The sequence below is a fragment of the Eutrigla gurnardus genome (assembly GCF_963514095.1).
Source record: "Eutrigla gurnardus genome assembly, chromosome: 9".
In the NCBI taxonomy this organism is placed as follows: Eukaryota; Metazoa; Chordata; class Actinopteri; order Perciformes; family Triglidae; genus Eutrigla; species Eutrigla gurnardus.
The window spans coordinates 22,769,531-22,830,861 of record NC_139923.1 but is presented as its reverse complement, the minus strand read 5'-3'; the positions used below and the strand labels follow the sequence as shown (position 1 = coordinate 22,830,861).

Below are 61,331 nucleotides of genomic sequence, written 5' to 3'. Positions count from 1 at the left end.
TCTTACATGCTTCAGCTGTGACACAGGCCTCCTGTGTATTGGGACATACTAGTAGCCTAAATATTTTTTTCTGACATACTAAATGTATGTCTATGTATATATCACATGACAGTAAGAGTCTACAGGACACTAGCATCTATGTGGCGTTTTTGGGCACAATAGTAGCTTACTTAGCTAAATATGCTAATGTTGACATGCTAACATGTGTTTTCCCTGTTCACCATCTTTGTTTAGTGTCCTAGATGCTAACGGTTGCTACTGCACAGCTGAGGCAGATGGGTATTAGTTTAGCAGGTATGATCACTAATATTTTTACTATTCAGAGTGGAGTCTCATAGCAATCAATCTAATAATCGAAATGTCACTCAAAACCACACGTCAGCAGTCGTCATTTGGGAACTTAATTATAAAAGCTATTGAGATTTTTCAGACAGCCATTACCATCCCTAGAGCGACGTCACTAGCATGCCAGACGAATACGAAGCATGCTGAATAATACCATCAGACCCCCAAACATAATCCCCATTACACAGCTAATTATGAAATGTAGGAAATGGAATAAGTGGAACTCATTGCAGAACAATGGAGACAAAACACAGAGAACAATGTACTCCCAATCAGGACTAGCCGCTTAACTTCCTGTAGCCTTTCTCGCCTCCGGATTGGGAACAAACCACTGATTGGAGCAAAAAATTTAAGAGGTTTCAACAATGAAAAATAGATATTTTGATGGTTTTGGGTAAATGCAAAGACAAGATTAAGCTTGGAGAGCATACCAGAAATAATTAAACCTTTTACACACATATTCAGCCGTACAAATCATCTTTTCTGAGGACTGACTTCACACTAATTCCACCAAAGATATAACAGTTTTATACTCTAAGGACACGAGTCATTTCCTGTTTTAGCTGTTGCCATAACAACACATGTTTAGAGTTCTTCTGAAGCAATAACAGCAAAGAAACAAGAAGGTTTGCAGCAATAAGCCCATTTAAGGCTGTATTTGGTTCAGCTGTTGTGATAATTCCATTTCCTGTGATATGAAGGCTGTAAATATGTCTAAATTAAGTTACTCATTGTCCAATCTACTTAGCAACAACTGAAAATAAAACAGAGACATCTATAGACAGATAGGATGGTGAAAAACAGACACAGAGTGACAGGGAGATTGTGAAGGCGAATGATTATCCACACTGCTTTCATTTCGGTTCCTCCTCTGAACAATGTCTGTCCCAGTTTCTCCTTCTGGAGGAACAACATTGAGACGAGCTGCAAAGACGATCCTCTCCTTTTAATGAATAGTTGGGTGAATGTGTAACATTTGCTGTGATTGATAAATCGCTTTTCAGACAGCTGAGCATACACAGTCCCATGTAGGGTGGACTGCATAAAAAAAGAAAAGAAAAAGTAACACGGTCAACACTTGAGCACAGAGGAATGCACAGAACTCTCCATCACTGTCAGTCTATTGAGGTAAAAATAAACTGGCGTTTGAGGGCCTGTGTGGACATGAGCACGGCCGGGTGATTAAGTGGAATCTGTCTCATTTGTGAAGCGACTTTTGGAAGAAATTGGAAAACCAAATGACGCCTATTTGCAACCAAACAGTGTGTTATGCTCTTTGCTGTGTTACCTTAAAGCGTACCCAGGAGATGAACAGCTGTATACTGGGCATGACTGTAACCCAGATGAAACACCAGACAGCTGAGTCAGCCAATAAAAAAAAAAAAAACATGATAGTTATTCAGTAAGGCACACGCAGACGCGCTCACCAGACGCTCTTGTGGTTGGGGATCCTTGTGGCAAAGGCTGACTAATGGCAACTCCTCAGCATTCCTGTCGGTTAACGTGCCTTTTCCCCTCCAACCAGCGCAAGTCCCTGGATCGCGACTAGAAGACATTTCAAGATGTCCATATATGTACAGAACAGCCAAGTGAAATCCATCATTCACTGTCTAAACATCCAGCGAATATGATCGTTTGCACAAATGTGGTGTGATAATGAGAACGACATGGCGTGCAGTTTACGTTTGTGCAAAACATCAGCTGGTGACAAAGACGGCATTTAGTTTGAACATGTGATCTCTCGGTATTTATTAGACAGATGTTTCTGACAACTTTCTGTTACTAATTCTCGTTAACTGGAACTAGGGAGAGGCATTCAGAAGTCTGTTCACGCTGCCGCCTGTGCCGGGAGCCTCTGGGGGCTCAGAGTTGTCAGGAGTGTGACCTGGTTGTGTATCTTTTGGCCAGGCCATGAGCTCTGCCTCACCCCGCCGTGTCTCAGGCTGAATGAGCCGTCCCAGCGTCACAGGGGCATGACTGGACCGCTTCAAAAGGCCGGGCTTTGTGCAACAACAACAGAGCGAGGGCCTCGCTTGTGTTTGGGTGCTGGGACAGCAGAGCGGGGCGTGTTTGGACAGTGGGTGTCACACAGTACTGTATAGCCATCTGGAATGTCTTGTGTCATCCCCCCCCCCCCCCCCCACCCCCACCCTTATGGGGTCGGGCTCTCAGACAGCACATCGGTGATAAAACCATGCCATCTCACAGGTGTAATATTTGCAGTTGCCGGTTCATTTGCATGCACTTCCTTTGAAGCCAAACAGGATGCTTGAAGCTGAAGAGTGTAAAAAGCTTTTCTGAGAAATGACATAAGGTCTAAATGTAGCATTGGTCAGACAGAAGAAGGAAGTGGATGTACGAGGTGGTCATTTTACAGCTGGCTTTGCGAGGCAAAGTCTGCATCCCAATTATAGGGCCACTGAATAGAGAAGTGCTGGTAGTAAGGGCAAATGGGGAGACCAGAGGAAATCCTGTCAACAATGGTTGTACAAACTTGAGCGTGAGATAATGTGGATGAGAGCAAGCCATTCACAAACCCTGGTGATCATCACAAAGCCTGTTCACACAGGGAAATGTGTGTCTGTACGTGTGCGAGACCAAAAAAAAAAAAAAGAGAGACAGGGAGGGCTCCTGAGAGGCAAAACAGATTAAAATGGGTCATTATTACATGATGCAACCATGTAGTTGCTTTTATAAGAGGGGAAATTATTCATCATTGATGCTTCCAGAGACAGAAGTTCATTAAAAATCCATTGGATTTCATTTGAAAGCCGTTGGACTGTTACCACGTAAATGGCTCCAAGCTTTAATACTGCTGAGGAGGACTGGAATGGGATGGAGGCTTAGGGAAAGGGTGGGGTGCAGACTGGGCGACTGCACCACACGCCGCCACCCTGAGTTGGCGCTTGCAGCCACTCGTCGGGATGTGTAGTCGAACCCCTTCACGCGCGGAAACCAACACATTCACCAGACGCCGTGTCTGAAGGACATCCAAATATCAGCACAACAGAAGTGCACGTTCGCCCACTTTGGTCTCCATGGCAACTGCCTCCATCTCTCCGCACCACGCTGTGTGTCCATGAATCTGACCTACACGCCGGCGCGAGCCCCCCCCCAGCGCCATCTCCGAGACCCCGCGCCCAATTTAATCAAAACCTCGGCGGGAAGAAGTCTGATTCCTTTGCGTTTGGCCGCTCTCTTATCCAGCTGTTACACATAACAAGACTGCTGGGGGGAGAGATTGGCAAGTGGCAGTCAGAGGAGCAAATGTCAGACTGTGACAGGAAAGCCGAGGAAATGTCAGAATCTGTTTTGCTGCTGATATTTGGAAGAGCATTGTTCGACCGCTCTGCTAAACATTCCCAGCAGTCGTCGAGCCGATAGCAAAATGCGATAGAGCACGAGGTTTGATAAAGGAACATTATTTAACCATGTAAACTGTATTAGAATATTGCATCAGCAGCAATAATAGTCTATTTCATCACAAATATTAGGCCTGAAGGATACTGCATATCAATGACACAAAGAGGCTTTGTCCCAGCACAAACGTTTGATGACGCTCGGCAGTGTGGGAGCACAAGACCACTACCGTTTAATCAACATATCTACAGAAGAATAACACGTGGTTATCACTAGCTCTGGTCAAAGTATCACTGTTTTCACTGTTAGTTTGTTGCCGGGACAACAGCTATGCCATCTCAAAGAGGTGTTAAAGCCACACACCTTATCATATGCACACATTGGTTTTCACTTCCTGACATTTTATTTATTGCCTCGTGCACGCCTTTTGTGCTTTCATGGCAGATGATTTTTTTTGCACTGGTTTTCGTTTCCTGCAGCAGCCTTTTCAATTTCTGCATTACACCAGGTCTCAGGTTGATCCCTGAAGTTACTGCATCTCTTCCCAGCAGCTGGGGGGAGTTGTGCACCAAGAAAAAATACTCGTACTATACAGCGGTGGGATTATGAGCACGGCTCGGGCTCACAGAGTAAGACACATTTCTATTGAATGAGGAGGAGACTGGAAGAAAGGGTTTAGTCTGGCTGCGGCTGACAGAACATGTCGGATGATGCATCTTGGAAAACTGAAAGATTTGGAATTATTCAAAGAGCAAATATCACAAAAAAAACCAACAAAAAAATCTGTACGACTGACAAAAACCGCAATGAAACAAAAAACAGGACATCACTGACTCTTCTCCATATTGTTTTTTGGTGATTATGGCTCAAGATAGTGAAAATATATATCTAATTTCACAGAAACAACAAAACAAAATGCCCTCGGACTACAGACGTTGAAAAGGTATGCGACGTTGCTGTAAAAGCAATATTAGGGAGTTATTTATTGCTACTTTATTGCTTATTTTCACTAAAACCTGGCCACAATAACATTAAATATTAATTCAGTTCCTGTACCCCTTTTCTCTGATTGCTCTCAGCATAAAAAAACAAACTGACCTTTCTGTCGTTTATATTCTGATTTACAAGTGTGGAAAACCCATCGTGTAAATCAGAAGCTCATAATATAGAGCCAGGAAATCAAAAGTCTCTTAAGCGCAAGGTCTTTGCCATGACTATCTGCTCCTGTATTCTCATTGCGGCCTTGTGTGGGTGTGTAACATTTAAACTGGAGACATGAGAAAGTCTGAGGTCACAACTCTCCCCATATCCGCAGCTTCTTCCTTCATCTAAAGAAGAAATAACATCAAACCCTGCTTACGGATATCGGCTGTGCACGGCTGGTGCTGATAAATATGTAAACAGCTGTTCAGCTCACGCTTACAGCAAAGATAAACATCTGCCAGCAGAGACTGACCTGTATACTAAGGCCTGCAAATTATCTTAATTGGCTTCTATGAAACAATAGCGCAATCTCTTTATATTAAACACACACACACACAGCAGGGTTTCCCTGGTAGCTGTGTGCATGAGGCTGGTGAGAAAACATGTTTTAATGAGGCTCACTGACAATTCAAGGTTGAACAATTTGTTTTATTGGCATTTGAGGAAACCAAATGCTGAATGATTGTTTTTTATTTTGTATACACATGGACTTGGCAGATTAGTTTTACGGAGACATTAGTTTTAAATAAGTTAAAATGTATTAACATGAACACATAATTCAATTCTAGAATTATATTTGAACTGTGTAACGACAGGAAACTGTTTGTGTGGGTTTATCTTTAACCGGGGGATGAAGATATTTTTCTTTCTTTCTTTTTTGTTTTTTAAACCGTCCCACATGCACATGTATTAATAGTGACACAAAGAAAATACACTGGGACTGAGAAATAGAACTTAAAGTGGAATAACCACTCTATTTACACTATACGTATAGCTCAGGAATATATATATATATATATATATATATATATATATATAATATTTTGGCACCACTACTAAAGTCCTCTAGCAGAAGCCCAGATTAATTACTCCATAATGCTACTGATTATTGATCAGAAGCAAGCCACAAACACAGGAATCAACTTTTTAAGCGCTCTGTGCTCGTGAAAGCACGAGACTGGCGTTGTCACGCAGGTGTTCTTGCTTCGTCCTTCCAATCGCGTCATACGGCCATCTCACTTTGTCTGTCAGGCTAGAGCCATGCGTTGCGGTTTTTCTAGGTTGCCGCGGAATTTATCTAGAAAACGTGAGGCTAATTCGTCGTCCACTAATCGGCCGTCGCTGGACAGCGTTACGGTCATCAGCTGCTGGGTACGCAGGCTCTGGTCATCCTCGCACAGTCGCAGCTCGGACCTGGAGGTCCCGATGGCGAGGATGCACGCCTGAGGGGGGTTGATCACGGCGCTGAAGCCACTGATTCCGAACATCCCCAGGTTAGATATACTGTCAGGGATGGGGAAAAGGAGGGAGGAAGGGATGACAGGAGAAGACCGTAAACATATTGCATCGTTAGTCAAGCACAGCAGGGGAGAAAATGCATAAAAATCAACTAAGCAGGCATAATGAAGCCTATAAAACCAGCTCAGTGATGCAAAAAAAAACCCATTAACTCTTACAGTGAGTGAATTAGAAAATGAGGGTGAATTAAATATGTACATATAATGAACAAATTATTTTACCTAATAGAACAAGGATCAGTACAACACAACCAGGCTCCAAGTCTCTCCCTATCTATTGTGTCTGGTGAGCAAGACTGACCCGAGGTCTGTTTGCCTGAATGAGAACTGTAGCTCAGGGGGATGGAACAACGTATACCGGAAGACTGTACACATAGATCCTCCAGGGAACAAAGAGGACCGCGTCTCCGCAGGAATTCATTGCTCCTGCCTGACACAGAAGCCCCATTTATGTCTAAATGAAGCCATTAATTCTAATGAGTTGAAAAGCCTCCCTTCCACTTCTCTGCAATTGATGGCACAGTAACTGATGACACTTGTCCCCCAAGACCACATTCAGCTCAGGCCCGCACGAGATTTAGAATATGCATTATATATCAACTATCTGTGCAACCGGAAATAAGTCATAATGGTGGGAATTTATGATGGCTATCTTACCGCTGAGCTACAAGGGAAATTGTGCGATTTAATTAGGTGTTAGAGATTAAAGGGCCTCTGTTCCCCACAAAAGTAAGTTTATTGAATTGCGGACACTGACCGAGTTACACTAAAGACTGAAGTGGAAGGAATTGGAAAATGACATTAAGCTTTATTTGCCTCTTCTTTACACAAGAGACGATGTGTGTCTTAGGTTTACCTGAATGAGCCTCCCTGGTACTCCTCAGGTAGAAGTTTCCCATCTCGAGCTTTCTGGGCCAGTGCCTGTTGAAACATAACATACCACTCAAACTCTCAAGCTTAGTGTCAGAGAAGAAAAGATATGCAGGATACATACAGTGATCCTCTTGTTTTCTTATCCACTGGGCCGAGACCCACAGAATATAATATCTGAGCCGTCGGGATTCGGTATGGACCAAAGAGGTGGACCGACCAAGCAACAAACCATCCGACAACGCCGTCCCTGGAGCCATGCCATGTTTAGACCCACCTCTTTACCCTGACCTCCTCCCTTCACGGACTCTTTATACTATGTCACTTCTCCTGGCTCACGATTATGTGAATTACATACAAATTGTTTACGTGGCTTGTATACTTGTATTACTTTTCATAGGTACAGCTATAAATAAACAGTGATTCACTGACTAAACTTTCACTATGAAACATTCCTGTGATTCTCTCAACATTAACACTTGTAACACGGATCACGTATGAGTTATAAATCTGTTTAAATCATACATCATACAGCAGTGCTAGCTTTTCAATGAGGCTAGCATCGTTGAACTTCCTTTCCCAAGCACTCAGTTGAGACAGCTGGATGGCCAACACCGTCTTTACTTTTCGATGTGAACTTAATTCAAATGGAAATTAACTGAAAGGTTAATGCGGGGACACAACCAACACAGAAAGAGGAGAATGACTCACAGGATCGTGAGACATAGTGGGATATGGTGGGCAAATTTGAGATTAAGATTGCAAACACAGGCTGGTTTTCCACTCCATCACATCAATAGCCAGCAGCGACATCTCAATGCTTCATTCGAAACCACATGTTTATTTTAATTTGAGACCAATAAAGACTGTCAAATGTATATTTAACTCAAGACGGCAGCATAACTAAACTGAATAGTGGTGGGTGGCGAAGCTCATTTTGAAGGCTTAAGTGGATTGAAATGTCTGTGCATGTGTGCACGGGCAATGTGACATTTCTCTATTTATCAAACTTCATCCAAATGCATAATATAGGATCCTTACAATCAAAGCACCCTTTAAACCAGATACAGTAGTTTTACTTCCATCAAAGAAACGACATAAAACACTGGAAAGATATAAGAAACTAAAAGTGGAAGAACTAATGCACTAAAGAAGTGTTGATGGAAGAACAAATGCAAGTGCAAATTGGGCAACGTGTGTTGAGTTCTAATGAAACCCTATAAAACCACATGATGAGGCAACATCATTTCCATCAGCACTGCAGCACCATAGTCACATGTAGCTTTGCCAACACTTATAGTGCAGACATTAGTGCACTAAGGTGTTTGCACCTCACAGGCTAAAGCAATCGCATCTATTCCAAGATCTGAGTAGAAGTATGTATTAAAACCTAATAACACTCATTCCATCTCTAAACAACTGTCAGTACCCCACAAAATACCACAAACATTTTCATCCACTCAAACTTGAAATTGCTACTGTCACTACTACAAATATACTAATACTACTGCTGCTCATGTCATGGCAACTGCTATTATTGTGCCATTAGGTAGGGAAGCAGTCTTCCAGTTTGACCGCAATGTTTTGTAGAAACAGTCATGACATGTTTGCCAGGAGCTGTTGAATGAGACGTCATATCTTCACTGATTTTTTTTTTTTTTTACCTTAGCATTAGCTGAGATCTCTTGGACTCCTTTGCTTGCAGCGTCCTTGATGATGGGTGTAATGAGACCTTTGTCAGTCGCTACTGCGATTGAAATGTGGACCGAATCAAGTGAACGGGGTCCATCGCCAGACCAGGTCACGTTCACTTCTGGCATCTCCTAGGGTAGAAAGTCAGAGGTCAGGCCAGGTTTCAACAGATATTAACAGAAAAAAAAAACTAAAATAAATAAATATAATAACTGGACAAATAGATAAGGCCTTCCTGCTTTGGATACAGTGTGCTTCTAAAAAGAGTGTGTCAAAGTACCTGAACACATAATTTTGCTATACGACTGGTAGCATGCGTGTGAATCAATTAGGATGACCGTAAAGGAAGAAAACATATCACAGTAAATACGAGAACATCATTAATCAATTTGGTGATGGATGCAGACACTTGCTATCAGGCCGGCAAATCTAAAAAACGTTTTACTGCATATTTAAAGAGACTGTAGATACCACGATATATCAGGATAATCTTGATCTTGATAAATCTGCCCTCGTGGAGCATCAATAATTAAATATATATTGAGTTATTGGTGTATGAATGCGGAAAAGTTTCATTTGCTTTCAAAACGTACGGAACACATGCACACCAGTGATTTAAAAAGTATAACATTGGCCTTAGATATCGCTTCCTGATGCAATAAGGTGAAAGTACAGATGTTTTCGGGCAATTTTATGATGTAACACAACTGTCTCAGTTTAGTGCAGAAGCCATTGCAAATTGGTATTTTGACCACGTGGGACATAGTGTCCGGACTATGAGAGCGACGTGACGCTTTGGCATTTTACAGTAACATTACCTGGAAAATGTACACAACCGTGTTCCACATTCCTCCAATTTACTCAAACACATGCACCAAACAGCCAGGATTCTCAGCTCATCTTAATATAGCAACGTGTCATACATATCTTCCTACAGTGTGCACGGAACAACGTCCAGCAGCATCTGGCACATTATTAATAATGCCTCAGGCCAACACAAATTCACAAAAGCAGATACAAAACCACATGATAGGTGATAAAAATGAACAGATAGGCTGTTCTTAGTGGACTCTGCTGTGATATTCCTGACTGAAATAATGAAATTACTAGAGGGCCACCTCTATTTTTCTCCATTTCCGCTGCACTTTCCTCGAATCAAACAGTATCTTTCTTTACAGCATTCATCTTAGGGAGATGGTTGGTCTGAAGGTTTTCTCAGAATTTCCATCAACTGATAGAAATGAGAACACAATGAACACAGTCCCTGAGTAAACCTTTAGTCTCGTCTTATAATGGCGAGGCTACCAGTGGATTCACCATCTGAATAAGCCGGTAACAAAGACAACAGTAAGCCTTTACTGCACAAGTAATAGATTATTTAGAGACCAAAACCTTAGAAATCAATTATAGCATGAAGTACAGATCACTGTGTGCGTGCAGGCCATGTTAAGCACCGAAAGACATAAAAGATCAGATACTTGTAGGCAAGCATATGCGTTAAGTAACCATATACACTATAAATATAAAAATGATCATCAGGTGATGAATTAGTAAAGATAACAGGTTAACAATACTTACTTTCAGTGTAACAGCAGCTGCTTTAATAATGAAATCATTAACTGACACTTTGATCTGTTCTGCAAAGACAAAAGAAGAAACGACGTGTGAGTCTGATTCAAGCGACAAATGGACAGTCATGTGTTCTGTGCAGCACCTGTGTGACACTGTCCTCTTGCAAAAAGCCAGACGAAGATGTATTATTAAAAATCTCCTTTTTTCTCCCTTATCGTGTTGACCTGCTCAGTTACCAGCATTTGCTCCACTCCCCTCTTCCATGTGCGACACCAGCGGGCCAGGCAGACTTGGCCTGGCATCGCTGCAAACGTGTACTAGTGTCCATTAGTGGAGGACCAGACGGTTATGAATGCTGTGACCGGGATGATTAACGAGCTAACCGTGAAATCGCGCTGCTCCTGAACAATGAGAGGCCGCAAAAACAACCGGGGAGAGAATCCCTCAGTACACACACAACCTCGCTAATAGGTCTGGAATGGCCTGCCTGTTTCCTCCATCACAGAGACGGGACCACGAGAGATTTACCGTTTGTTTGACAGCTAGGCAAAGTTAAGCTAAATAAAGCCAATTACATGACAGAGTGTTGAAGTAAAGTTTAAAAATAGGAAACTGATGAGGTACTCATGCTTTATCAACAAAAATATGTTCCAAAGTAAGCATAAGAATCCATGGAAAAGCAGCCAGTAATGATAAATATTTTCTTGGCTGCAAAATACTGAGCGACAACGTTGCCTTTCTCTGGTTGTGGTGAAAACTTCCCTGCACATTAAACACAAACATCCTGGTGGCTGTTGCACAAGAATCTGTGGTTAGCTCAATGACGGTTGCGAGGGAAGCCTGTGAGGCTGAGAAAGTAAAAGAGCAGCTTGTCAAAAGACTAATACATTAATTTATTCTCAAGCTACTCAAGCTCTCAATCCATCCACGCACACATATCTTTTTCTACAGACCGTTGACGCTTTTCAAGAGTATTTTAATATTGTATTTTAATCCTTTTCTTTAACTTGAATACAGGCTAAATAATTAATTGGAACCCCTTGATGAAATGATAACACTGGATTACTTAACTCCTGTTTGCACACAGGAACAACCGAGCTTCCATTTCTACCAAAAAGTTGTTACTGAACATGTTGCTGCTGTAATTTGCTTCGTGATGTGATATCTCACAAATGTGAGAAATTATAGATCTGATCAATGTGCTTTACTATGTGCATGACTAACTGTGGGTGTCTTATTGGTCTTAAATTGAAAGGTTCCTATGAACAAAGACTTCGATCCGATAAAATACTATTCAGCCCTCTGGATGAGTCCGATTCAGCCATTTATGCCCTGTTTATACCGTTTTCGTAACCCATACAACATGTGACCTCAAACAAACCCACACTGTGCCGGGTTATTCTTAGACACGGGGTGGGGAAGAGAGATATTGGCTTGAACCAGAGATACATGACCACGTGTACCAGAGCTTCTCTCAATGTAATAGACTGTCTCACTTTGTCAAGTGAGTAGTCATGTGAAAACCGTGAAATCCACATCGTCATGGAAATGTTTCCCTCCATATGTTAGTCAGAAAATTCACTGAAATGCATGACACTAACATGTCAATAACAGTGGTGTGTTTTTTTTTTTTTTTTTACCTTTGGCCAAGTCTTTGCGGAGGTGCATGACGGCGGCCATGTCGCAGTCAACCGAAGCGTATGCGTGAGGGATGGTGGTCTTCGATTGCGTCAGTCTTTGAGCAATAACACGGCGAATGTTTGAGGCTGGGAGCTCTGTGAAAGTGCCCTAAGGAGGGCAGGTGGAGGTAAACAATTGAACGAGGAGAAAAGGGCATTTTGGGGAGAGACAATAGGGGACAAGAGTGATAGTCAGACATATCACAGCCATCAATCACTCAACAAGAATGCATGGTTAACAATGTAAAGATGCTACTGACACTCTTTTTAACAATGAGTTAATGATTTGTTAGGGGCTTCTAAATGAGTTTAAAAAAAATGTGTGCATTTGGTTATTGATAGACCCATCTGTGACATCAATAGGTCATATTTTACAGCAAACACCCCTACAGACTAAAACTGAATGTGGTGCAAAAGAATGAAAAGAAGAATGGAATTCAGAAATTAGGATAAAATCTGTTTGTTTGATGCTGACAGGGAGAAAGAGAGCTCACCGGTGCTCCTGGTTTCCCTGGTATAGAGAGAGGAGGTATGTTGGGTCGGCTGCCTGGGGGCGGAGGGGCAGCTGCAGGGGTTGGGACAGGACTCGGGGCAACTGGTGCAGCCATGGCTGGGGTTGTTTTGGGGACAGGAGATGTCTTCAAGAGATTCAATGCATCTCTGTTAAAGTAGAAAAAAATATATACATATATTATACATATATATGTATAAATGCCCTAAATGTAAATGTATATATATGTTTATTGTTTCCCACCCAATGTACCCCTGTTTAACAGAATAGATATGCTATTTAAGTCTCTGGCAATCATTTGATTCCATCCTGTTTTCTTCATTTCTGCAATTTATTCATGGCGTCCTAAATTCTACAGTGAAAAACATTATCAAAACAATTTCTTTCTGTATGAAAAGTGCCAATTTATTTTACTCTGCTTTGACCACCATTATAAATGAAATAACAGTTTTCTGAAAGAAAATAAACAAACACTGGCATAGCTTATGACTACAATAATACATTATTCACCCATATGTCCCCATTTGCCAAGTGTTTTATCTGGTTTGTGTGTCAGACCTGTAGAGAGGGGTAACTTTCGGTTATCCTCCAGCGGATGGGTGTCATGAGAATAATTAGCTAGTCACAAACAAACCACATCAGGGTGAGGCTCGGCAGTATCAGGTGTCAGGTGCTGCAAGGGACAGGGTTTCTCAAAACCTTGGCTTGCATTGCCACTGGCATGTTGAGCCATGAACATTCTCACTTTTTTCAACAACCTTCCTCAGGCACTACAATAAAAGACCCATAGCAAAGATCAATTCATTTTAGTACCGACTCCCAGTGTTATGCTGCATAGTTAAAAGACACACTACATCTCAGATGAGGGTGAATTCCCCATTTACAGATTATTTCACCTAACTTTTCTATCGTATTTCCCCCTCACCCACTAATTTTGGTGTTAGTTGTAAAAGAGGTGAGAGGGGCAGGTATCAGGTGTGCAAGCTTGAAGCTCTCTGGTTCCAGTTCACTGCACTGGGATTCATCTACCCACATGCATCCAGTCTTTTGTCTGGATCAGCTGCCTCTGACCTCGACATGCAGACCGGGAACAGTCTGGGCCCCACAGCTATTTTCTCCATGTCTCTCTCACTGATAGGAGCATTTGTTTGTGGAGGGACTGAGGCAACTTGGAAATCCCCTGGCTAACGTGAGACTACATTGACTGTTATAATGATTACAACCCCACCACATAAAAAAGAAAAAGAAAAAGAAAGCAGAACATAACAGTTTCTGTGTGATTTATACTGTGAATGCTTGTAAAAAGAGGACAGAACAAGCAGGATTGGACATTAAGTGCAAAAAAGGGATATGCCATATATATGCTACCACATTCTTCAGTGAGAATGTATTAGGCATATCAGAAATACATTTAAGGAAGACAAGTCAACAGCAGCCTGTAGTGGACGCTTGCCGATGACACCATAGATACCGTTTGTGCAGCTGGTTGGCATGTGCTTTTCACACCGACCATTCTGACAGCCAAGGCAAAGGAGCCTCTGAAAGACTAGGAGAGGGTGAGTAGAATATTAAAAAGGAATGAGGCAGCAGCGTGTACACACACACACACACACGCACATACACACAAATAAACTTTGTCTTCTACTGCCACCTAAGACAGGCTTAGATGCCAGAAATGGTGGTGGGGCCATGGGAGCTGATCCTTTTTCATTCACTTTAAAAAATATATACACAACATGTAAAAAAATCTTATATAGAAATTCGGGAAATGTAAACAACCCACTATGGTTTAAATTGAATCCAGTGTCAAAGACGACTGCGCTGCAGATGCTGAGACACGTACACAGCAAGCAAACTTACAACACATTTGCATCGCAAAAGAAAACGAACGGTTCTGCAATCCAAGTGTTGTAAAACAGAGATATGCTTTTGAAACAATGCAAACATTTAGCAACAACACATTTAGCCATTACTGTTTTCGCCAACATTGCTATTTATGACAACGATGAAAAAAAGGTGAGAAAAAGAAGCAAAGCAATGAAAATGTGTTTCTTTGTACACAATCTGTATTTAAACCTTGTGTAACATGATATGATCTCATCCCTTAGTTGCGTGACCTCTTGTTATTCATGCCCACTACAGAAGAGCCCGACTAGAGCAGCGGGTGGAATGGGAGGGGTACCTTTCAGTCTTATCTGATGTATATCAAAGCACAAAGGAAGAGAAACCAGGTCTATTCTGCCCTCTCTTGAAGGAGTTAAGCCTGTATAAAACTATTCACACCAAGGAGATTTGGTTTCCAACAAGAAGAGAAGCGTTCATTCTCACAACATACAAGCAATAGCCCATAGGTTCAGCTATTCCGGTACATCAAATTAATCATTTAATATCTAAATATCATAAACACATTGGCTATTGCCCAATGTAGTCTTTCTTCTCCTATATTTACAAGGTGTGCATTCAAACAAAATGGCTTCATATTTGTCATTTTTTTTACTGTGTGGTTTATGAAGCTTCATATCTCTTTTACAGTCCAAGACCCACATCCCACAAAACATATGGTCTGCGTCACCAGTGGGCCATGGAAACTGAGTTGCTATAGCGACCGAAGTTGCTTAATGAGATTCCCCAGCAGGGTGTTGGGTGGGTAACGAGAGTATTCAATCAGGTCCCTACTGACAGCACATAACCATTATGGCTGCGTGTGCATTCGCAGCTTTCTAGTGTAAATTCATAACAGGATTAAATACCTGGAATCTTCAGTCACATTTTTTCACTTATCTAGTCTCTCACACATGTTCATTGTCATTCACACTGCCTACACTGTGGCTATAACCTGCCTTGCTTGACTGACATCTCTTTTCCTCAGGGATACTGGAGTGTTACGGTGGCCACAAGGGGACCCTTCCAATCTGGGCCCTCAGGCCTATTACTACGCTTAAAGAGCACCTACTGCTCACACATCACTTCCCGTGTAAACAAATACAGCAAACCCATTCACCCATACTCACTCCTTGGTGATAAGTCCTCTTGGTCCAGTGGGTGTGGCCAACATTGGGTCTATGCCATGGGTGTCCAGGATATGTCTTGCTGCTGGACTCAGACGTAACCTGGACGAGAAAGAGAGAGCACGACACCATTTTACAATAAAGATTTAAAAGTTGTACTGTTGCTTTATAGGCTGCAAATTAATCCAGAAGGTTTTGATTATAGCACAGTGTCAAATTCTGCTCTTAGTTCTTAAGTTTAAAGAGAGAAGAGTAGGTAATAAACCAAGTCCTTATTCAGCAGAAGTTTATTAAAGCATTTCAGTCTAGCTATATAATATAATTGACTGTGTGTTCATAAAAGATCTTAAAAAGGACCTGGCTTAGCTCAGATACCATGCGGTTGACATGACTGCCTTAATGGAGCCCATTCTTGTACCATGTTAGCTGCACAACACATCCGCCTTCCATCTTTCACCCGTCAAGCTGATGCAGCCAAGGTGCAAATCTGACAATGTGGACGAGCTCAGCTTAAAGTGTTTGCATAACAAATAAGGCCTCTTTGTTCCGTGGAAGCTTGTTTGCTTTCCACAAGAATATTTATTGTGTAAACAGGAGTAGGTAGGATCTCCCACATTTTGGAACGTGAACACTCTTATTCAGCGCGTTAGATGGTGGTAAATACTGTGAGACCTGAAATCAGCAAGGCGGTGTAACAAACAAGAGGGGATGAGCTTTAGTTCATCCCTCATGTACCGTTATCCTCCTTATCTAAGTATTTTCATGAATCTGTAGTTCCATCATACACCACTGTGACACACAGCTTGTGGCATCATGGCGGTAAACCCGATAATATGATAATATCTACACAACAACCAACACAAAAGATACCACAGAACTGAGTGTTGCCTTCAGCTTTTGTCACTTATTCCAAATAGCATGACCTGATGCTAACACATATATAGTCAACAACATTAGCTAATTTACATATCAGATGTTTTTAACAAAAAGCTTGACAAAATCAAGCTTATTTAAGGGTAAAATGACGCAGCAGACAAATCCAAATCACGGAAAGATGGCTCAAGCGTAAGTTTAAATGTATCACATTAGGCCATAGAAGAAGAAGATAACTAAACGAAGGAAAGCGACACTCACAGTGCTGACACGGCTGGTGTTGGTGGAGTAGCTGCAGACGGAGAAGCAGGGGGCACAACTGGGGCAGCGGCTGTTTCTGCGGCAGGTGGAGCTGCAGATGGAGCTGCAGCATCTGGAAGGGGCATCTCAACCTGCTTCCAGTCCTGCCCTTCCTCCACCATGAGGGCAATAAGAGTGCCCAGGCGCACATTGCGACTTCCCTCCTCCATCTGTAAAGAGGGTGAGAGAAGTACTACATTAGCAACACCGGTGCCGTCACCTCATAAGTAGAGTTTACTAGAATAAAGGGGGTCTCAGGTGTTGTATGATTTTGAAGCAAAGAACACAAAAAATAGATTCAATAGAAGGAATAGAATAGATTCTGAAGTTAAATCAGTGATAAATAGTGGTCATTGAACAGATACACATTTTTGCAGGCATCCTCAAAACTCACACTGCCTTCTAATTTGCATTATTTCCCATCGGTCCATTTTCTCCCGTTATCCTGACAAACCCATATGTGCTGGATTAGGTTCTGGGTGTACAATGGATGCGTTTTCATTCTGTCAACTATTGATTCACTACCTTTGTGCAGAGTAATCCACTGGAAGCCTTATGCTACTCTCCCCGAGCTGTGCAACGTGTTGCACCTCAGTCAGTATTGATCACTATAACTGAAAGGCCAGGTACAACACATTGGTTTGGGCTGTTGCACGTCATCTCTTTTCAAAAAAGTTTCCACTTAGTTGGCTGCCACTTGAATGTGTAGCTCAATATCAGGAGAGAAGAAGAATAGGAGGAAGAAGAGAGAAAGGTGAAATGGCTAGACATGGCAGAAGTGTATGACATACAACACCACCGCTGCCCAGCCAAGAGGTAATAACCTGCAATTTTAACAATTGCCGAACAGAAAATGAAGGTATAATTTCACAATAAAATGGAAAGCTCCATTAGTAAATCCATCGTTATCAACATATTCCACTCCATAACCTTCCCTCTAGCAGGCTTGCCAGATCAAAATCAGCACTCCAATTATCATATCCACCTAACTGGAAAGAACAGCAGCATATATGAACACCTGCGCTCACTAGTAGAAAGAGCTTCACATCCAAGCTTACTCTGTTCTTCTTGAGTTCAATGTAAACCTGAAGGTTGAGCCAGTAAGTATTACTGCTGTTCAAAGCACTGTTGTATAGGGGTACTAAGATTTAACATTTACCTAATTGATTTTAATTTTGCCCCATTGGACTTTACTGTTAAGTTGAGTGACGGTAATGAACAAAAAAGTGTACGAGGCATGGGACGATGTGAAAAAGGAATGTCACGATTATCCTGGCCAAAATAATTGCGATTCACAATTCACAATCCTGATAATCATCAAAATATGCTTAAAACTCTTAAATATGGCACTAAAATGAGTGAAAAACATACTTAGATAAGTGAATCACAAATCACAAGGTCTCCCTGCATGAATAAATAATAAATACATAAACAAATGGCAACATCGTGTGAGTCACTTTTACATTACATGATACTTCCTGTATTTTTAATGAGGCTCTATTTTTCACTTCTCTACAATGATAGCGAACTAGACGGCTTTTTCACGTCACTCATGGTGATATTAACGATTGTCCCAATAATGAAAATTCCCCACGATTAACTTATTGCGAGTGTTTTTATCCCAATCCACTCTAAAATCCTAAATAAACCTAAAACTGTACTAACCTAAATGGTACAATATATTGGCTAACACAATATGACTATTGGCCTTTTAAAAATATGAATTAATGGAAAAAGTATGACTCTTAGGTCTCATATTTGATAAACAAGGAACTGCTATGACAACTGAAGGATACAAGTGTAAGTCATAGGGAAATCTGACTCCTGTATTTCCACAGAGTTCCCTTTCTTCAGTCCCCAGTGGTATTTTTCCCCCAAATGATACATGTGAAACTAGAGAGAGGAAATACTTCTGTGGAATCCCGTCACAAGCAACTCTGATACGCTGCTGTGACAGCCATCATCATCTCTGTGTAACTGAAAAGCATTTTTTCATTGCACAATGAAGTACACACACACCCGGCATGTGTCGACATTTAACAGCCACAAATCAGCAAAAGGCAGACTGTCAGACCGCAGAACATGTCCAGTGTAGAGGATACTCATGGGAGAAAGTATCATAAATCAGGTGTATTCATAATTTCAACACAATTTGATAAAAAATATACATTATACCTCCATCCTTAGCTCCACCTCCCAGGTTGAGAATTTATTAAGTGGAAATATTTATCCTATACTAGATCATGAACTTAGAGCGTCTGATTAGATGCATACCTCTCAGAAAAAAATTCAACTGCAATTTGTAAGGCATGTCAGTTTAAAGACTATTCAGCATTAAAGTTAAATTTACTGACAGGATGTAGAGTTGAGCAATATCACAAAAAGCTTCCCAAGAAGTGCAGTAATATTGCCTAAAATAATGTACCAACGTACAGTGTACACACACACACACACACACACACACACACACACACACACACACACACACACACACACACACACACACACACACACACACACACACACACACACACACACACACACACACACACACACACACACACACACACACACACACACACACACACACACACACACACACACACACACACACACTTCGGTGGATTCTCACAGTTCAATCACATGCACTATAAACAGTATGCCTGCTGGGTAGTTGCATTAACAGATGCTTAGTGCTGTGGTGGTGTGGGGCTCAACACTGCCATCAAATGGAACACACTGAAAACAGTGGGAAGCATTATGATGCTCTCACCTCAGCTTTTGGAATCTGTCAAGCTTTTTCACCATGTGGTAAAGCTGGTTTTATGCTAAAAAATTTCACTGTCAAATCACACAAAACAATTAACCCTCACAATCATCCTTTCTCTGATGCTTAGTGAAAATGGGTCCATGAATGTGAAAGTGTTTAGCCTTCCCTATGGCAACATTCACACTGTGAGGCTCTAACAGATCTCAAACAGGGCTCATAACGGACCTCTCCAGAGGCCATCAGCTAGGCTAATATTATTACAAAGTCTAGACCATTAATGAGGTTTAACCCACTTATAACAGCTCGGTTACAATAAGCTTGGCCTGGAGAATTATCAGCATTTCTTTTCATTTTAATTACGATTGTTCTCTGATGTAGCTGTGTAATTTGTAATGTAGAGCCCGTAAAATGTGATTAGTCCAGGTTTGTTAGCATCAAATCATGGTCAAATAGTATACAGTGGAAGGTAATATTATTTTTCATATTTTCTATTGCTCTGGTTTCTCTTAATGTGCCACCTCAGTCTCACTTCCCCCTATACTGCTGGCCTTTCTTGAAGGAAAATATGTGACTGTGAACTAATTCAATTTTTGCCAGCAGCCTACAGGCTATTTACTCTCATTTTGAGTAAATTAGATCGGACAAAGGCACTTTTCACCCATTTATTTTTGTTCTAACAATGCTGCACAGTTAGAAAGTGATTTATACTAATACGTGATTTAGAGGACACATAGCTGCTGCTGTTGGTGTTTAAATTGAACCCTTGCATGACAGTGTGTGGAGGTGAAGGGAGGAGGGGGAAGAGCGTGATGAATGGAAAACAGAAAGGTTAGCACTGCAGAACATGTTGGATACCTTCATCAATTTATCCTTCTATTTAAACGTCTGTCAGTCCTTTCTGCCATGTTTTTCATTAAATCAATCAGAAAATCATCCACATTCACCTAACTTTTGACACATTTCTAGATCAGTAAAGCTCAGTAGTATGCATCTTTATATACATCTGAAAAGCTACAAGCATCTATTGTACATGTCCGCAAACATGTGTACGCCCTTTCTCACAGGCTATGATTGATTGTACCCACGGCTGACTCTCAGATTGAAGCCCTTGGGTCAGGGTAGAGCAGTGCAGTAAGAGTATGATGAGATACAGTAATCTGTGTTCATGGTGCTGGTGCTGGTGCCCCCCCCCCCAACATCCACATCCCAATATGAGCAGAATCTATCCCCTGTTCCCTCACCTCCAAGCACCATGGTTGGAAATTGGTACAGGGCCATAGCAGTACTTGACCCCCATAAATAACCCCTGTGGAGCACTGGGCGCCGACTGCAGCCCCTCAAGTAATTTGGCCACAGGCAGGTAATTATGGTAGCCTCTAAATTAGAAACTGACTGGGTGCTTGCTGAGTCTCAATTATGCTATTAAGAACTGATATTCTCTGACCTAAACAAAGTGGATGCAACATTGCCCATGCCATGTAAAAGGTACACAAACCTCTGTAAGACTGCCACTGGCTGTTGTTTTTCTTATTAACTATACATAGTCTCTATCATATGGAGGGAGCGAGCGAGAAAGAGCAGGGGGCTTATCTAATGCAGATCATCTTTCTCTGCCAGCTTCAGCTCTAAAGCCCCTACCCCCAATTCTTGGGTGGTTGCTATGGAAACTACCTCATCCCCACAGTGGCAAAGACAAGGATGGAGTAAGGGAATGTGAACGAACGGAAGCAAGTGAAGAGAAAAGGCAAGGGGAAAGGAAAGAAAGCGAGACAATCCTATAGTTTATCGTTGACACTCATCCTTCCTGTAATTAATTGACTAATTTAGCCATTTCTATTTCTGTGCCTGTGCATGTTAGAAAAGATTGTGTTTTGTTTCACGAGGAATCCATCAGCTCATTTATGATGTGCATTTGCTGGCTGTGTATTTGTTTTTATGTTGAGGCTACACAAACAGACATCAGCTAATTAAGCTGTGCTCCACTCGGGTGTCACCATAATGTGAAGGTGTCCAATAATTGGCATGGCTAGTGAACATGTTATGTTATTGGATAAGGCACTCTCTGTGACATGGAGGTTTGTGCTCTTGTGCAATCACGGGAACAAACAGCAACTGTCATCCGTCAGTTTTTCAAATAGGGAAGCTAAAAAGTGAACAGAAATATTGCTTAAACCACGAGGAAGTCCCCCCCCCCACTTCACGATCTCAGATCAGTTTAAAACATCTTAATCATTCTGTTCAGGGGGGACAAAGATGTACTGGAATACTGATGAAAGAAAACGGTCTTTGGCAGTCTTTTAACAATCCCACCAACAAAAAGCACAATGGGGGGAGGGCGATATTTGTAACAGAAGACACCTTTTCAAAGCTTTGCCGTCACTGTATGTATAGAGAGCCCAGATTTAACAAACAGCCAATTAGCATAGGCAATGAGGGAAACCCTGAAACATTCACAAATAAGTAATAGCAGGATTCTATTCTATGTTTAACGTATTTCCAACACATAGCCATAACTTCTACACATTACTGACTTCACATAGATCGACGATAATAACAGAAAACTCAAGAACTCTTGTGGAAAAAAAATAGACATTTTAAAATCCTGGTTCTAACAGACATTTAAATACTTCCTCAACACATTTTCATATGTATGTACATGTGAATTTCTGTGTGTTTTTGCTCACTCACCAATATCTTTGCCATGATGCCATCATCGTTAGATTCCAAGGTAACAACAGCCTTGTCAGTCTCAATCTCACAAAGGGCATCACCGGCTGCCACCGCCTCACCTACAAGAGTAAATGAACACATCCAGGGAATTCCTTTAGAATAAAAACATTTACATGGCATCATAAGCACCTAATTCCTAAAACAATCTCTTCATTCTGATGGGATTTTCTAACCTCAGTTAAAGTGCAATTGACTCATTTTAGCAAAGATTGGTAATACATGAATCATGATCATTAGCAGCATGTTAAGCATTAGCAAAATGCTCTTTGCTTTGTACAAACATGAACAAATTAGTTGACATAAAATGAAAGAATTCCATTGATGAGACAAAGAGGTTATGGGAAAAAAAATATCTGCTCCGGCCTTGGCCTACATATCAAATGAAGGGCCTAATCAATGTTTCATGGGAAAGAATATGAGATACGGAAACACAGCGTGTCTGAGAGAAGGGGAGATCTTTGCCTAGCCTTAGAATCCCAGTAGATTCCCACTGGTCCACCCCACAGGAGAGTTTGAATAAATTAGCATCTGCTTAGCAATGAAAGAGGACGGCAATTAGGAGTCACTGGTTCAATTCTTCTATGCTCATATATCCATTTTGTGCTACACCTGTTTTGTGCAACAACTCAGATGGGACTTCCAATGGGCTAATAGACAGACAAATCGACATTATTGTGTCCTTGGACAAAGGGAGAGTTGAATATAACCCCACTGATGCAAGTGCTACAGCTCAGTGGTACAAGAAGCGCTTGTTAGAAATCAATAATTTAATGTTGATGGCGAAAAATGTTTCGGTTATAATGTAGCCCCCAGAAATGTCTTGCCATTGGCACTTGCAGTCAATCTATGTCATAGAATCAAGAGTAGGCATGGAATGATTGAACTGTCTTTGTGACATATGTGTTAAGGAGGAGGAAGAGGTAAGGTTTATGACATGAAGGTTAAGGGTTATCCAGATCTGACATGTGGTCACATGTTTATCTACTGGAAGAAGAAAAACTATAAGAGGGTGCATCATGGGCATGCAAGCAAAGAAAAGGACAATGAAGGACAGAACTATGACAAAGGAAAAATGGTATCTTATGAAACCTTGAATTAATTGAGTTTCAAGGCTGTGTGGAAAGGAAACAGGAGGAACTACTCAAGGTAAGGGTTGGATGGGGATGGGTGAGGGGAAGGTTGAAAGAGCAGAGGGAGTATTGACGTTGGAAGCCCATGAGAGCAAGCGGTAGTGGAGTCAAAATTGGATTTGTATGAGACTTTAACAACGAATGACCGCAGGGGTTAGGTGTGATGTGCAACATTAAAGATTAAACAGGCGACCCTAAAGCCTTTTCACCTCTACCAGAACAAAAGAGATATTTAGACTACAACGATGTGTAAGCCAGGGCTTTATTAACATACATAACCTGCATATATAAATCTACTTAAATAAAATGCTCAAATTGCTTTGTTTTGAAGAAAATTTTAAATGAAAAAGAGCATATTTTACCATTTCAGTAAGATGGTATTATTTTATGTTATATGTTCTGTATTTTTCAACCGAGACCATTCTTTCTCATGTATTTCTGTCGACGTGAATAGTGGGGACAACAGATGACGATTTTTAAAATTGGTCCAGCCATTAAATGGGCTGCAATGTAATCATCATCACAATTCTGCACTGTAATTTACATCCTCAAAGAAAGTATGTTTTCAGCCCAAAACACGCTCAGATTTTCACTATATTTTATAATATAATATTACATTATGGAAAGGACCTTACAAAGAAATAAAATTTGCCTGCTTGTTATTATGTCATGCGACTTGTCAGACTACACCAGTGGCCAGAGTTTTAGAGTTTACTGTTTTGGACAGTATGAGTACAAAAAGCGTAGCCTAGTGTTATCTAAAATTCATGGATGAATATTAAGACGATTTCAACAATGTGGTGAATGTCACGTGAGATATCAGAATGAGATTTGTTTTCAAGGAAGACAGACAATAACAAACAGGCCAGAGAGACATTTCCATAATGTTTTTAGACACTTAACTAACAAACAATCACTTACAATCTGAGCCTGTCAGTGGCAAAAACAAGCACTTTTAGTCGACATATATTGACGGTGTGGAATTGTTTGATAAAATTACCTTGCAGCCCGTTTAGTGGCTCAACACTGGAGCAATAATAATAATTAAAAAAAAACATACTCCAACTAGTTACTTAGACACAAAATCATTGAAAAATAGGGTCCAGGTTGAAAAACACTGAAGTTATCCTTTAAATTGTAATTCAGAGGGCTTTAAAAGATGTGGTCTACACCATAAAACACCTCTTTGAACAAGTTTTGATTTTAGAACAATTAATCACATTACCCTCATGTAAAACTAGTGCTCTTCTAAACACACTTAAATCCCTATGATGAATTTAGGGGTAGGAAAGTAGCATCCAGGATGTACTTGTCACTGAGAATGTCCCTCTTTCTCTACGCACACGTATCTCACCCCAAGTCACAGATGCACATGGCAACACAGCAGAGCGGCCAATCAGAATTCAGTATGCTGCCTCCTGATAAATGAGAGTGTGGCTGAGGCGCCTGGCCGAGTTGCTAAGCAGTGATGAATAGTGACTGCTGTGTTACCTTGAGCCAATTAGCCACCCAAAGTCCCTCAGGTGCTCCCAGAGCTCAGTCCTTTGCCTTCCAGGACAATGTAATGTCAATCAGTGAGTGATTATTGCTACAGTAGGTCCATCATTGTGGGGAAAAAAAAGAAATGCTGAGCTTTATGATCTGATGAGCAGATGCAGAGGGTGTCACTGTGGAAATGACATACATTTGGACTAACTTGCTAAAACAGTTGATTTAGCAGGTTAGAAGAAGTCAAGCAAAGAAGAGGTAATGACAGCTGGGAAATTAAGTCTTGTGTTTCTCGTGTTTCTTTTACCTTCCTTTTTCAGCCATTTAACGATGCTTCCCTCCTCCATGGTGGGGGAGAGTGCAGGCATTTCCACTTTGACTGGGCTGACACCTACAGGACACAAAGAGAATAATACAATTTACACAAGGGGTCATCACACTTCAAACTACAGCAGAAATATCTCCATAAAAATCATATTCAGAACCATCTTACAACTTACAACCAGGTCTCTGAGCATCAACTAGGCTATGTGAATGTCAAAATAAATCAAGTAACACGCCTAGAAGAAGCAGTGTTTGGCTGAGGCCTCGGGGGTTGCAACATGGGACAAAAGGAAGTGACAGTTCCACTATGACAGAAGAACACTGCACTTATGTTATCATGATCCTCGCTGACACTGCACCGGAGGCTGCAGAGGCACTCGTACTCTTGCAGGCCTTTGAGCAACCACCGAAGCCTCCCACTGTCACCAGCTGCATTCACTCAGAAGGCCAGGGTTCAACCGGCTCACAGCACTGTGGTGGACACTGGATCTCCAGGCTGCCAGAGAAATCACTGCTTTACTACGAGTAGCCAGCAGTGCTATAGAACAGTAAGGCATAGGACATTGCACCAGTGTAATTTCCGTTAAAGGTATGATATGCGGGAAAATAAATGAAAAATAAGATCACAAATAGAACTTGGCATTTAAGTGGTGTATGTCAAAGATATCTTTTTTTTCCCAGGCATTTTGATGGCCTTGTTGGATTTACATGTTATCATTTATCATGTCTATAAACCATATTTACATAAAATGTTTAACTCTGTTGTGCTCTTTGGTCATGTTGTGTCCTGCTGCCATCTGCTGGATATTTCGGGTCATAAAACATATATGTGGGTTTAAGGATAATAGTGTATTACAGTTGTAAAAATATTTTGTGAACTTCATTATTTACATTTTCTTTCTATATCTGAAAATCAAGAATGCCATTTCCTGTTTAACATATTGATCTGTTGTCTGTCCACATGCATGACACGTGTATGTTTTCTATAACACAACATTAAGTTGTGATATATCAAACATTTTGCCCTTTTGACATTAATTTGCTGTTCATGATAATAGCCTATATGGTGATGCATTCATTCAAGTCACTCTTCTCATGATTTATAGATAAGGTCTATCATTAATTGGGTTGCGATGATATGACATTTATTTTTAAAAAGTAGGTCACCAGACAACAAACAAAATTGTTTTTATTTTTTTTATGGAAGCCATGTTGAAATGTTCCAGTAGGAAAAGCACATATGTAAATAATAAAATCAATGACAGCTGACTTCTATTTGGCTGCGTTGGCTTCATGGTGTTGGTACATGTTGGCTCACTGTCATTACTGGGACACTTTAACAGAATGGAGCAACACAAGTTATTTCCTACCGACATGTATGCATCTAAATAAACTGTATTAAACTTTGCAATATAGAAACTGGCCTCATAAAAAATATTTATTCATAATAACCCTCACACACCAGACTGACGGATGACATAAAAGGACTCATTGGTAAACTTGTTGCAGCCTGGACTAACAAGGCTTTCTGTCAGAGAGAAATCAAAATGTGCCTGCGAGATATTCCAGAAGCTTCTCATACAACCTGCGTTAAACAGAGCATTACAGAGAGGAAACATACCGGTACCTGAAAACACCCACGGAAACAACGTAAGGTCACGTCTCTCTCTTCTAACAGCAAACACGCTTCAAAACCTTTCGAGAATTCACGACTGAGTTTATTCAACGATTGTAACATTATGTTTTATGGGCACTGACAAACAAAAATTTGACAGTTTTGGATTCACAAGATTTCCGCATCATTTATGGAGCCCGCTTTCCCGTAAACTGAGGTCAAATAAAACCCTCATTACTCAAGTTAGCAATGAGACATGCCGGTCTGCCCAATCAACAACACTCTTATTAGATATCGTGTTATGAAAAACGAAAACAAAACAACGAATTACACCATGAATACAGGTAGAAAGCGACGATAGCAAATGTCAACGGCTACCAGCACAGGAAAAAACGAGCTACCCTTATATTACGCTGTCAACACTCACCAAGGATCCACGGAGACCGATGGAAGCGTCTCGTATGCTCCTGCCATGGGTTCTTGGCACATAAACATTTATTAAATGTAACGTTAGATAGTCTCAGGCCAAATAAAATCCCTTGACGACCCAGACGCAAGGAGGCCGCCATGTTGTCGTCCTCCGTCGTTCGGAGGTGTCCACAGAAATGCCTGACGGTAAAAGAAGTTATAATTAATCTTGTGAGAAATATCAAATATAAAAACTTTAGATCACGTGTGACGTGTTTTTACCTATTGAATTTGCACATACAATATATCATTGATTTATTTACGGATAGCTAAAAATGAGTAACTATTTTGGGTCCTATAGACTGTTGTTCTGTTGCGTTTAAAATTGGTCGAAATCTCCGCTGCTCACTAACTTACTGCCCTCTGCTGGGAGACATATGAAAGGTTCCTATACAAAGTAGTCTGTGTTAAGAACATGTAAATTAAAAATCAGTTTCAGAATAAGTATGTGGAAAAAGGGCAAGCGCTAAACGATTTGATACACTATAAATGAAACACTTTAACTCTATTTCTCTCTGCTTAACAATTGTATTGAACTTATTTAGTGTTGCTGGAATGATACATTGATACCATACCTTTAATTAAAAGAATGTTTTAATGGAATAATTAAAACTGATTTGGATTTTCTCTCGTTACAGATTTGTTTGTCAAATATGACACGTGTGTTTCATGGATTTAAAATACTAATCTGTTTATAAAAGAGGCATTTCACAACATCCTCATTCACGTGATACCGCATGTGAACTTTTCTCTGATGGTGTGTGCAGCCAAGAAAATCAATGGGTCGTCAAAAGTGCATGGTGAAACAAACATGAATAGAAAGTCCAAAGTCTGAGCCGGAAATTGGCTCCATAACAAGACATATTTGCATCGTCACGGATACTTCCTCGTGTTTTTGTCTCATCAAAAAATGCAGAAAAGACCCGACCGTCAATTACACTACATTATCAACTGTTTACATGAGCACAGTGACTTCGGGGCTGCTGTTTTTTTGATCAACCGTGAATGAGTAGTTTGATTCTAAACTTTTGTTAAATTTATACAGCAGTGTGTTATTTCTAACTGGATCAGTGCAAGCTGCACCAGTGACGCAGTTCTAATCTGTCCAACTCACCGTTTGGGCTGAATGCCTCACAGGTCCATTTGAGTGTGAAGAGAAAACGATAAGGGGGCTTGATAAGCTGGCACTGTGCATCTGCTGAGAGAACACAATAGCCCCACTGAGCAGGCATGGGACACTGACACAAAATCCCAGCTGGCTGTCTTTATGCTCATGTTCAGCCTATCTTTCATCACTTCCCTGTTCTTCCTCCATCTATCTGATTGAATTAATGAACTCCCTTTTGAATAATGAAATAGTCCTTGCATGGCTCATTCAGATCTGAAAATCATTTTCTGACAATAATAGATATAGGCACTTGTGTGCAGCTTTGCCTACTATTTTTTTCATTTTTTGGGGAATACAATGGCAGCCATTATTGCACCTGTGCAGCCTACATACAAACATACATTTTGCTGTCATCTGCCTAGACAGTTGTCTGCGTTCTCATCACGATAGCTGATGTTAAATCTCACTAAAGTAAGACGCATGGATTAAATGTCGCCTCTCGGTCGCATGTATTTGTTTCTTTCCCAGATCTATTACAACCGGTTTGGGTGCATGTTTGCCTAAGTGCCATCGGTACCTGCCACGAGTGCCCAACAACCAAGTGTTGTAAATACTTGTTACGCTGGTTTAACTGTGCTTTCCCAAACGACACATTATCTTCTCTCACTGCAGTTCATTCTCAAGAAGCATTAAAGTCGTCGGCCTCAGTGACTCACGAATACTCCTCACCTATTAGTGCGTATTAACGGCTGCTCACGTCTGATTTGAATCTGTTTCAGTGGTCGTCATGGACCTTTACACACACTGAGGGTATGTAAAGCCTGGGTTTGCATTCACGGGGCGGCAATCTGTTAGGAAAATCAAGCTCCCGTCTCTTTCTGCTGCAGGGGTTAGGTCAGTCCAGACAATTTGCCTAACTGTTTACTTATCTTCACCAGGTCACACCAAACACGGCCCCACCTCAAGGCTTTAGTCAAAAGTGAAACCGAGACAACACTTCAGACGTCTGTCTGTGCCTCTGATGATTAGATGTCCACCTCTTTGTCGGCTAATGTTCTCGTGCGATGCACAAAGCCTTTACGGTTTGCCAGACGAATACAATGAAGCATTTGTTTTAAAGGGTCGACAACACACACATATACACTTCATGATGTGTTACCTCCTCGGTTGGAGGCTTCCTAACAGCTGCAATTACACTCTTATCTCTTGTCTTTACTTTGTGAATCATTAAAACGCAGGTTTGTTTAATCCTGAGGACATTTCAGATTATAAGAGCACAATATGCACCCAGAGAATCTACAGCGATTTATATGTAACGGCACAGAATCTGAACAATGGAATATAATGAATATGCACTTCAACTTGAAGTACATTGCTTGGTACACTCGTGTAACAATATGGCAATCAGTAGCCTAGCTGGTTCTATCTTTATTCCGGTCATCAATGGGTAATAAACTCACAGCAAACTATGATCTAATCAGAGACGTTTTCTGATGCCAGTCGTGACACTAGAAGATCCGACTTCTTGATAACAACATATGGTCCTCCAGCTTCGTGTGGTGACACCGTTGCGTGTGTGAGAGTGCAGAGGGACGATAAAGGGGACGTTGGGCAAAACATTGCCGTCGGGAAAGAGCGTGGTGTCAATCAAATCCACGCTATGTAAAGAAGGGTGACGAGAGCTAGATAAATCAAAGTGAAGATTAGGCTAAATTTGCTTGTGAATACGCGCCGAAAGAATGGCGCCTTATATTGACCCTGCTTTTATCTGGCTGGCCATCGAGGCCCGGTCGCTCGTCCTCCCGCCTGCAGGAACCAGTTCGGGAGCTGTGGCACGCACTGGTGACCAATTAACGGTGTGGCATTTCATGCTGTCACGAGAAAAAAAAACAACTGACCTGCGCTATCTCTGAACCCACGAGCCTTTCAAAGTCAAGCTCGTTACGGTGGAAGTCACGCCATGTGTGACCAAAGTCACCCACGAGAACAGCTCTCTCACTTTCTTTAAAATATTTCTCTCACTCAAAAACCAGGAATTATCTTCTTCTTGTTGTTCACTCGCAATCCGGACAAAAACCTGACTTCCAGAAAATAAAAACAAGGATGAGCTTTATTTGTATCAAACATCAACATTACATGTACACACTTCTCAATCAATACAACGTATAAAATAAACCAAATAAGACAAACCCTTCTGTTGATGTCAGTATGTATTACTTGTTATTGCGTTCTTGATAATGTTGTGTTTTTATTCTTCTTATTTTAATTATTATTATTACACTTCACAGTACCAATGCTATCAAGGTGTGCTCCTTTGGGACTTGTAGTATCTGGAAAAATTTTTTAAAAGTAAGGCATATGGCTTCCTCAGCGTCCTATGTAAGATATGTTATGTAAACACACATCTGTGAGGGTTTGCCTGCTGTCGGTAGGCTACAATTAGCAAGTGCTTCAATAAGGCAGAGTGGAGAACGTCTCAGTGCAGCGTCACAACTAAGTCACGAATGTAAAGAAAAGAAAAAGGCAAACTATCAGCATCGTGTAAACAGTTCAAACATGTTCTCATCAAAGAGGGCGATGAAAACCACGACAACGACAAAAACACACACATCACATTTGCATACGACATCGAAGAAAACATAAGTTAATGAAATTGTCACTTCTCTGACTCCCTCCATCCTCTTGCATTCCTTCCAAACTTGTAAACCAGTCTGCGTCCGTCTACCCGCTCTAGGATTTCTCTTTTGTAGTAATATCTGCAGCAAAGGACAGACGGACACAGTCACATTCAAATTAATCGGGATTTTGTCATCATATGCAATATAATGTGTGTCTTCCACCACAACCTTACATTATTTGTGTTCCCTCAGAATCTGAATGAAGTGATTGTTATGCGTTTTAAAAGCAAGCATGTAGCATATAACCTTATTATAATCCAATATGTGATGAAAGTGTGAAGACAGAATTATTAATTAGTCCTGGTTTGAAATGTTTTATCAGTCAGTAGAGTTTCTCTGTTGTGCAAATGTTTGTTTCAAAATATAATAATAATCAAATCTATTTATAAAGCGCTTTCCATCAAAGTGCTGCACAACAATATAAGAGTGAAAACGCTAAATTAAACCAGTTCTATAAAAACGACATGTTTGACGTCTCATTTCAAACACACACAAAAAAGGAAATGAGGCAAATGAAATGAAAGCGAGTTAATATGCTTTTGTTATTCATAACTGAGAGCACCAATCTGCTCGGTGATGCCATCAAGTTGCAAATCCTGCAGCACCACGGCGAAGAGAAAATCAGCTTTGTGGTCACAGTGACAATACCTGTGGGCACATCCTGTAGTTCCCAGTGGTTTTCACTACAATGGAATTAAGCCCATTAGATTAGCTCAATTTGAATGTAAAGCTGTGACTACTGCAGGAGCCAGAGAGACTTTCTGAGGCGAAGGCCGTTTCACTTCATTTGGGAGGAAAGTGAAAAAACACGTAGCGGTTTAAAAATGCCTTCATTCTTCTGGAGGTAATCTGCGATGTTGTGTGTGTTTTAAAGTGTTGAGTTCACTGGTTTTCGATGCGTAACTTTTACTGATGTCACCTTTAAGCATCCAAAGTTGTTTCAAAGTAAATGTCTTTGTTACTGTTTCAGCAGCAAGTGCATTATAAGCTGCTTAAGTCAATTGGATTGGTACAATGCAGTGTGAAACGTCTTCCTCATCACAGATTTTACAAGCTATTTGGCAAGCTGAGAAACCCCCTGTGTGCACGTTTGCTGATTGTGTTGAAAGTGCAGAGACGTTATCTGTGCAGACACGTTTCCTTCTCTCAGAGTGAAGTTATGGGAAGGAACATAATTGAAATCAATGCGAGCCGAATGTCAAGGACCGTCTTCGTAATTAGATCTCAATTTGAATGAATACTTTTAGGAGATGCAAAACCATTTTTCTTCTCCAGCGGTTTAAAAGCGTGCCGTTGGGTTTATGGGTGGAACTGCATGTGTAATAGCTGCACCGTACCTCATTGCCCGGCTCAGCTTCTCGTAGGTCATGCTGCTGTTATTCTTCTTCTTGCCCCACAACTGTGCCACTGCCTCTGATTTGAGGAAGCGGAAAACGCCCTCTGTCCGATCCTCCCACTTGATCAGTCCAGGGTTTCGCTCTGGGTTCAGCAGAATGTCCCTGATGAACTCCCACAAGTGGGTCCCCCTTGGGTCTGTGGGGCCAAGCAGGCAGGTTGAATGGTAGGAATAAAACACATCACAGTGTGTATGTTGTGAAAATGATAATGTGTTGCTGTTACTCACTGTGTTTTTTGACCTGACGACTGAAAGACCTTTTAATATCTGAGAAAAATGAATGAAATTATTGTTGAATCCTTTCATCTATCTATCTTCCATTAAGACCTGTGCTCTGTGTGGATTCCTCACCAGGGCTAGAAGGGGTGGGCGAGGCAATAGGGGCGAGGGGGTGAGTCAAGGGATCATAGATTTCTACGTAAACAGAGAGAAAAAGAAAAGAATCAAAGTCAACGTTTCATTCATTTTTTTACGTGATCCATTTCAAATGAAGCGTTGGCAGAAATAATGCAGCAGAATGACATATTTACCTCCGGATGGATAGCTGACGTCTGGGAATGGACAGGAGAAGTCTACTATAAAGAGGGAGGAATGGAAGAAGGACATATTGATTAAGTAGGTTAATCTGAACAACCGTGGATACGTCTGTGACAAATAAATTGTTGGAGAGACTCTTACAATCTGGTTTTAAGTCCACTTGCCCTATTTCCACATGGTATTGCCCTGCAGGGATGAGAAGGAATAAAGAAGTGAATAATTAGCTCCAATTTAGGGAATTCAATTGGTCAGTAATATGTGAAGAGGCATTATTATTATTGAACCAGATCCTTAGTTAAAGTATTAAATGCCTCTTTAGGGCACCACATTGCAACAGCCCGAGATATTAAACAGATTTAGTAGAACATCTATTGCGTGGCTTTATGGCGCATGCAGATATTTTCACTTTAAGAGCTCAAAACAGGACGGGCCTAGATGTTCAGTGCAATAAAAACAGGTGGATTATCCGTAGCAACATGTCTTTCCAACGAAGGAACAGAAACCTTATCTAAATGATCAAAATCTCTGACGCTGACGCCTTCCACAGTATGGCCTCAGTCATGTCGCAATTATACCCAACCACACATCACAAACAGCGTGACAATGGCGTTCAATAGCAAGAAACTGAGCTGGTTTCTCTCAGCCTGCGACAACAATAGCAGCATTGTGCGCTAGTTTGGTTCACCATGTCTCTGTAGCTCAGAGGTTAAACCTGTTGTGCCTGGTCGTCTGCCATTGCAGCCGGTTTGAAATGCCATCAGCTGTAGCTGTTGGGTTCAGCTGTGATGTGCTGATGTCTCACCTCATAACGTTTATTTTATAATGTTGTTTTCATTTCCACCGAGCTACATTTCCCACATCCTAGTTAGAAACCCGATGGTGAAGCCTCAGGCCTGTGAACGCCGGTTTCTTTACAACAACCTCCGACTCTAATTAAAAAGCAGTGCATGAGCCAGCTTGTGTCTCGGCTCCCAACACCCCCCCTCTGTGCTTCGTTGAAGAGCAGACAACAAACCCATCGCCTCCCTCACTCGAAGCACTCGCAGGAACCACGCGGCGCGACCCCTGACTGGATCTGTGATCCCTCCTCAGCAAGACCCGACCTCGAATCACCCAGCTTCTCTTTTATTGGGACTAATCATCCACCCCCAGCCCACCCCTCCATCAGACCCTCAGACCCTCAGACGCACCACTCCACTTGAGTTCTGTGATGCTGTGGAAGAGAATGGGTCCCACGCTGCCGGCAGCGTGGACGAAGTCCTGGTAGCCCAGGCTGCAGAGCTGGTGGCCGTCCATGTCGAAGTTCTGGAAGGGAACGCTGGCGGCGTCGATCTGGTGCATGTCCATGACCTGCTGCAGCCACTCCCACACCTGGTACTTACTCCAGAACTGGGGCTGGGAGTCACAAGGCCACAGGCGACTTGTGTAACCAGACATCACCATGGGCACTGGAGACAGACGACATACACATTCTCAAAATAACACACTTGTTTGCATCGGTCAATTAGTCATGTTTTAATGGAAATATGCTAGTCAATAATTAATCCGCTGAACAGTTTACCGAAAGAGCTGTTGAGCTACTTCTCTGTCGGGAATCTCTAATTAATGCCTTGTGTTTCCGAGCTCTGGGCTCACCAGGTGAGCAATACATCAGCCGCTAATTGTCGATTTTCATTCCTGCATTGCGGTTTCATAACCAGTGAGAGATCTGGATTGTTGAACAGAGAGCAATCAGGATCATTCAGCAAATCAAATTAGAATATTTTCCTGAGGCCGTTTTAGGATTTCTTTTAGGACTATTGAATCAACTGATTTACGTTATTGAAGAATGCTGGGAAAGCGCTTCGAGAAGAGTGTGTTAGTGCGGGTCAAGCCTCACCATCAGGGTAGGAGTTGGTTGGACTCCAGGTTGTAGGCAGCTGGCTGTCCAGGGTGGTGGATGGTGTTACGCTCATATTGTAGCTGCTGCACTCTGATGTACCATGGCCCAGGGGCCGAGGCAGGAGAGGAGTAATTTACTGTATGGACCAACTGAAAATGAAACAATCATCTTTACTGCTTGTGGCATCCACGCACACACAAAACCGCTTGAAATATGACATGGTGATTTCAATTCAAATATGAGCAAAATATTCAATATATCAAATATAATGCAATGTTTGTTTGATTTAGGTGAATATGTATGCGCACATTTTTCTCACGGCACTATTACTACTACTACACACATACAATGCGAAGAAATCGAAATATGTAATAAATGTAATATATGACACGGAAGCCTATCCCTCTGAATTGGAAATGGAGAGAAACAATATTGTTCGACGATAGAACCTCACATTAATACAGAGACCAAACAAAAGTATAGAAATAGTGGTTTTCAGCCATGACTGATGAAACATTGTCTACATGGAGGTAATCTCCAGCCTCCACTCTGGCACGCCGAGCACAAGTGATGTGAATAAACACAAATGATCCTGCAGTCAAACTCGCTCAAGGTGTAATATAGAAGTTTTGATCAGTCGCGGCGGAGTCCACCATTCCCACGTTGGATTCAGATTGCCTTCCCTCGGCAGGAGGGATTCACAGGAAGTGATGCATGCATGTGCAGTGTAATCTCATTGTTATCTGCCTCATGGTTGACCGTTGTCTTTCCTCACACCGTATCAGATTTGCCTAATCTCACAGCTGCTAACAACAATAATCTTACAGCTCCTGCTTTACGTTGAAGGACAAAACATGGGGTGGCTTTTATTGTGAAGCAGCCACAGGAACTGCAATGTGATTGAACAAATGGCTTTTATTGTGAAGCAGCCACAGGAACTGCAATGTGATTGAACAAACTGTGTCAATAAGATATATTCAATTGAATGCATTTAATAAAAGTTAGTGAGACAAAGGAATTCTATATTGCAGCGCAGTTTATGGGTTGTATAAGATAGACAGTTTCCTTTCACAAAACTCCAACATAGCTTGTTTAAGCAACGTATTACGAACCAATTACTGCCTCTAGTGGCTGTAGTAATTATGACAGGAGCAGGAGTAAGTGCTGTTTGTGTCCAGAAGTCAACGTGACATCACAAGTCTCATTCTAAGTCATTCTATGGACGTGATGTATGTTATTTTATGAGGATGTGTTGACCTCCTGCCACCAGTAGGGGGTGCAGATTAAAGGAAAGCTCCTGTTGGTTGTATTAGAGGGTGAGAGCCTGTTGAAGTTACAGACTAATGGATCTGTTGGGTTTTAATGTTTTAATGGAGGCTTGAATTTAATCATTGTCAGTTCTGATTCTGGGATGCTTGTAGTGTCTGATGCTCATAATCCCTAAAGTAGCACTTAGGAACACGCGGCTGCTGTTTGAGTTACTGATGTTATTATGTCTTCGACACTGATTTTATGTATTACAGCTGCTTAATTCGATGTCAGTGGATGTCGTGTTTAGTATGGGCTGCGCTTCCTTCCACGCTACACATTTGCAGTGAGAGCTGTACTGTAGGCATCATAAAGGCTATGTTCCAGACTCCACCACAAGTGGATTTGCATCCCATGTAAATAAAGCTCGCAGGACAGCAACACCTCCACATTTTCTTTACCCAGCAGGAGGTGGAGGAGTGTGGAGAATAGCCGACACTGTTCACACATTTGGTTTTATGTTACTGTGGATTATGAAAATCTGGTGGCTGTTATTAGTTTAGTTATCAATGCTGCTAAAATAGATGCCAACATTTAAAGCTTCATGGCTCTGGGAGGTAAACTTTATGTGTTTTTAAAATTGACATTAATTATTATTATTTCTCAGATGAGAAATGTGAAATATTCTGGAACCATAAATAGTAATCAAGCTGTCAAGGGTAAAAATTATGGGTAACACCTGTTTCAGATGGCTACATAATTATCTTATTCTCTACACTGCAAGGCACACTTAACCTGTTTTCTGTTGGTCACACCTTTTTATAGCAGGTTATAAACAAAATGACGCCAAGCCTTGTGACACATTTTATAGAAGATACCGTGCGGCCGGCCTGACACAAACATGGAATAAAGATAGGCGGCCGAAAAACCGCTCCAAGATCTGGCAAATCAGTTTCATAACAACCCAAAAGAACCAATGAGATTCCCCCAGGAGGTTAGGTGACACACGCTGTCATGCCAAGGTAGATGGGCTCCTCGCTCAGACACCTTATGCTGCGTGTTAACACTGTCTATGCTGCCAAGAAGATGTCTTAGCAACAAGGCAGCAAGTGTGTAATGCAGCAGGGCTGAAGAAGAGAGACAAAGACATAGTCACAGTTATGGATCAATATCCTGTTAGCTGAGCCACAGTGAGAAATCACTCCGCGGCACCTGCCATGGCAACGACGTGAGGAGATAAGCATCGCTTATCACCAAGTCAAACGGTTTTATTCCAGACGTTGGAGCCTTTTTATAACATTGGACGTCACTACATTAGTCATTTTTCTGCTTTAGTTCTCTCCCTTTCTGCTTTATTTTTTATTTTTGCTTATTAATATATTTGGCTTTGAATCTAACCTTTAATTAAGACCGAGGTTGATGCCGTGGCATTATATGTACGACCTTCCCGTGACACCAGTAGTTGAAACAGAGTGAGTGCAGTGTTGACAGTGAGAAAGTGCACAGAAAACATCATGAGTACAGGAGAATATATTAAAGTGAATGCATTATTTTGCATGGAATTACACAAATCTTATTTTCGTGATTTTCTCAGTACATAATGAAGTGAAGGTAAACAGGGGCAGCTTATTTTTTTGTGTCTCCAATTTTTCTTTAAAATTCCAGATGCTGTTCAGTGTGATTGCACAAAGGTTTACACGATACACATGAGATAGCTGGAGGTTTAAACCCACTGAGGGAAAACAAAACTACATTTCACAGAATTCCCACACATGCACTGACTGAATAGAACGGGTTAGAAGTTCCAATGAAAGCATGTTTAAAAAAACAATTACAGTGCACAATTAAATGACATTAAAACACACTTAGCCTATTAAACCAACACCCCAGTTATTTGTGAAAAGCACTGCTGGTTTCCCAGCACCAGCGTAGCATCTTACCAGAGCAGTAGAATGAACTCAGAGCAGGCCTGACGTAGATCCACTCTCCACACGGCCGAACAGAGATCAATACTAATCTCTGGAGATTCCAATAGTCTCGAGGACGAGTGTTTACAGTGAGATGAGGTGAGTCCTTTTTGCTTCCCAAATCTGTTTAATTACCAGATGAAAGCATGCAGTCACACTAGGTGCTGCCCCACCACAATGGGTTTTTTATCCTCCTTACTTCCTTATCCTGCACCAATTGGCTACCTGTCCAGGGTCATACCAGGCAGGTATTTGCATAATGCACACCCACACATACACACACACACACACACACCTCACATAACTTTTATATTCCCTATTGGCACAGTTCCCTCTTACTTGCACACACTTACTCAAGCAGAAAGGCATGTGCTCGTGAGGAGGCATACACACACACACACACACACACACACACACACACACACACACACATACAGGGAAACGTGAATTCCCTTAAAGTCATTGTTCATATAGTTGCTTAAAATAGTGTTTAACCTTCAGAGAAAATGTCCCGTGTTACTATGTTGCACTACATTTGTTTTCCTTATTTCATCATGATGAACGAGGTGCTGACAGTTTAGGTAAGAGGCCCTGAGAGAGTTTTCTCCTTTTCCTTTTAGGAAACTGCGCGGTGGAAAAACATTAGTGTCTGAAAAAGAATGTAAGAGAAATGCCTTCGGTTGGGTTACACATTTACAAATGTCTTTCGATTCGTTTCCTAACACAGTGGCCTCTTTCAATTTGCAAATTAAACGTCCACTTGCGTCTGTTTGAGGAATCGTGACGATTTAGGAAGAGTTTATTTTAAGTCTCGCTTAGATTTATGGATGACCTCACCTCATGAAAATAAACCCAACTCTTGATTAACTCTTAAAATAGCTTCCTCCGACATGCAGTGATCCACAGGTGTCTCAGTGATGACAATTCACTTTGGTATGCGTCCCGTAAATCCCAGCGAGCCTCACGCAACAGTAACAGGGGTGGAGAAATCAAAAGCAACTTTATTCCAGTTTCTTCTTTGTGTTCATTATGCTGAACTAAATGTCATGTCAAGTCTGAAGTCACACACGCAGAGCTGCGTCAATGCCAATACTGTTCAACTGTCCAACAGATAAAATCATGTTTCTATTCAAATCAGCCGTTGTGCAACGCACAGCTGGAGAGAAAGAGAATGTGAAGGTGCTAACTTTTTTTTTTTTCTTCTTCAAATTCCTCAAAACATGTTTGTCCTGTTTTTGTTTTGTTTTTGTTTTGTTTGCCAGTTCACATACAGAGCACGTCTTTCCACATCAAAACCGACTGGATTAAATAAACAGCATTCGTGCAGAAGTGAAATTGTCAAAAAAAGCTTCTTTTTTTTTACTGAACTTTGTCACCCTTCATATTCGCTGTTGCCCTATACCGACAGCGATCAGATGGAGTTCAATCATTCTATTTTTTGCTTGACGCCAATTAGTCTGTGGGGCAAATTGTCACATCTTTTGATGTGAGATGTAAATCTGATCTGTAGCCTTGTACCACCACTATACCTCTTGGGACCAGAGGCTCTAACAGCATCATGTAGATGATTGAAGTGGCTTTGAGCAGGGTTGAACTGCATAATAGGCTGAAGACTGTGAGAAAGTGTGTCAGGTTTCTCCTCAGAGTCGTGTGGAGGGAAACAAGAGGCGATGCCTAGAAAACAAACAATGAATTAGTTCTTAGATAATACCGATCCATAATTTCAAATCCGAAATTACCACATAAAAGCACTATAAGCAATTCATATTTAATCACCTCTAAAGGCTGACATTAATGGCCTTTCCTCATCCCATAGAAAAAAAGGTCAACTTTATAGCGTACATGAAATGTGACCTCTGCAAATTATTTAGGTGCAGTGAGCTCCTGTGAAGCACCCGTTGTCTCGCTCGGAGATCATCCGATGCACGGACAGTGAGATCCAGGAATTGAACAACCTTGTGGTTTAAGGACGACCCGCTCTTCCCACGGAGCCACAGCTGCCCGGCGATCCCTGCGATCAACATTCTGGCTTAGTTCTGTGCTCTCTACAGTTCACACTGAGCTCACTTTGGAAGCTCTCTCTCTCTCTCTGTCTGTGTGTGTGACTTGGACTCATGCCTACAGCTCAGCCTCAGAGGTAATGAGGGAATTCAGTGTTAGCATGATTATCTCTGAGAGTTCCCCGCTACAGTCCTAATGGTAAAACCCACCACTCCTGATCACCCCGCGCCTCCCTGACACCGACCTACCTGCATGGGTTACGGATAAGTCGCTTCAAGCCCTCCCTGCAGCCAGACTGCTGCCTATTTGTAACACAGGTGCTATTTTCTGGATTCTTTTTTTTTTTTTTTTTTTTTGAGCAGCAGCAGCAGTTTCCCATCCTCTTTTTAAAAGGGTAAAGTGCCTCCAGGGTGTAATTTGGGACCTAAGCCAAGCCCGGTGCCTTCCCACTGTGAATGCCTGACCAGATTTTATTGCAGTAAGATTAATACGCCCATCTGAACTGAAGTCACACACACATCTCATTATGGCTGATGGTTTGGTCTCAACTTTTTCCTTATATTGTTCTTTCTCTAGCACACTTTCTTTTATTTTATTTTTTTTGCCATGTCACAAGGACAGCCTCGTATTTGGCATCTCATTTCATGGATCTTCGTTCTGCTTTTTCAGGGTGGATGTGGGTCGACATATGCTGAAGTCCACTGGGGGGGAATAGCGAAAAGGGAGAGAAAGAGTGGGAGGAATCAAAGTCTGTCATATCAACTGTGTGAGTCAGCCTTCCAGCATCGTGAGAGGCAGCGAAGACATCCTGCCAGACGCAAGAAAATGTCATCAAAATGTTGGCATTATAGACAGTGTTATCTATTTTTAAACAGGGAGTCAAGTAGAGGCGTATGTCACCCTCCAATAATAGTCCACTACTGATCCATTTATAAAGAGGCGTATTACTTGCGTGGTGGTACTGTGAAATATTAATGCTTCATTTGAGGACACGGTCAAAAGTTTCCCTTTGACAGGAAAGGCTGTCAGAGCTGCCAGTCAGAAGAAACAGACCAGACAGGAGGAGGGTACAGTTTGCATGCTCTAATGAACAGGAAGTTATTAGCAGGAGTATGTCTATTACCGTCCCACTTGCCTCCCCTCTTTCATTAGCTGCTTATCACGCCCGTTAGTGTCTTCTTTAATACTTCACATTTTGATTAGCATATGATCCAAGGGAAAAGACGGAAAAATCATTTTATTAGTGTCAATTACTGCTACAAATGACAATTTCGCTGCCTAAATTGTAATTTCACGTGTCTTCCCTGTCAAAGAACAATGTCTGTGTAATCACAGTAATGAGAAGTGCAACAGAAAAAAAAAGAAATCTGCACAATCCTCTCCTTTCATGTTTCTTTTTGAACGCCGCCTTGTCTGTATTTGCTTTCTTGTCCCGCTCGTTGAATCATTCACCCTGCATGGAACACGCAGATCCTGCGTGGCTCCCAGGTGATGCGTTCAGGTGCAGAGCGTGGATGTGAAGTGATATAAAAATACCTTTTCACCTGCAAGGTGTCTGGGAGTGCGGCTCTCTCGTCCGCCCATAGGTGTCACTGTTGTCTCACAAACTGCTGGGCATCCCAGGGAGCAAGGTTATGTGATGAGTGAACAACACAGACGTGGTGTGAGAATATGTAGGCGATGAAGCGTGCTTCCTGACAGATACTGAGGACGCTGCCAATGGATGGCGCTACCCATATAGGTTACAGTAACCTACATACACTATCTCTATCAACTCCAGAGGACTCTACACGTCACAGAGGTGTAAGAAGGATGGGAGCGGGAGAGAGTGGGGCGGTCAGGACTGGCGTGTTGTGACACAGATATACTGTACTATGGGCCAATGGCAGCACTTTGATGTCCCCCCAAACCAGTCCAGCTCCTGGACATCATGAGTGTCCGAAGAAGCTGTCTTTTAAACCAACCTCCAACATGATTATAGGAACATTTAGTAGACCCTGTTCACAACTACTATCATTTATCTGCTAAGAATGGAGGGAATAAGAGGAAAACTGGGATGTTTGCACTTGATCCACTACGTTTCAATCATAAATAATTGCCATGATTCATATTTTTTATTAATAGCTCAGTAGTTGAAAGAGGTCCTACGACAAACCCAAAGATAATTATGACTTGACTTTGCAGTTCCACCTCAGCCCTAATAGAGCAGAGCTATCAACAGTGACTGATTGTTGTTTCTGCTTTTGCACTCCCCAACTTTACAGTCTTGGTTCCCTCTCACCGCTCTTATCAGTCAAATGTGCAGGTAGCATAAAAACAACTCACGATATGCTCCCGAACAGCAGACAGACGATGTTTGCAGCAGGCTGGTGAACGAGCATCCAGTAGCTATGGAGTCAGTTATTTCAGTCAGGAGAAGATGAGGAGATACTGCTCTCATATCTGTTTGTTGAAGATGAAGATACAGGGCAGGGTTAGTTTAGGTGAGCAGAAACAGGGAACAGGAAACTATTGAACAAATCACATCTTGTTTGTGATTTTAAAACGACACGCTAAGGTTTGATGGTAGAATTTGTGCCGGGCTATTTCTTTGCTGCAATCCAGCAGAGATGCCAGGAAGTCACTGCGTGAAAATGGAATCATTCTTCACATCAAACTGTTACTTTCTGTGAGAAAGTGAATTAGCATATACTCCCCAACATGTTGAACTATTAATTTAAAGTGTTTTTGATTCAGATTTGAAAACTCGTCCCACACAAATCATTGAACAGGGCGAACTACCATTTTAACACGAAGACCAAAGGATTTGGCGACATACGTATTCACAGATACAAGCGCCAGCCCATTAGCGTTGAGACCGTCAGTTGGGCAATATCAAACTAAATAAAAATGTCTTTTTAAAAGAGCTGAAACTGCCTATCTCACTCTTCAGAGAAGATAAATCTTTTTTCAATAACAAGGAGAACAGAGAACAAAAACATACTATATAACAAGGTTTGGAAGTAGCTACTTGCTCTTAATTCTCTATTTGCATTTCATCGTTACGTCTTAAACTGCCACGACTAAAGTGGTTTAACTGAAAAATAGAGTTCTGAGACAATTTGTTTCTCAAGGCAATCAGTCATGGCAATATATATCACCACTACAATTTACAACCACATCTATTTTCATTTACAAAAGTGACAGAGATATTCTGACTACCTGGAAACTACTTCATTAATAATACTAATGTGCTGGACGGTGAATCATTTGACCTTTTTTTTAATACGATGCAAATTTAACGCTGAAGGGTGGCTTTATCTGAACTGCTAAAACTACTCTATCAGATAATATGTATTAGTTATCTAATCCACATGTTTCATCTGCAGGGAAACCATACGAGTTTTTACCTTAAATATCTACCATGTCAGTATGTAATACAATGCCAGAAAACTGGCTGCCATTTGGGTGATATCTGTGTTGAAAGGAGAGTGGCAATGGAACGGACATTAAAGTACATGAGCTGTTCGATTGTGTAATTAATCTGGCATTTGCACAGGCTTATGGGTATAGTAGTTGCCATGGAAACGGCATAGTATGCATCTAATCTTTTGTCCACCCCTCATAAAATAACACCCTTATTTGGTACGAGCTGTCGGCAATCCAGAAGTGAATGAAATGTGACAGGCAGCTAAATTTGGACAGATCAGTTGTTGAACCATAATGTCACGTGAGTACCAGCTCTGAAGGTTGAGCCGTACTGTCAGTTAACCACCTGTGTAGGCAGGGGTCTGATATTGTGGTCTGGTGAAATAGCTGCAGTGCCTTCAGAGCTGTCAACCTTTTTCCTGAAATTACTAAATGCCCGTTGCCGAAGGCATATGATTCTGGTAGTATTAATTCAGAAAAGCTGCATGTTTGAGGGCAAATTAATCAACGTTGACCCTCTCCTGCTGAGACAAAGCTGCTGTTTTTCTGTAGGATCCTTTTTGCAGTTTCACACTCTTAAGTCAAGTCAAACTTTATTTATATTGCATATTTAAAATCAACCACAGTTCACTGAAGTGCCGAACGAGCATAAGATGCATTAAATACAAAGCAAATAACAATAAGAACAGACGACAACACTTAATAATAATGATGCGTACGTCACAGGAGTAAAATACCCCAACAGAAGATGAAGCCTGCTACTCTGCACTCACTGTGGAGAGACAATACTAGGAGCGTTAGCGATGTGTTAGCTAACGGTATAGACGGTGTGTTTGGCTAACAGCTAACAACTGTAACAAACAACCAGTTACATTTTTGGTAAGATTGTAAGAAGTGTAAGCTATTACTTAAGCACACAGTAGCTACATGTAGCCCTAATAAAGTTTGCAACTGACAGAATAGAGTTACTACTGTTGACATTTCAGCAGAAATACTTAGCAATCTTGCTTTTCTGTCTGTTAGTGTCAGCTGGTAGCAATTGCTAGTTTATGACATTGCTCTTCTGGTTAGCAATGTTACTGAAGTGGCAGCCCGTTATTGGGTGGACATCAAAATGTACTGTGTTTATTTATGGAGCAGTTACAAAAGGTACATTTGTAGCTCACTCCCTGGCACTAGGAGACTACTTTGTCGGGGGAGAGTAGGCAGTTCCGGAGACGGCGGAGACGGACCTTCGGTTAGCCTGAATTGAGTAAAAGAAATTGAGTTCCCAAACAAAAAAAAATCTGTAGTGTGAATTATGCTACAACAGAAACTCTTTTTTGAATGGATTGCGTTTGCTCTATACATATAAAAAAGGTTGTTTTCAAATGAGTCCACTCATGAGACTGTTTGCGTCCTTATTTATATGTGAGCAGCACAGTTCACAGCATTGTAAGTGTATGAAATACATGAAGGTTAGAATAGGTCACTATAAATACAGTGAAACATTTCTACTAACCAATAGCGCTATCACCCCAATAACACCATTTATACGTCTATTGTGTTCTGTCCCCGATCTGTGCTACAGAAGCCTATTATAGTTCATCTCATAGTTCATTAAAAATCAATCGGCAGAGGTTGGAACGGTGGCTAAACACAACAAGCTGGATTTTGTGAGGACAAACAAACAATAAGTTAATAAATGAGTCCACCGTTTGCTCTCCATTTACTATTACTTAACGATCCGTACAAAACCAATAAACCAAAATATAAAAGATCATTTTCATTCAGAATTGGACATAGTTTCCATCAATATCTGTAACAAACAGAAGACTGAGTAGATACGCAATTACAGTGACCAACCGCGCTGACCATCACCTCATCAATATACATGTTTTGCTGAACCTAATCTCCAACACAAGCAGCCAGCAATGGATGACAGAGTGAGAGACAGCCAGAAAGTGATGATAGAAGGGATAAAAAAAATAATTTTTTAATTACTTCTACTTCTTCTTACCTATAGCACTTTGATCATGGCACTGTTGTTCTTAAGGTATACTTGCTGAACAGCTACTACTTTACTCAGACGAGGACCTAACACTTGTTTCTATTTTTTCGCTCTTACTTTATCGGCAATATGTTGTGGTTTCTTTCTCTTGACAATTTGAGCATTTGATGGCCTTGAAGGCCAGTACCATCGTCTTGAATTGGATGCGGGCTGCAACAGGGGGCCAGTGGAGGTCACGGAGGAGGGGGGGATCACATGGGAGAATTTGGGTAAATGTCATGTCTAAGCCTCAACCTTGCCATTCCTATGCCTTCCCCTTTCTTTTTCTCTCCTTCGCTCTCTCTCTCTCTCTCCGTCTCCATTATGAAGTTAATAGGTTCTCAGCGGGGAAATTTAAACTGTAATTTGAAAGCTTTTTCCGAACAACTTTGACAGTCTAAAAGTGGTGCACTATGCCACCTGCAGAGCAAGCAAATTACGGGAGTGAAGGAGGATGTGAGTAAACGGTAAAGAAAAAGAAGTGAGTGAGTGAGGGGGGGAGAGCAACAATTAGCATTCCTGAGGCTGGATGTGTAACTAATTACGTGTGAGCATTGTGACAGGGAGGCTGTTGAGTGCAGTAATGGGATCCCTGGTGCTTAATGAACATGTCACAAGCCTTTGTCAGAGCTGAAGGAAAGAGACAATGGTTGATGACCAGTAGGTATCCTCTGGATGTTGTGCGGGTTTGCACATGTTGTTGTCTGTTGTGTCCCTCTGTGTGTCTGCATGCCTCTGAGACTAAGGAGAGTGGTATGTGATTGCACAATCTCAGGACGAGAGCTGACAGTCTCTCTTGTATTAACAGAACCAACTGTTGCTGTATACATAATCTCCTCTTGATAATTACTCTTTTATGGGTGTCACTGAAACGCTAAAATAAGAATCTTTGCCTTTATATATATATATATATATATATATATATATATATGCTCAATATCTATGTAAATGAAGACAGCAGTTTCTTGCTATCTGGAATCTCCTACATGACATTTCATGAAAAACAGAATTGTTATAATTTGTAACATAGCTTAGCTCAAGGGATGAAACACAGTCTCACGGCAGTTTGTGAAATTACATGCATGAATACATGAATACATGAATTTCGTGTCTTTCAGCTAACTAATGTCAACTGGAAGTATTGTTCATGGCTGCACCACATTTTTTTTCTCTTTCAAACAAAATCCCTTTGTGAGGGTTAGGAAAAATGTGATAGTTGGGCTTAAAATAACTATGTACGGTTAGGTTTAGCATGACCTAACTATGTACAGTAAGGTTCACATATACATGTTGTGTCTAACACTGATCTGTGCTGTTCGACCCATCTATTTGCTTGTCAATATTTCATACTGTCATAGCTGTCATAGCTGACTTATGCATATACAGGGATGCTGTAATTCGTGTTTTCATCACGTAAAAGGGTCCCTTTTGACAATCCATTGCCATTGTTTTTGTGCTGAGTGACACGGAAAGAATGTGTCCCTGTACACAAAACCAATTGTCACGGTCTAGTCATGACCTCACTCCTCGTGTCTCCAGTGTGTTTCTCTTTCCCCCGGTGTCTGTTGTCCTCTCTGCATGTTTGTGTCAGTGTCGTGGGCGTGGCATTCCCCATTCGGTCCTGATTACCCAGTTGCCTGCACACCTGCCTGATTGCCTGCTCACCTGCCATCCATCAACGCCTCTGACACCGAGGTGGGAGCAGTCCCAACCCTAAAGACCAAAGACTTCATCCATAAGCATTCTCCTCACACCATCCTTCTCCTGCTGAGCAAAAATGATGTTGGTAGTCGTGAGTTGCTGGCCATTAAACTTGCTCTGGAGGAGTGGAGACATTGGCTGGTGGGAGCGGAACACCCTTTCATTACCATGATCATAAAAATCTGTCATACATACGGACTGCTAAACAGCTAAACTCACGGCAGTCATGCTGGCCTTATTTCTGGGTTTGTTACTTGATACTATTCTGCCATCCTCCTGTGTGGTGGCAGTGGTTAACTGGGAAGTTGAGGGCTTGATAAGGAACCTGACCCAGGTTCACGGGTTACTCATGGTCTCAGTCTTTTCCCTGGCCTGGCCTTCCCCATTCTGTCCTGATTACCTAATTGCCTGCACACTTGCCATTCATCAGCCAATCAGTCGGCAGTATTTAAACCTTCATCCACATTGCTTCTACCTTTTTGGTACCAAGAGATGAGGCCACATATGGTCTTTTGACTTCCAAATTATTTCCTTGTGTTTTTCTCCAGCACATACTCTTGATTCTGTGCCAAAGGTATTTTCCTCCACACCTGCCCGCATGCTCAGCTCATCCTGCGACTTTGCTCAACCCCCAACTCCCCTACCGGCACCGTTCCCTTCATCCTTATCAAATACACTGCTCACCTTTTGAGCAATAAACTGTTCGCCACCATTATCAGTGCATCTGGGTTCCCTTAAACCGAACACCAATGGATTGTATTTTGTTACTATCTCCCAATCTGCCATGAGACTGGGCTGAGGGATGGCAATGTTGGTCTGTCAGTCAGTTGGACTCTAGACTTCTCAGCAACAACAGGGTAATCATTAGTCTTTCTTTCAGACACAATTTCCAAAGGATGAATCCTTCCAACTTCCATTTCATAGATGGAGTGACACAAATTTGAGGCAGTCATTGTTCCCATGATTCCCTCTTGTGCCACACCAGCAGTTGACATTTATGGTTTTGAATGAAATATCTAACTATTGGATAGATTGCCATGACAGATGTTCAGTGTCCCATTCATGACTGTGATGTGGCTCTCACTTTCTTTTACAGCACTATCATCGTGTCAAATCTTAATTCGTCCAATAGTTTGGTTTACGATATAAATACCTGCAAAACTAATGACACTCTCATGAATGTCAATTATGTGTAGCTATACTAGGGTTTAGTCTTAATAAGCAGATGTTAGCTTGACACGAAACATAAGCACGTTAGCTTTATATTGCCCATCGTGATAAGCCTTCATAGAATTGTCACTCAAATCTGTAGTTCCCCCAGACTTTGATGAATTTGAATGAATTGAATGCAGGCTGTTACCAAATCTAGCCATTTTCTTTTTCAAATAAACGTCATCCAATAGGAGGAATGTAGCTAATCTACATTTCGGAAGTTTGATAAGTCCCCTTATAAGGTGAAAGAGAGACAATGTAGAGAAGCTCCTCAAATACAATTAAGTCGCCATAATCACTTTCTTGAGTCGACAGCGAGAAGAGAAAGATTAATGGCGTGGAGGAGGGAGGGGGACGTATTCTTCGCCATCTTGCCCCTCTCACTCACTTCCTTTCAGCCCCCGACCCTTTGAACAGCTGAAAAGTCTGCGATATTATTGGAGCTAATCAGAGTCGAATGAGGAAAGCGCTGAGGTGAGACAGCAGAAATTACCTCCCTCCTCAGCCTGCCTGTTCTTTCACTGAGCCTCTGTCCACATGTTCTCTGATAGAGGTGGAGAGATAAAAGTGGAGGGAGGTGATGGTGGCGGTGGGTTCGGCCGAGGTGGAGTCATAGACCTGCGACTATTGCACTCCTCAGTCAAGGGGGCTGAAATGAGTCTCTAATACAATGAAGCCAGAATGAAAAGAAATAAAGGTTACTTTAGAGGGTATATAAGAATTAATACTCTTCTTCTTCTTCTTTGTTGTCCAGGTTGTGGCAGTTAAATGTGGCAAAGTACCCTTTAACCAACATAAGTCAAAATGTGCTTTGCTCATGCTCTTGTTCAATATCCCCTCACGTAATGATATTGACATGACAGCATAACATTTACAGTAGCTTCCATCCTCACTGAGGCTAACGTTTGTTTATGTGGGTGTTGGTTCTGTCTGCACAGAGCTTAAAATGGATCACAGCACCCATTGGGTTGGGGGGGGGCTGGATGTCCTGAGACGGATGACAGGTGGGAAATAATTGAGCCTGTGCCCTGGCAGATCTCCTAAATTGAGGTCTGGTGCCAAGCAGAGTCAGCAGCCTCCTACACGCTTACAGTAAAAACACTGCAAGATTCCTCCTTTTATCATATCCATCATATCAGCGGTTACAGCGCATCGCAACTTCCTTGTTCCTTCCCCTAAGATGTGTTTCCTCATTCCCTTTAGCTGCGTGTTGCCGTCTTCCCTCTCAGCAGAGGCGCTCCGCTGCTCGGGGAATAATAAGAGCGAGGCTGGAGACGTAAAACTAATTAAAGGGCTGAATTTGAGGTCTGAAAGACGATCACAAAGAGGTTAGATAAAAGAAGCGTGTGGAAGTTTGCTAATTTGTAGTTTCCGCGCTGACGGGAAGAGTCCGAAAACCCAAGGAACTTTAAACGATTGTTTGTGGGGTTTATTTTGTAGTTTATTGACCGGCCGTTACGTAGAAGCAGATAGAGAAGCAGACACACTACTCCACACATTCATACTTACACAGACAACAGACGTGCAGTAAACTATCACCTCTTCGGTATCTGTCACCTCAGAGGATTATCACCAGGTCTAACAAAGCAGTGACAGCCCCTCTGCCTGTTCTCATTGTCCCTGCTGGCAGCCCACTTCTCCCCCTGTCCCCTTGCATTATCTCTTCACACATGGCACTCTAGCCTACGGACGGACAAGAGGGCTTAAAAGGTTCATTAGGATTTATTTTTGTTCATTTTGCGGCTCTGCCTATGGAGTGTTATGGCGCCTCCACAGCGGGGCCGATCCCGCGGATCAAATGCTCTAACAGCCCATAAACAGAGACAAGGCCCGCAGATGACAACCTGCCACCGCCCGGGCTCCGTCATCTGCAGCCCACCAAGCCCTTTAAATAGGTGTCTGGGGTGTCATCCTCTCTGAGGGCTGCCTTATGGGGAGGAGTATAATAAAACCACGACCATAAACCTGAATGTAAGTGGCACAGCCTTGCCTGTGGTGCATGCTGCAACTTTTGAGCAGCAGGATGCAGGTGTTTTGTCAGGGTGTGTGTGTGTGAGAGATAGAGAGAGAGAGAGAGAGAAAGAGAGAGAGTAATGAAGGCAATAAATCTGAAGACTGATGCATTCGCCGCACATTCTTCATGCATGATAATATTGTGTCATTATTTTAAGGTACTGTCAGGTATCGTATGACGTGCATTGAAAAATATATATGATAAATTCTGTCTACCACAGCTTCAGAATTGATCATGAGGCTTAAAACCACTGAGCTATTTCCTCTCTCCTCTTCTCTCTCTCTCTCTCTCTCTCTCTCTGAGGTTGACTTAGATTAAGGTTGTGTTCCACCACAGTCAGAGTACTCGCAGTCTGGCCAATAATGATGTTTGCTGTGTTCACAGTGTTGAGGGAGAGATAGCCTGCCTGGCTGGGGTTTTTAAAAAAGAGGCTTGTTTTCCAGCAGCTATAAGTGTGTATAGCAGTTTGATCCTGGGAGAAGAATGGCAAAGAGCCATCTGCCCGAAACAAAACATCATAAGCAGCTGCCTTGCTTTTATGCATATGTTGACTTTTTTTTTTTTTTTTTTTTTTTTACATAATGTTGTTGTTGTCTTGACCCTCGCATCCAGATGGAAGCATTCAAGTCGCGGGGAAAATAATAAATAAGGGAATGGAGGCCATTCACAGTCCTCCTGCTGATTTATGATTGCAAATGCTGTAAAAAGGGCTGGGATTTAACGAGCGGTGTGTTCTGTGTATCTGCAGAGGACGGATGACTGATGTGGTTATTTTTCCCCTCAAATCTCCTTTCTTCATGATGCGTAATGGTGATAGCGAGGGAGGGGGGGGGAAAGGGTGAGGAGATGATGCACTGCATTGCACAACTGGTGGCATAGCTTGTTCCCTTTCTACTGCCATGCTGTCGCGTATTGTTCACCATCACACGGACGGCTGTATTTGCGGTTCCTCCGCCGTATCTGCGTAATGACCACTTTCCTGTACAGGGTCCCTGCGAGAGTCATTATCCCTGATCCCATCGTCGATGACAGGGGAAGGGAATGGAGAGGACTTATGCAAGATGACAGGCGCTGTGCTTTTTGATGTTCCCCTCATGTCTCCAAGGGGAAGAGTCCCCCCCCCCCATTCATGCAAAGAATCCACAGAGCAACAAAAGTAATCAGGCCTCTTCAGTGTCGAGCTCAGGGATTATGTTTTCTTCTCCAGGAGGCTACATATTTACTCACTGCTGTGTCTTCTCGTTGCCTACCAGTTGTGTACAACATCCAGGTCACCGCGGTTGAGGGGAGCGGCTCCTAACGAACCGCATGGTCCGTGACATTTGGATATGACGTCGCTATTGTGAAGGGGCTAAAGCCGTTACGAGACACAAGGGCTGTGTGTTTGTGCAAGGCTTTGTTTTGGCTTTATATGCATCAGCAGCATTTTTATTATGAAAATGTTCCCTTTCTCTTTTGTAAGAATCGAAGAGCATCGGAACAATAAACATAGTTCATTTAAAAGTGCTTAATTCATACGCTGTATGTTTGTATTCCTTTTTTAAAATAACTTTAAATCCATCAGTGTGTTCAACATGTACAAGGCATCCTGGACAAAAGACACTCTTTATAAATGTAAGGATAGTTGATAAATGTCATACATTTTCTTGTGTATTTCTTTTTTTTACATTAAGTTCAAACGACATTTAACCCACAAAATTCAATAAAAAATGCAGTATAATCTTATTCAATATTTAAAGTAATCTGTATTGGGGGTTTGAAATGCACTGAAAGATTTAATGCCAGGAATGCATTAAAGCCAGGAAGCCATGTGATGGTCTAACAGTGTAGTGCAGTAAGTAAGCGTGTGGAGCTGGATGAGTGTGTTAAACTGATGGAACATGTTCATATCTCATTTGATACAAGAAGTCAGAATTCATATTTCTTTTATAATACATTGACTATGAAATATCTCTAATCTTGACCAAGCGGTACCCTAATCATATTTTATAAGCCATGTAGCTTTATTATAGTAATGAATGTCAGTAGGGAAGATTTTGCACATATGCTCAGAAATACCATTCTGTTTGATAAGTTGATTAAGAGGCGTCACGCCCCAAAATGTATTTTGTTGATGCAAACTCGTTGCATAATGAATGTAAATTCATAGGAGAATAGGCTTGCAGGAATTATGCCACACTTGTGAGTACAGCTGGAGATGTTTGTGTATGAATTAGTTGAAACAATTTGCTTTGTCTCATTTTTACAGCTTGCTGAGTTGCTGTGCTGCGTAAAGCCATGTTTTCTTATATCAGGGTCTGCAGCCAAGCTGTGCCTGCTGACTCTGTACTTTGTCAAAGTGCTTCTGTATTTAATACCATTCTCTAAAGTCAGGTAATCTGCCACTCTGCTCTGTTTTTGTTAATAGCACTGCATTGTGCTTTCCCCCTCAGTGTTCAAATGAGTGTTGACATTTTGTTAAACTGTGGTAATTTGGTTTGAGGGTCCTACTGAGGCACAGCAGTGAACTGGTGTCAGGAGCAGTTACTAGAGGAGGCTTTTTTTTTCTCCTCTCCTCTCTTGGCTTTGAGTTTTGTGGTAACAGGAATGGGATTTCTGGTCTGGAGATAGCTATTTTACGCCATGTTTGTTTTAGTAAGTAATGGCAATGTGCTCAATTCATCTCAATTAGTCTGAATTATTTATATTCTCTTGCAGAATCCCTTTGCAGAAGGGACCCTTACCCACAATGCAACAATTTCAACTTGGTATTTGACCAAAAAAAGTCCCATAAAGCTGAAATTGTTTCAGAAGGAAACTTCTTCTGTAAGCAAATGTTTCAACACAATGTGCATCTGTGTGTTTATCATCTACTGCATTCATGTGATGATGCTGCACACACTGAAAATCCAATTGAAAATCAAAATATTATCATCCAATTATTATTTTAGTAATTTGTCTGTTTACTGCTACTAAGCTCTTACTCTTCACACTAATGCTATGCAGATATTGTATTGATTTTGTGTGTGTGTGTGTGTGTGTGTGTGTGTGTGTGTGTGTGTGTGTGTGTGTGTGTGTGTGTGTGTGTGTGTGTGTGGACTGGGTTAATAGCTCTCTATCAGCATGTTTTAACTCTTATTCAAGCCCATGTCTAAGTAGTGGTCTCTGGAGGAGAAAGATTACATTGTGTGGTAAAATGATGAAAATATAATTCAGGAAAGCTTAGAAGATATACATCATGAATGATATGGAATTCATCAGTGCGAGGGCAATATCTCACAGCCTGGAGTGTCCATAAATGACTGACTTCAGAAGCTATCACAGTGAACACTGACCTGAAAATGCATAATTACACACTTGTTGTTGTCTCCTTGACTAATGGCAAGCCATTATCCTGGACTGTGATAAGTATCTGGAAATAACAACAATTACTTTGAATAATAACAAAACCAACATAATTACCAGGAGTGACAAGGATCTTCAACTTGATGCTTTCTCTGATTTCGTCCATTTCCTCATTCAGTGTGATGGTCGTTTGCCACAGAGTGCATGTTGTTGCTGATTGGCTGGGTTTGGCTCAGCTGACTTTGCAACAACATTTGTTTTTTTCTGATTGGCAAGAAGATGTTTCTGGTACCGATCATGGAGTTTTGCCTGCTAGAAATCAAATAACATACATGTGCTGAGTAGCAATCTCTTCTGAATAAAGGGAAAGAACTATGATGGATATAGGAACAGGTGTGACATCAAATGACACCCAGGAGGAACATCTTCTGCAGTTCTTGACAACACTCACTCACACACACACACACACACACACACACACTCACACACACACACACACACACACACACACACACACACACACACACACACACACACATACACACACACACACACACACACTCACTCACTCACTCACTCACTCACTCACTCACTCACTCACTCACTCACTCACACAGAATATGCATTCTATGAAATTCTAGAAACCCACATGTACATGTTTTTGGGGTATTTTTCTCTCTGCAAACTGTTGTTGAGTTTATGAAAAAGCGCTATACAAATATGATGTATTATTATTACTCACACACACACATATATGCATCTGAAGCTTTGTTTATGACCTTGACTGGCATTGCTGCTTCACACACACACACACACACACACACACACACACGCACACACACACGCACGCACACACACGTACAGTAGAGTAAAATATCAATCCATCAAGCCATATTCAACAGGCGTCTTGTAAACCACTGGAGGATGCATTTATATGAAGTATTAAACACTGCACTTCAGTGGGACCCCAATTACATTAGATAAACTGCTGATTCAAACAACAGACGTTTAACAGACTATGAACAGCAGCGGTAATAAGCCGGATTGAGTGAGAGAGTACAGCAAAGGAAAGCATTTTCCGCATGATGCGTTCAAGTGATACGGCAACTCTCTGATGTCACATGATTAAATCATGCCGCGCGTCTGTTTTGGTTGTCTCGGTAATGATGATCATTGCGATTAATTTGCATTCAATAAATATGAATGCTGTTAAGTATGTTTCATGTCTGCTGCATGTAGAAATCAGTCACCTGAGATGAGCACACTACTGGGGATTTATTTTATCCTGCAGCGCATGGCCTATAATATGCTGAAGAAGTTCAAGTTGGCCGTGTCAAATCAATAATTAAGCTTACATTCTTCCATAACTGACAGCCTGCTCCCTCTACAGGTGAAACATGCCAACACAGTGGCCTGCAATGATATACCTGGGAAAAAGACGATTATGCAAAAGGGTCACATAAGTCCAGAATGATTTATTGCCCTTTGTCTCTCTCTCATTGTGTCATTGAAGACTGTGTGATGTTTGCATTTCATTCTCACTGAGAATTCCATTGTTGTCTAATGTGGATGATTCTGCATGGGTCGTACGAGACGACTCAGCTGCTGTCAAGCTGTCCTTTATTTCACACATCAGTAGCCTCTGTGCCTTCAGTATGACAGGCATGACGTGAATGCCTTTTTGGATGGTTGATGTATTATAATACGCACAGATAAAAGCGCGGGGCACAATTGGCTGCACATGAAATATGATTTGACTATTATGGTATCAAGACAGGAGGATAGTATGTCATTTCAGGTCCTGCATTCCATCTACATGCTGAAGAAAAATGTATCTCCGTCAGCTTTTATAGGTAACGCGCATTAGGCCAAGATAAGTGATTGTGACGCATCGTCTATGTGGCGCTCTCCGGGGGAACACAATGAATAAATCACATTTTTATTGAATGTACTGGACTTTTTTTCAGGCCGTGCTGTTACTATTATGTGATTATAGAAGTTAACTTTGAGAATGTGTGTTTTTTTTCTTTTCTCGTATGCAGCTTTTCAGCGACCTTCAAGAGGATAAAGTCAACACCGGTGTGAAAACAACTTCTGAATCCCCCGGCATTGGAAAGTTCTCCTTTAGAAACACTGCTCTTTTTTATCACCTCGTTTTTCCCTAATGTGCAAACGCAGCATTACTTGGCCATCACTTTCTTTGCACTGTTTCTTTGTCCCTCTCTGTATTTCTTCTCCGTTGCCCCGTCCCTGCCACTCCCAGTGCAGACGGCTACTTCCTCTTCCTATATACGATGTCCTGAAATATGCACCTGCCCTTGACCGGCGAAGTTGCCACTCAGAATCTATCTTATGTCAGAAATGTAGTCTTCCACTTCCCAAATCGTTGGTGCAACACCTCTGTATGGCAACAACACACCATTAGCAATCTCCAGTCAACATGAGCACTTCACAAGGCTGGCAAGGAACTCTGTAGGGAGTTGTGCACTCTCTCTCTTTCTCTGTGTGTGTGTGTGTGTGTGTGTGTGTGCACGCCGGCTTCTTTCATTCCCTGAAACTCCCCTGAGAAAAAGCATTCACTCTATCTAAGAACACAACACTGAGGGCTGGTCACACCTCATTAATCAACCAGGAATCCTTGTTTTTTTGCTGCCATACACCTGTATCCTTTGTAACAATCTCCACAAATCTATCAACACTTAAGGAAGATACAAAGACTGGTCTGTCTGGTGTGTCTACACACACACACACACACACACACACACGTACACACAATTGTGAAGGAGTAAGGTGGAACAAAAAGCTTGATTTAACCACAGCTTCCCCGTCTCCGTCCTTCCCCGTGTTCTCCTTGTGACTACAGTCCAGGTCAACCCAGATTTATAATTGGGTCCAGGGTGGGACACAAGGCAAGTAGATAATGGGACAGTCCCGTCACACACACACACACACACACAACCCCACTTTCACCTTTCACCCGTTCTCTCTCTCTCCTCAAGGCTACACACCACATCTCCCGTCCGCGTGTCTTCTTAACCCATTAAGAAGAAAGCTAATGTCCCATCATCCTCTCCAGTACAACCACCTATTAGCCATAACACATGATAAAATGAACTGTGACCATGCCTTGCTTGGTTCAAGGCTCCCTTCTGTGTTCATGTTTGGTTTCCAGCGACGGCCGCGGTCCTCCGCTCCAGACGTGGCTGGTGTGACCACAAGGCCGTAAACAACGGGAGCTGTCTGAAGAAGAGAATGAAAGCTGAGAGCGGGTATTCAGGTGAGGAGGCACTTCATATAATCCGGTGTGTGTGTGTGTGTGTGTGTGTGTGTGTGTGTTTGTCGGGGGGGGATGTGTGCTTTCCTCTCCTGTGTTTGTGCTCGTGTGACTGAATTATTGATACTTGACAAATGACAGCCATTTTGCGCGGGACCCTCCACTCGACATCGATTAAATATAAACAATGAGCATGTGTGAGCAAATGTGTTTTCTCCCACTGCCACCGGAGCTGCAAGCTACACTCCTGTCTGGTGGAGACGGAAGGCAGAGATCGTGCTCGATGGCGGGGGTGAAATTTATGGCGCCAGACAGTCACTTGATATGCAGGGAAGAGACACGCAAGACCGTTTCCACGTAATTGTTCTATCATCATCTTTAGAGAGATGAGCTTTTGTTTGTGGGACTTTTTTTCCCCCCTCTTTTGTTCTGTGTGTGTCTTTGTGTTTGTGAGCGACAGAAAAGGAGGCGGAGAAGGGGGCGCACGCAGTAAAAAATGGAATAGAGAGAACACATGAGTGGAAACTTGTGTTTTGTAAGAGAGAGGAAGAGAAACTGGAATACAGTGTACAACAGCGCTTTGTTTGTGTGTGTGTGAGTGTGTCTGCGTGTGTCCATGTCTTCACCTGTCCACGTTCACCTGGGAAAAGGAGAAAGCTGAGAATGAGATCAAAGGCAAACAACTTTATTGGCGGTCTCCATAATTCAGCAGCTATACCAGGGGTCATAGTCTTTCCTTTGAGGTTGAGCTGCAGAGATGAATCTTTAATGTACTCCTGCCTGGGAATAATGGATGGCACAGGCCAGCCACTAACCAGTCCCGCTGCAGGCACTGGGAGCGGTGGGGAAATGAATGGGAGTGTGTGTGTGTGTGTGTGTGGGCTATACGGAGGACGGACCGTGGACAGAGACTGGAATGCACAAGAGTGGGACGTGAGTGGGGAGAGCAGAGTGACAAATTTGTGTTGACTTTCTAAAATGTGTCACCTCTTGTTATGTGCATATCTTTAGTTGCCTTTTATGGATGCTGTTTTGGGTGTCGAGTGCTTCATCACGATGCTTTACTGTATGTATATAGGCTGCATTTCCCCGGATGACAGTGTTTTCACACCTGCGTGGCGCCGAGGTGCCCTCGGGGTAGGAGAATGATTGAGCTGCACCACCCTTCCCACTGTGACCCGCAAGCCTCCCTGTGGTCCCCGGGTAGTCCAGCCCCTGTCCACCTGCCCTCCCTGCACCTGGACTGGAATGGCAGACTCACACACACACACACACACACACACACACACACACACACACACACACACACACACACTATCTCTTATGGCCCTCCTAAGGGAGAGAATAAACAAAGCTGTGACACAGCGGATAATGCAAAACTGTGGATTTTGCCGTTCAACGCAGCCGATAATACCAGAATAAAGCTTGTGAGTTAAAATAACTGAATCTTTTAACTAAGCTGTGTTTTATAGCTTCCTCTCAGAGAAGGGACCCCGGTTATCCTGCTGTTCTCTTCTGGATGCTGATTTTCATTGTCAATGCCACCACACTACAAGTAAAATCAGCCCAAACAGTCATCTACTATAGAAAACAAGGCACGTTTATGCAGATGTTGCATTACCCATATGGCATCCCACGTTATATATGCGCCTCTGTGCCCATAAACAGGTCATCCTCTAAGTTTAATACCCCATGTTTATGTCCTTAACAGCCCGGATGAGCTTTAGTCCTTCTGATGTTTAGAGTGCTGTCAGAGTGGTGTCACGCATTCCACTAACATGCTAACGTGCTGCATAGCTGCGCCCGAGGGCACAGAGGAGAACGTAACGCCGTGGAACAGCTAGATTTGAGTATTTTTCCTCAGTGAACTAGTGTGTGGGTATCCTGCATTAAATCACAACCACAAAGTGCAGCGTATTTACTAAAAGTAATGTATTAAAAGGGGAATATTATATTATTAGAGAGAGAGAGAGAGAGAGAGAGTCACACAGTGTTGTGAAAACTGGGTCACCCGCAGCCGGAATGTGGAGCCGGCTCGTCTGAGCCGAAATGAGGTATAAAATACAAACAAATGAGCTTGCCATGCAATAAACCGAGCATCATGCATTGCCCCAGCCCTTTCCTCCTCTTACACACACACACACACACACACACACTAACACACAAACACACGCAAGCGTCACATTTCAGCTTGCACAAGATTACATCTCAGCATCTTAGTCAATCAAAGCCTCCCATTCCCTCCATCATCTCGATCTCTAACCCAGCACAGGTTTGTGGCGGGAGGGGGGGTGGAGGGGGGAGCAGGTTTTTGTGGATGGTGCCAGAGGAAGAGAAAGAAGAAGAAGAATGAGAGAAGGAGGTGGGGAAAACAGTTGTCTACAATCTGAAAAGAGAGAGAGAAAAAGAGCACCCTTTGCTGTGTCTGAAAATGTATTCCACATTCAGTGGGTGTGAAAGCAGGCAGCCTGCATGGCAGCTGAATGCTCCAAATAGTGAAGGAGAGTTCATTATGGAATGACATTGACTCAGGCTGATTTGCTGAGACGAATCAGATTGGAAAATGAGACATATGCATTTTTTTTCTCTCCCCTCTCTATTCTCATTCCCTGGTGTGCGATGAAATATTAACTCGTCCTGTATGGCAGCTCCTTAAATTGCATGCGCGGCTCACACAAAGGGCCTAGCAAATGTGCCATTACCTCCTTTTAATCTGAACCATTTTCCCCGGCTGCCTGCCCGCGCTCGCCTACCTGGGGGACAGATTGTTGATCTGACGGATCAAACTGGGAAACAGAGTTTTAAAAATCCTCTATCACCTCAAATTTAAGGACATCCATCAACTGATGCAGATCGTGTCTTTTATTCAAAAGCACAGCAAAAATCTGGGAGATGAGCTGTCAATGAGCATGCAGGGACATGAGGATCTGCACACAGCTTGGTTCGCAACGTTCCAGTGTTGATGATTAAGATGCGGATGATTGTTGATTGTATAACTGCTGAGAGCACGTTGATAAATCTGCAGCTCATTTGAAAATAAGAAATGTCTTTTTGCTTTTCTATTTGTGTATCCATTCACACTGAGCTACAGCACAATTGAGCACAACATGCTGTTATATTCCATTTTGAACAAAAAGGGGTAAAAGCATAATGACATAATTGAGTTTGCAAAATAAAAGGAGCATTTCTGTGCTATGGCAAATGATTAGACACTCATTCAAAAGGTAGTATTGTATGAAATAAGACTTTCTGAAATACAGAATTTGTGCACTAACAACCCTTTGTTCCCTGGATTTTTGAAAAACAGCAAAAATGGGGGCCATGTCATGTTTGCCTGTCCATTATGTGAAATACATGGGCAGCTAAAAATACATTTGTGCAACTGTTTAGGTCAAACTGAAACCTTGTTTCAAGTCTTCTTCAAAACAGCATGATGTTGAATTGGTAAATGTCCCATTTAGAGTAAAATAGACGATAAAGAATGGTTTGCTTTAGGGCGTGGCTACTTTGTGATTGAGAGGTCGCTACATTACTGTGATCTCGCTACTGTCACTACCAATTCAATCAGCTACTACTACTTTAGCACTTAGCTGTAAAGTTCACCTCGAATTATTGTAGTTTTCAACAGCAGCTAGAGCCAGATGGAGTAAGGTTGCCGCTCCGACACTTCTGTTCGTCAGATCCACCCCTTGCTCCTCTGCAGTCCAATTATAGTCACTTCCGTTCACCCTATTGTAAAAATCCAAGATGGCGACCGCCAAAATGCCGAAATAAAGCTTCTTAACTGTCCACAAACCGATGGGTGAGATGACTACGTCCACTTCTTTCCGTCTACGACCTGAACACAGGCTTTTGAAACTTGATTGACATTAAGTAAAGGCCTGTGGTTATCAGGTCGAAAGGAAAGTAAGCAGCGCCTTTATTACAACTCTCTACTGTGCAAAGTCACTGTACTACATTTTGCCCTTCATGTTTTTTTCACGTGGGAAAATGTATTTCTATTGCTTGTTGAGCATCTTGTTAAATGGCCTTATTTATCCCTTTGAAGGTCTGCTCACTTCCTCATCATTGTAGAGCATTTAAAAAAAACAACAGATCAAAAATACTACAATGACATAGATGTTAGATGTCAATGAGTATGCATTTTTCTTGAATATTAATTGCCTGCCGGAAATGTAAAAATGAAGCTCTTCAAAGGATTCCTTGACATGCCACGATCCTCCAGCAGTTCTGCATGATTAAATGTTACCCGTACTGTTTCTATAATAGATTCAAATAATCCAGCGTTCTAACTTTATTGTATTCTTATTATCTGG

General features: G+C 41.9%; 2 protein-coding genes across 4 annotated transcripts; both read right to left on the bottom strand.

The window, feature by feature from the left end:
- Positions 1–5,548: 5,548 nt before the first annotated feature.
- Positions 5,549–27,366, bottom strand: pdhx (pyruvate dehydrogenase complex component X). Its single transcript, XM_084018164.1, has 11 exons — positions 27,196–27,366; positions 25,137–25,220; positions 22,170–22,270; positions 16,673–16,881; positions 15,542–15,640; positions 12,514–12,679; positions 11,981–12,128; positions 10,347–10,405; positions 8,741–8,899; positions 7,063–7,127; positions 5,549–6,192 (listed from the first exon to the last, which is right to left on the bottom strand). Exons 1-11 carry the CDS (start codon positions 27,335–27,337, stop codon positions 5,937–5,939), a joined length of 1,488 nt encoding a protein of 495 aa, XP_083874290.1. The 5' UTR covers positions 27,338–27,366; the 3' UTR covers positions 5,549–5,936.
- Positions 27,367–30,436: 3,070 nt separating this feature from the next.
- On the bottom strand, positions 30,437–38,217 carry ehf (ets homologous factor). Of its 3 annotated transcripts, none has more exons than XM_084018498.1 (9): positions 38,026–38,217; positions 34,835–34,973; positions 34,146–34,403; positions 33,097–33,141; positions 32,949–32,993; positions 32,770–32,832; positions 32,647–32,685; positions 32,360–32,555; positions 30,437–31,100 (listed from the first exon to the last, which is right to left on the bottom strand). In XM_084018498.1, the coding sequence occupies exons 2-9, from the start codon at positions 34,908–34,910 to the stop codon at positions 31,001–31,003; spliced, it is 822 nt and encodes a 273-aa protein (XP_083874624.1). In that variant the 5' UTR covers positions 34,911–34,973; positions 38,026–38,217; the 3' UTR covers positions 30,437–31,000. The 3 variants fall into 3 exon arrangements, with proteins under 3 accessions (XP_083874624.1, XP_083874623.1, XP_083874625.1); XM_084018497.1 differs by having other exon boundaries at positions 34,835–34,986; positions 38,026–38,216; XM_084018499.1 differs by having other exon boundaries at positions 32,949–32,990; positions 34,835–34,986; positions 38,026–38,216.
- Positions 38,218–61,331: the final 23,114 nt, after the last annotated feature.

Bases quoted from the DNA above. Each gene is read 5' to 3' on its own strand.
- pdhx (XM_084018164.1), bottom strand. From the start codon at position 27,337: ATGGCGGCCTCCTTGCGTCTGGGTCGTCAAGGGATTTTATTTGGCCTG. The intron at 25,221-27,195 runs GTGAGTGTTGAC...TGTGTCCTGTAG, and splicing joins TCGGTCTCCGTGGATCCTTG to GTGTCAGCCCAGTCAAAGTG. The intron at 16,882-22,169 runs GTGAGTGAGCAA...CCCTCTTTACAG, and splicing joins GCATCATGGCAAAGATATTG to ATGGAGGAGGGAAGTCGCAA.
- ehf (XM_084018498.1), bottom strand. From the start codon at position 34,910: ATGAGCGTAACACCATCCACCACCCTGGACAGCCAGCTGCCTACAACC. The intron at 32,994-33,096 runs GTAAGAGTCTCT...CCCTCTTTATAG, and splicing joins AGTGGACTTAAAACCAGATT to TAGACTTCTCCTGTCCATTC. The intron at 32,686-32,769 runs GTGAGGAATCCA...CATTTTTCTCAG, and splicing joins GCCCACCCCTTCTAGCCCTG to ATATTAAAAGGTCTTTCAGT.